The 68,412-nt window shown below is 43.3% G+C and overlaps 1 pseudogene; it reads left to right on the top strand.

Moving 5' to 3' along the window:
• The first annotated feature begins 17,703 nt into the window (after nt 1-17,703).
• On the top strand, nt 17,704-31,401 carry LOC119285205 (annotated as a pseudogene).
• The last annotated feature ends 37,011 nt before the right edge of the window (nt 31,402-68,412 follow it).

The following is a 68,412-nucleotide window of genomic DNA, read 5'->3' as shown; positions in this document are numbered from 1 at the left end:
GGAGTTTGGAAGAAGGAACCCGCCTTGCAATGCCGAAGATAGGCCTACACGCCAGATACCTTGTCATTGAAGCCAGGTTCAGGGGCTACTGAGGGGGTCCTGTACTAAGGGGTCCTCGGGAGTCCGTCCTATTAGCCATGTGTCGGACTGATGGGCTGTGAAGATACGAAGACCAAAGGCTACACCCGTGTCTGGATAGGACTCTCCTTGACGTGGAAGGCAAGCTTGGCAACTAAATATGTAGATTCCTTTTTTTGTAACCGACCTTGTGTAACCCTAGCTCCTCCCGGTGTCTATATAAAATGGAGGACTTAGTCCGGAGAGGGATACTCATTTGTTGGAAATATGCCCTAGAGGCAATAATAAAATGGTTATTGTTATATTTCTTTGTTCATGATAATTGTCTATTGTTCATGCTATAATTGTGTTATCCGGAAATCGTAATACATGTGTGAATACATAGACCACAACACGTCCCTAGTGAGACTCTAGTTGACTAGCTCGTTGATCAAAAGATAGTCATGGTTTCTTGACTATGGACATTGGATGTCATCGATAACGGGATCACATCATTAGGAGAATGATGTGATGGACAAGACCCAATCCTAAGCATAGCTCAAAGATCGTGTAGTTCGTTTGCTGTAGCTTTTCCGAATGTCAAGTATCATTTCCTTAGACCATGAGATTGTGCAACTCCCAGATACCGTAGGAGTGCCTTGGGTGTGCCAAACGTCACAACGTAACTGGGTGACTATAAAGGTACACTACAGGTATCTCCGAAAGTGTCTGTTGGGTTGGCACGAATCGAGACTGGGATTTGTCACTCCGTGTGACGGATAGGTATCTCTGGGCCCACTCGGTAATGCATCATCATAATGAGCTCAATGTGACCAAGTGGTTGATCACGGGATCATGCATTACGGCGCGAGTAAAGTGACTTGCCGGTAACGAGATTGAACGAGGTATTGGGATACCAACGATCGAGTCTCGGGCAAGTAACGTACCGATTGACAAAGGGAATTGTATACGGATTGATTGAATCCTCGACATCATGGTTCATCCAATGAGATCATCGTGGAGCATGTGGGAGCCAACATGGGTATCCAGATCCCGCTGTTGGTTATTGACCGGAGAGGCGTCTCGGTCATGTCTGCATGTCTCCCGAACCCGTAGGGTCTACACACTTAAGGTTCGGTGATGCTAGGGTTGTAGAGATATTAGTATGCAGTAACCCGAAAGTTGTTCGGGGTCCCGGATGAGATCCCAGACGTCACGAGGAGTTCCGTAATGGTCCGGAGGTAAAGATTTATATATAGGAAGTCCAGTTTCGGCCATCGGGAAGGTTTCGGGGGTCGCCGGTATTGTACCGGGACCACCGGAAGGGTCCCGGGGGTCCACCGGGTGGGGCCACCTATCCCGGAGGGCCCCATGGGCTGAAGTGGGAGGGGAACCAGCCCCTGGTGGGCTAGTGCGCCCCCTTGGGCCTCCCCTGCGCCTAGGGTTGGGAAACCCTAGGGGTGGGGGCGCCCCCCACTTGGCTTGGGGGGAAGCCACCCCTTGGCCACCGCCCCCTTGAGATTGCATATCCTAGGGCCGGCGCCCCCCCAAGGTCCCTACAAAAAGAGGGGGAGGGAGGGCAGCCACACCCTTGCTCTTGGCGCCTCCCTCTCCCTCCGTTACACCTCTCCTCCCCGCTTGCGCTTGGCGAAGCCCTGGCGGGATCCTGCTGCATCCACCACCACGCCGTCGTGCTGCTGGATCTTCATCAACCTCTCCTTCTCCCTTGCTGGATCAAGAAGGAGGAGACGTCTTCCCAACCGTACGTGTGTTGAACGTGGAGGTGCTGTCCATTCGGCACTTGGTCATCGGTGATTTGGATCACGATGAGTACGACTCCATCAACCCCGTTCTCTTGAACGCTTCCGCGCATGATCTACAAGGGTATGTAGATGCACTCCTCTCTCCCTCGTTGCTAGATGACTCCATAGATTGATCTTGGTGATGCGTAGAAAATTTTAAAATTCTGCTACGTTCCCCAACAGTGGCATCATGAGCTAGGTCTATGCGTAGTTTCTATGCACAAGTAGAACACAAAGCAGTTGTGGGCGTGGATATTGTCAATTTGCTTGCCGTTACTAGTCTTATCTTGATTCGGCGGCATCATGGGATGAAGCGGCCCGGACCGACCTTACACGTATGCTTACGTGAGACTGGTTCCACCTATTGACATGCACTAGTTGCATAAGGTGGCTGGCGGGTGTCTGTCTCTCCCACTTTAGTCGGATCGGATTCGGTGAAAAGGGTCCTTATGAAGGGTAAATAGAAATTGGCATATCACATTGTGGTTTTGGCGTAGGTAAGAAACGTTCTTGCTAGAAACCTATAGCAGCCACGTAAAAACTTGCAACAACAATTAGAGGACGTCTAACTTGTTTTTGCAGCATGTGCCGTGTAATGTGATATGGCCAAAAGGATGTGATGAATGATATATGTTATGTATGAGATTGATCATGTTCTTGTAATAGGAATCACAACTTGCATGTCGATGAGTATGACAACCGGCAGGGGCCATAGGAGTTGTCTTTATTTATTTATGACATGCGTGTCAACATAAACGTCATGTAATTACTTTACTTTATTGCTAAAGCGTTAGCCATAGTAGTAGAAGTAATAGATGACGAGACAACTTCAAGAAGACATGATGATGGAGATCATGATGATGGAGATCATGGTGTCATGCCGGTGACAACGATGATCATGGAGCCCCAAAGATGCAGATCAAAAGGAGCAAATGATATTGGCCATATCATGTCACTATTTGATTGCATGTGATGTTTATCATGTTTTACATCTTATTTGCTTAGAACGACGGTAGCTTAAATAAGATGATCCCTCGTAATAATTTCAAGAAAGTGTTCCCCCTAACTGTGCACCGTTGCGAAGGTTCGTTGTTTCGAAGCACCACGTGATGATCGGGTGTGATAGATTCTAACGTTCGAATACAACGGGTGTAAGCCAGATTTACACACGCAATACACTTAGGTTGACTTGACGAGCCTAGCATGTATAGACATGGCCTCAGAACACAAAAGACCGAAAGGTCGAGCATGAGTCGTATAGAAGATACGACCAACATGAATATGTTCACCGATGTTGACTAGTTCGTCTCACGTGATGATCGGACACGGCCTAGTTAACTCGGATCATGTTTCACTTAGATGACTGGAGGGATGTCTATCTGAGTGGGAGTTCATTGAATAATTTGATTAGATGAACTTAATTATCATGAACTTAGTCTAAAATATTTACAATATGTCTTGTAGATCAAATGGCCCACGTTGTCCTCAACTTCAACGCGTTCCTAGAGAAAACCAAGCTGAAAGACGATGGCAGCAACTATACGGACTGGGTCCGGAACCTGAGGATCATCCTCATAGCTGCGAAGAAAGATTATGTCCTAGAAGCACCGCTAGGTGACGCACCTGTCCCAGAGAACCAAGACGTTATGAACGCTTGGCAGTCACGTGTTGATGATTACTCCCTCGTTTAGTGCGGCATGCTTTACAGCTTAGAACCGGGGCTCCAAAAGCGTTTTAAGAGACACTGAGCATATGAGATGTTCGAAGAGCTAAAAATGGTTTTTCAAGCTCATGCCCGGGTCGAGAGATATGAAGTCTCCGACAATTTCTTCAGCTGTAAGATGGAGGAAAATAGTTCTGTCAGTGAGCACATACTCAAAATGTCTGGGTTGCATAACCGCTTGACTAAGCTGGGGGTTAATCTCCCGGATGACGCGGTCATTGACAGAATCCTTCAGTCGCTTCCACCAAGCTACAAGAGCTTTGTGATGAACTTCAATATGCAGGGGATGGAAAAGACCATTCCTGAGGTATATTCAATGCTGAAATCAGCAAAGGTGGAAATCAAAAAGGAGCATCAAGTGTTGATGGTGAATAAAACCACTAAGTTCAAGAAAGGCAAGGGTAAGAAGAACTTCAAGAAGGACGGCAAGGGAGTTGTCGCGCCCGGTAAGCAAGCTGCCGGGAAGAAGCCAAAGAATGGACCCAAGCCCGAGACTGGGTGCTTTTATTTCAAGGGAAGTGGTCACTGGAAGCGGAACTGCCCCAAATACTTAGCGGATAAGAAGGCCGGCAACACTAAAGGTATATGTGATATACATGTAATTGATGTGTACCTTACCAGTACTCGTAGTAGCTCCTGGGTATTTGATACCGGTGCGGTTGCTCACATTTGTAACTCAAAGCAGGAGCTACAGAATAAACGGAGACTGGCGAAGGACGAGGTGACGATGCGCGTCGGGAATGGTTCCAAGGTCGATGTGATTGCCGTCGGCACGCTGCCTCTACATTTACCTACGGGATTAGTTTTAAACCTCAATAATTGTTATTTAGTGCCAGCTTTGAGCATGAACATTGTATCAGGATCTCGTTTAACTCGAGATGGCTACTCATTTAAATCCGAGAATAATGGTTGTTCTATTTATATGAGAGATATGTTTTATGGTCATGCTCCGTTGGTGAATGGTTTATTCTTAATGAATCTCGAGCGTAATGTTACACATATTCATAGTGTGAATACCAAAATATGTAAGGTTGACAATGATAGTCCCACATACTTGTGGCACTGCCGCCTTGGTCACATAGGTGTCAAACGCAGGAAGAAGCTCCATGCAGATGGACTTTTAGAGTCTCTTAATTACGAATCATTTGACACGTGCGAATCATGCCTCATGGGTAAAATTACCAAGACTCCGTTCTCAGGAACAATGGAGCGAGCAACCAACTTATTGGAAATCATACATACTGATGTGTGCGGTCCAATGAGTGTTGAGGCTCGCGGTGGCTATTGTTATGTTCTCACCGTCATTGATGACTTGAGTAGATATGGGTATGTCTACTTAATGAAACACAAGTCTGAGACCTTTGAAAAGTTCAAGGAATTTCAGAGTGAGGTTGAGAATCAACGTGACAGGAAAATCAAGTTCTTGCGATCAGATCATGGGGGAGAATACTTGAGTGACGAATTTGGCACACACTTAAGAAAATGTGGAATAGTTTCACAACTCACGCCACCTGGAACACCTCAGCGTAATGGTGTGTCCAAACGTCGTAATCGCACTCTATTAGATATGGTGCGATCTATGATGTCTCTTACCGATTTACCGCTGTCATTTTGGGGCTATGCTTTAGTGACTACCGCATTCACTTTAAATAAGGCTCTGTCGAAATCCATTGAGACGACACCGTATGAATTATGGTTTGGGAAGAAACCTAAGCTGTCGTTTCTAAAAGTTTGGGGATGAGATGCTTATGTCAAGAAACTTCAACCTGAAAAGCTCGAACCCAAATCGGAAAAATGCGTCTTCATAGGATACCCTAAAGAAACTATTGGGTATACCTTCTACCTCAGATCCAAAGGCAAGATCTTTGTTGCCAAGAATGGGTCCTTTCTAGAGAAAGAGTTTCTCTCGAAAGAAATAAGTGGGAGGAAAGTAGAACTTGATGAAGTATTACCTCTTGAACCGGTAAGTGGCGCAGCTCAAGAAAATGTTCCTGAGGTGCCTGCACCGACTAGAGAGGAAGTTGATGATGATGATCATGAAACTTTAGATCAAGTTGCTAGTGAACTTCGTAGGTCCATGAGGACACGTTCCGCACCAGAGTGGTACGGCAACCCTATCTTGGAAATCATGTTGTTAGACAATGGTGAACCTTCGAACTATGAAGAAGCGATGGCGGGCCTGGATTCCGACAAATGGCTGGAAGCCATGAAATCCGAGATAGGATCCATGTATGAAAACGAAGTATGGACTTTGACTGACTTGCCCGATGATCGGCGAGCCATAGAAAATAAATGGATCTTTAAGAAGAAGATAGACGCGGATGATAATGTGACCATCTATAAAGCTCGGCTTGTCGCTAAGGGTTATCGACAAGTTCAAGGGGTTGACTACGATAAGACTTTCTCCCCCGTAGCGAAGCTGAAGTCCGTCCAAATCATGTTAGCAATTGCCGCATTCTATGATTACGAGATATGGCAAATGGACGTCAAAACGGCATTCCTTAATGGTTTCCTTAAGGAAGAATTGTATATGATGCAGCCGGAAGATTTTGTTGATCCTAAGAATGCTGACAAGGTGTGCAAGCTCCAACGCTCGATTTATGGGCTGGTGCAAGCATCTCGGAGTTGGAACATTTGTTTTGATGAGATGATCAAAGCATTTGGGTTTACGTAGACTTATGGAGAAGCCTGCATTTACAAGAAAGTGAGTGGGAGCTCTGTAGCATTTCTCATATTGTATGTGGATGACATACTGTTGATGGGAAATGATATAGAATTCTTGGAAAGCATAAAGGCCTACTTGAACAAGTGTTTTTCAATGAAGGATCTTGGAGAAGCTGCTTATATATTAGGCATCAAGATCTATAGAGATAGATCGAGACGCCTCATTGGTCTTTCACAGAGTACGTACCTTGACAAGATATTGAAGAAGTTCAAAATGGATCAGTCAAAGAAGGGGTTCTTGCCTGTATTGCAAGGTACGAGATTGAGCACGGCTCAATGCCCGACCACGGCAGAAGATAGAGAAAAGATGAGTGTCGTCCCCTATGCCTCGGCCATAGGGTCTATCATGTATGCTATGCTGTGTACCAGACCTGATGTAAACCTTGCCGTAAGTTTGGTAGGAAGGTACCAAAGTAATCCCGGCATGGAACACTGGACAGCGGTCAAGAATATCCTGAAGTACATGAAAAGGACTAAGGATATGTTTCTCGTTTATGGAGGTGACGAAGAGCTCGTCGTAAAGGGTTACGTCGATGCTAGCTTTGACACAGATCTGGATGACTCTAAGTCACAAACCGGATACGTGTATATTTTGAATGGTGGGGCAGTAAGCTGGTGCAGTTGCAAGCAAAGCATTGTGGCGGGATCTACATGTGAAGCGGAGTACATGGCAGCCTCGAAGGCAGCACAAGAAGCAGTCTGGGTGAAGGAGTTCATTACCGACCTAGGAGTCATACCCAATGCGTCGGGCCCGATGACTCTATTCTGTGACAACACTGGAGCTATTGCCCTTACCAAGGAGCCCAGGTTTCACAGGAAGACCAGGCATATCAAGCGTCGCTTCAACTCCATTCATGAAAGTGTTCAAAATGGAGACATGGAGATTTGTAAAGTGTTCAAAATGGAGACATGGCAGATCCGTTGACTAAACCTCTCCCTAGAGCAAAACATGATCAACACCAGAACTGCATGGGTGTTCGATTCATCACAATGTAACTAGAATATTGACTCTAGTGCAAGTGGGAGACTGTTGGAAATATGCCCTAGAGGCAATAATAAAATGGTTATTATTATATTTCTTTGTTCATGATAATTGTCTATTGTTCATGCTATAATTGTGTTATCCGGAAATTGTAATACATGTGTGAATACATAGACCACAACACGTCCCTAGTGAGCCTCTAGTTGATCAAAAGGTAGTCATGGTTGCCTGACTATGGACATTGGATGTCATTGATAACAGGATCACATCATTAGGAGAATGATGTGATGGACAAGACCCAATCCTAAGCATAGCTCAAAGATCGTGTAGTTCGTTTGCTGTAGCTTTTCCGAATGTCAAGTATCATTTCCTTAGACCATGAGATTGTGCAACTCCCGGATACTGTAGGAGTGCCTTGGGTGTGCCGAACATCACAACGTAATTGGGTGACTATAAAGGTACACTACAGGTATCTCCGAAAGTGTATGTTGGGTTGGCACGAATCGAGACTGGGATTTGTCACTTCGTGTGACGGAGAGATATCTCTGGGCCCACATGGTAATGCATCATCATAATGAGCTCAATGTGACCAAGTGGTTGATCACGGGATCATGCATTACGGCGTGAGTAAAGTGACTTGCCGGTAACGAGATTGAACGAGGTATTGGGATACCGACGATCGAGTCTCGAGCAAGTAACGTACCGATTGACAAAGGGAATTGTATACGGATTGATTGAATCCTCGACATCGTGGTTCATCCGATGAGATCATCGTGGAGCATGTGGGAGCCAACATGGGTATCCAGATCCCGCTATTGGTTATTGACCGGCGAGGCGTCTCGGTCATGTCTGCATGTCTCCCGAACCCGTAGGGTCTACACACTTAAGGTTCGGTGACGCTAGGGTTGTAGAGATATTAGTATGCAGTAACCCGAAAGTTGTTCGGAGTCCCGGATGAGATCCCGGACGTCACGAGGAGTTCCGGAATGGTCCGGAGGTAAATATTTATATATAGGAAGTCCAGTTTCGGCCATCGGGAAGGTTTCGGGGGTCGCTGGTATTGTATCGGGACCACTGGAAGGGTCCCGGGGGTCCACCGGGTGGGGCCACCTATCCCGGAGGGCCCCATGGGCTGAAGTGGGAGGGGAACCAGCCCCTGGTGGGCTGGTGCGCCCCCCCTTGGGCCTCCCCTGCGCCTAGGGTTGGGAAACCCTAGGGGTGGGGGCGCCCCCCACTTGGCTTGGGGGGGGGAAGCCACCCCTTGGCCGCCGCCCCCTTGAGATTGCATCTCCTAGGGCCGGCGCCCCCCCCCCAAGGCCCCTATATAAAGAGGGGGGAGGGAGGGCAGCCGCACCCTTGCTCTTGGCGCCTCCCTCTCCCTCCGTTACACCTCTCCTCCCCGCTTGCGCTTGGCGAAGCCCTGGCGGGATCCTGCTGCATGCACCACCATGCCGTCGTGCTGCTGGATCTTCATCAACCTCTCCTTCCCCCTTGCTGGATCAAGAAGGAGGAGACGTCTTCCCAACCGTAAATGTGTTGAACGCGGAGGTGCTGTCCGTTCGGCACTTGGTCATCGGTGATTTGGATCACGACGAGTACGACTCCATCAACCCCGTTCTCTTGAACGCTTCTGCGCGTGATCTACAAGGGTATGTAGATGCACTCCTCTCTCCCTCGTTGCTAGATGATTCCATAGATTGATCTTGGTGATGCGTAGAAAATTTTAAAATTCTGCTACGTTCCCCAACATCATTATCATAGCCATACAAGCTAGACCTCTAGGGTTTAGCCATTACGATCTCGTGGTAGACCAACTCGTGTAATACTCATATTCATCAAGATCAATCAAGCAGGACATAAGGTATTACCTCCATAGAGAGGGCCCGAACCTGGGTAAAACATTGTGTCCCCTGTCTCCTGTTAGCATCGACCTTAGACGCACAGTTCGGGACCCCCTACCCGAGATCCACCGGTTTTGACATAGGCAATAACCAAATCACTAATTTATTACATTGTTTCGAATTTATTATATCTGTACAACATTTTACAAAAAAAAATTGTAAGTCTTGCTAGAGACTATCACAATATCCCACGCTCAAGCGTGGAAATGTTGTTACCATATGTTTCAGTAGAGAAACTAAATATTTTAAGAACTTTGAAATGCCTAACAATTAGTAAGTTTGAAAAAAAGAAATTCAATTAATTTAATAAAGGTTTCTTGCTAATTTTATATTTTAAAATCACCATAGTTCTCATTAATTTCTTGAATTCTTATAATTTTTATTTGCCTTAAATTCCTATGTGTAAATCATAATAACTTAATAAATGTTTTGATACATTTTATGTTTTAAAATTTTGTTACTCATGCTTCTTTTCTAGTTTCCTATTTTAATTTTTTTGTCTTTTTCGTCAGAGTAGTTAAGTTGGAAAAGAAAATCTCAGTTTTTTTCCTTTTGATTTTTCTTTTAATTTTACACATTTGGTTTGAGTTTAATTTGCTCTATCATGTGTGTGTGTGAAACCATCATTAAAACATCTTCGATGCGGCAATGAATCGGGTATAGATAATTTTCCTTTGCATGGAAATATGGACAGTTTTGACATTTGAGGACTAAGAATGTCCTGCGCCGGATTAAGGGCCAGTTCTTTTGGGCGATTCTTCTAGAATCGCCCCCCTCCCTAGCTTCTTTCAGAATTGCCACTTTATATATTTTTTACAATCCTATCTAGTTAAGGTCTAATTATCTAGGATTGTAAAAAATATATAGAGTGGTGATTCTGGGAGAAGCTGGGGAGGGGGCGATTCTGGGAGAATCGCCTAAAAGAACTGGCCCTAAGAATGGCCTGCGCCGGAGTTTAGAGACCAACTTAGAGCAATTTTAGCATACACCGCATCCAGCCGGCCTGCAAAACGCGTTTGTAGTTCGTGGAAAACCGTTTTTGTTAGTTAGCTCGGACGGCCGCATATGCAGACCCCTAAACGGACCCGTATAAAAGGATATTCGCAGAATATACTTTTTTATGAGTCGACTCTCGCGGGGTCTGCTCGGAAACCGCCACATTGACCCGCAAACAAAAAACGCCCAATTCTCGCACTTGACATAGGTCCCCACAAATAAGTTCAAAATCAAAGAACATAACACAGTTTTACGCGCAAATAAAAGCCAAGTTCAATAGGACAAACGCAAAAGAGGGCCTTGCAAAAGTTACGCCCATGTCCGGCATCATCTTGGTCGATCTTCACTCCGTGCCATCGAGTCCATCTTGAAGTTCATCGCCACCACCGAATCCACCTCCGGCGCTTGTTCCATCTCCCGCACCGAAATCATCAACATTGCCACCATATAGAGCAGAGAAAACATCTCCAGAACTGTAACACGCACCGACCGACGCAACCATTCTCCTCTTCAAGATCTCTCTTCTTGCCATATCATGCCATGTTTTGGTGAGATCGTCCATGTCATTGCGGTTCATTGACATGATCTTGTTCTCTTGGCGAGCAACTTGGACATGGCTTTGTTTTCAGCGGCGCGCTCTTCTCTCCTCAATGGCGGCTTTGTGCGGCCCCTCTTCCTTGAGCAATTGCCACTTTTCTTGCTTCTCCTTTGCCTTCTTCTCGGCCAACTCTTTCTTGATCTCCAACGACTTCAACAACATCAACTCGTTTGATTGCACCATGGCATCAATCTTCTCCCTCAAGCTCGATGCTTCTTACTCTCTCTCTTCATCTTCTCCTTAGTCTTCTTGTCGTCGTCGGGCTTGTTTAAATTTCTTGGGCCATCATCATCCTCATCTTCATCTATGTTTGTAAGCGAGCCTCTCTTTGGTGGGGATTCTTTGTCGATCAACTTCCACTTCTCACACTTTTGAAACAAGTCCCAACAATGCTCTAGTTTGAAGAATTTGCCTTCCGAAGCTTCCATGTCTTTGTATCTATGTTGGGCAATCTTGTCCTACACAATATGAACAAAGTGAAATGATGCAATCATTTCCCATGATGCAAATATGATGATGCACAACTTGAACAAAGGCAAAACAAACTCACATAGTCGGATTCCACGGTTCCACTTGGAGGTGCATTGCGTACTTGCTCCAAGCAAGCTGCCCAACGGTTGCACATAGGATTGATCACCTCCCAACGCCCTTGAAGCGACTGAATTATGCGTGGAGTCCTATTAGGGTACTTTGCCATCATGCGGAAGTATTGATCTTCGATCCTTTGCCAATACCTCTTGGCGGTTTGAGAAGTAACCGTGCATGCATCAAGTGACACCGCACTCCATGCACTAATCAGAACTTGATCTTCCAAGATCGTGTAGTTCTTTGATCTTTGGCTTTTCCCTGTATTTGTTTGCGATTGCTCATACGCTTCCGCTTCGATCTCCTCCAATTCTTCCTCACAACCATGATCGTCCACGCCGCCCTCTGTTTCATTGTAGTCGAATGCGGCGAACGGAGCCTGATCAATGTCAACGGCCTTGGTGTCCAACAAGTTCACGAACTCGACAGTTGCATTGTTCGAACCACCGCTATAGTGAACGACAACAAGTCACGAGGTATCGCAAAATGGCGTAAAGCAAACAAAAAATGACATGACCGAAGACGCATACCTTCTGGCCATTTCGTCAAACACCTCGCTTGCGGGGGGAGTAGCATCGTTGAGCGGCATCGCCGGGGCACCTCTTTTCGAGGCGGAGTGAGCGGATGAAGCAGGCGGCTTCTTTGTAGCTGGAATCCTCTTCCTCTTGCCGCCGGCGGCCTTGGTGACCTTCTCCGCCGCCGGCCGAGATCGCGCAACAGCGTTGGCGCCCGGAGTGCGGGCCTTCGCGGCGGGGGCTGTCGGATTCCCGCCCTGCATGACCATGTTGCCCTGCCGCTTGCGGGCAGGCGCGGCGTTAACTTGGGCGACGGTGGGGCCAACATGGCCGGCGACGAGATCTGCCCGAGGGGAAGGAGCGTGCGCGACCTCGACGGTGACGGGGACAGCCGGGAGTCATCCATGGCGGCGAAGGACGGCCGGGGAAGATCCACCAAAGCGTGCGGTGGCGGGGCAAGGGTGGGGGAGCGGGAACGATCGCGTGAAAATGTCCCTCCCGCCAAATCTCGCTCGGATAGGGGTTGAGCTCGGGTCGTCCTCCTAGCCCGTGAATCTACAGGTTGGGGGAGATGTTTTGCCGCGCCTCGCAAAAAATACTAGCGGGCCGGGGCGGGATGCGGGGTCTGATCGGACAGGTTTTCCCGCCCCGACCCGCACTTTGACGGTTATTTTGCGTGCCGGGGCGGGATGCGGGGTCTGCTATAGTTGCTCTTAGGCGCCGGTAATAGGAGTGTTGAGTGTTGCGAGGCTGAAAATATACTTTACACAATTTTAAATTGCTTTAAAACCGAAAGGCAGGCCCATTTAGCCATCACAAATCCCGATACTATTGATATATGCAATCAAATTGCTTTACAATTTCTATATTTTGTGGGGGCGCATGGATCAGGGATTCTCACATGGTCATTTTTCATATATCTATCTACCGCCACGTGGGTTTGATTACCACCCGAGCACGACAGGCCAGTCTCATCATTAAAGAAACAAAAATGTCGATGCAAATGCAATGTCATCTGACAGACGGCCTTGGCAAGCTATTAAATTTTTTGTGGGGGTGGCCGGGTGAGAGCGACCCGGCTGCTTCAGCGTTAAGAACTTCCGGATAGCCTCGCCAGAAAGAAAAACTCTAGATGGATTTCTTCTGACGTGGGAACGTGATAGAAAAACTGATGCGAAGGAAACGAGATCCTCGTGTTGAAACTGAACAAAAAGAGGAGCGCCAATATCACTTTCATCGTCGAAAAGTCGAGAACTTATGATCCAGATACCGCCGGCCCTTCGCCTTCGCAGGACTATTCGCTGAAACATGTGAAGATGATGATTGATGTCGAAAAAAAAATGTGAAGATGGTGATGCTTTATAGCGGCCAGCACCAAGTAGGTCCACCGACGATCGAAAACTTCAGGGCTGTTTGGTTTTAGGACTAGCATTGCCATATTTTGCCATATATTTTGGCCAAACTTGCCTAAGGTTAGTTTATCAAAATGAGAGCCACAAGTTGGCAAGCCTAAGAGAATCTTGCCACACTTTTTGTGTGTATGCCATGTAGGGCTCAAGTGTGGCTTGCCTAAGATGTGACTTGAACCAAACACTCACCTAAGTTGGTCAAACTTACCTAACCTTAGGTGTGGCAATCTTTGGCAAAGTTAGTCACAAACCAAACAGCCCCGTACGAATGCAGCCGCGGGACGCCCTGCCAATTATTCGGCGTTGACTGCTACCAGGCGCGTTCGTTTGGATTGGCTCCCATCAGATCGGGTGGCGCTGTCGACATTGCCCTGCCCGCATGCACGTTACTTCCAGTTGAGGCAGGCCAAAACATCTCGTTCAGGAATCCCGCGCCAGGTCCCACCTTAACTACTTATTTTTCATGATAATACATGTCTCTTTTATATTATAAAGATCATAGCACAAATCACGTACACAGCGACCTGGCAAAACTAAATACATAGTAAAACGCTAGCCTTTACACAAAGGAACACCAGCCAAGAAGTAAAATTATAAACAAGACTGAGGAAACCTCTGAGCACCACCACAGCAGCCACCAAAAAAAGAAAAGAAATGACTGATCACCATCACACCTGAGCTCGACGCGGCTCCATCACTGATATGCAGCTTTGCGGACCTCCAAAGTGGCTCGCCAAAGACGAAACCATTATCGTTGAACGAATCAAACCGGGGCAACACCCCGGACACGCCATCGAACTCCAGATCTGGCACCCCCACATGACTACGGGCGGGCTTCCGACAGCCATGGGGGAGGGGCGCCGGCAGGAAGGGATGGGGAGGGGGTGGGGGCTTATATAGATAGGCTTTGGAGGGGGCGACAGGCTGAATGGGTCGGCCGGCTTGGGTTTGCCGTGTGCCGAAGAAACAACCCACAACAAAGTTTTTTTTAAAATTTCTTCATTTTCTTCTTCTCTTCATTAGAATAATCACATGGTTCCCAAAAATTACTAAATTTAATGGTGTATTGGATATAAAAAATTTCGAAGTCAAACCCAATTTCGGCCATCACTTTCACTCCAAACCTAACCGTTTGTAAGCATCGTATGTGACAAAATGTTCGAAACCCACTAATTTTTTTACCACGGCCTCTACATATGATATCATGAGATGTTGGCACATCTCATGATTTTTAGACATCATTTGCTTTAAAAAAATTAAATTCATTCAGACAAGATGTTGGAAATTTCTTTTCATTTCACGGGTAAGGCCTCAAACTAGGTAAATATGGGAAACAAAAACAAAAATGTACCAAATTTTAACATGGATATCATTTTTCCACTCATTTAATTCTATTATTTGAATCACTTGTAGTTCAAAGTTGACTACTTGAAATGCAATTAATTAGGTAAATATGGGAATAAAAAACAAAAATGTACCAAATTTTAACATGGAGTACCACATGTTGTATGTGGAGAGTAGAAAAAGTTTCAAGGTGAGAATAGAATATTTTTTATTACTTTACCGTGTGCCAAATTTTTGCCATGTGTTTTCGTCGTGGCACACGGCAAAGTGGCTCTTTGTCGTGTGCCCGATAGAAAGCACACGGCAAAGCCCCAGGCACACGACAAAGAGCCGGTTTCCGGTAGTGCATGCCACTCATTTTTGTTAGGTGGACTAGTACTGCCAGGCAGGCACAAGGCACTTTGATATCGTGTACCCTATATATTGTCTTGCATTGATAAATTAGTCGACCTTAGGAGCTTCTCCTCTCAGTTGCTCAACAAACAAATGTGATTGATTGAGCACGTTGATATCGTTGTTGGATCCAGCAACACCAAAAAAGGTGTGCCATATCCAACGATCGTGGGAAGCAACTGCCCTAGAATGATTGTAGGTACACGGTGATCGTCATGGGTATACATCCCCTTCCATGCATAAGGATATTTTTCTTAGTGCCAATGCATACAGTCAATACTCCCTAGCATGCCAGGGAACCATACCCATGAAGCTCACCGATCTCCATTAAGCGTTCAACATCTTGTATTATAGGTCGCCTCAAATACTTCGCCCGAAATACTGCAACCACTCCCTCCACGTATAACTTCAAACACTCTACTGCAGTACTTTCACCAATCTTAATATACTAATCTATCTAGTCTGCAGGGCTCCCATTTGCTAACTGCCTTACGACAGTAGTGCACTTTTGGAATGGCGATAACCCAGGGCGATTAGTAGCATCCAATCTTAATGTAAAAAATGGAGACCACTCACCGAGGGCATCAACAATGCGCAGAAACAGAGACCTCCTCATCCTAAACCTTCTACAAAAGATTGTAGGACAGGATTATGCGTGAAATAATCATCCATAAGAAGCTGATTGGCTTCTTCACGAGGCTTGGACAAATATCTCCTTGGTCCACTGTTGTGTCTCCTCCCTTGTTCAAGCACTTCAAAGGCAGCCTTCAATTATGCAACCATTCCATGTTGTAGTTCTTCTAATAATTCTTGCTCAGCTAGAAATTCATCAAATGTGTATAAATCTTGTGTATCCTGGTGTCGTCCTCATCATGAGGTTCGGCATCACTCGGTGCATGTTGAGACAGCTATTGGACAATTGATATCGTGCTGGTTGCCGGCTTGCTGCTGCAGCCAGCACTACCGTTAATTTTAGATTGTACAGTGACATAACTGTTTGGCCCTATCTCTTTTGAAATGCATATTTGTTTATATTATTAAATTTGTGAGAGGGCGCGGTTGCTGAATGTTCTAGTCTAATCAATGATCGGTGCTGAATGAATCAGCCTCCGTGTGTTTTGCATGCTCCTATTAATTTATAGGTATATGTCGAAGTCTCGAGGAGGTAGTCATACATGTGTGTGTTACATTATATGTGTGCTTCCTGCCTCCTTCCTCCTAATAATTTATAGGTATACGTCGAAGTCTCGAGGAGGTAGTCATACATGTGCATGTTGCATTATATGTGTGCTTCCTGCATCCTTTCTCCTATTAATTTATAGCTATACGTTGAGGTTTTCATGAGGTAGTCATAGGCCCCATTTGATAGAGCTCTGGCTCCTTCTAAAATGGGAGGAGTCAGAGGAGCCACTTTTTTATGCTCCGGCTTTTCCATGTAAAACAACTCTCGCTCCTCTAGTGCTTCAAGATGGAGTCATTTTTAAGCAAACTGTTTGATAGAGCTTCAGGTGGAGCGGGAGCCGGAGCCCTGCCAAAGGGGCCTATACATGTGCAGAGACTAAAGGTTGCATGTGCTGCCTCCTTCCTAATCTATTCTTTTATTGTGTCATTTTTTCCTAGGTCAACTAAGCCTCTAAGGGCATGTACAATGGGGGCAGTGGTATGGTGATGCCCCAAGATCCACGTAGGAGCAAGTAGATTAAGCATCCCCTTCATTCACCGTATGGTCCCTCCTATATTCTCTCTCTCGTCATCTTCTTTTCCCTCTAAATCCATGGCTGCACATGTTTGTTGTGGTCCTCTGCTACCCTTTGCATATGATTTTTCCACTTTCCTCTTCTTTTCTTCTTCTTTTTGGTTGAAGCACCAGCCTCCTCTGCAAGAGTCCGTTTGGCTCTGCAGGCAGCACTCTTTTCTCTCTGTCCCCTTTTCATCCAACGTGGACTGTAGGGCAGCACTCCAGCATGGAGCGTTGGCCATGCCCTAAAAGGATTTCATACACAACTCATCAAAGAGATAGATAAATGTGGATGCATACAATATAGGGTCCCCAAGTGGGTAGAGGGTGGTTTGCGGTTTCTTCCTGTTTGTCTGTGGACCCTTGAAGCCGTGTGCCAGCTAGCATCCTCTGATTAATTGGTCGGAGATGTGTTTCTTGGGCCCTCCAATTCTTGTGCTCGTATAGATTTTATTATGGTGCTGAACGAATGAGCCTCTGCGTCTCCTATGTCGTATGTCGCCAAGGTAGTTGTACATGTGCAAAGACTATATACGCTCTTCATGCCTCCTTCCTACTCCATTTTTTATGATGCCAGCCTGGCCTGGAAACCGATGGATCAGTTTTTCTAGGTCAACTCAGCATCTAAAAGGATTTCATTCACAACTCATCAAAGAGATAGATAAATTCGGACGGATATGGTATAATTTTTTAAAAAAAATTATGATTAGATCTTACAAAATTGGATCCTACAAATTTTATGAATGAATATACTGTTTAGGTTTTCATTATAGTTTTGGATAGGATGTTGCAGACCCTAGAAAATCACTGCAGGTTTTCATTAAACATAAAGACATGCCAATCGGTCAGTCACATGTCACATCAATTGTTTTCCTTTTTCATCAATATTAATATTGGAGTCGTAGGTCCAGCCAACCTTCAATCGATTGATATATAGCGGCGTGCACCCAGCATGGGTTGAGCCTCTTTTCTTCAGCCGTGCGGGGATTCTGAGAGCTCAGCACATCTCCAGGTTTTCCTTCTAGAGGTAAGTAGTAGCCTTGCTGTTCACATCGTTTCTTGAATTCTTGTTTCCTTGCTTGGGCAATCGTGGCATAGAACCAAACGTGCCCGTAGAGCGAACGAGGAGATGCATGGACAACAACAGGCAGCCGGACCACCATAGAAAGTGCTGCAGTGGGACTGATGCGCCAAGCAATTCTTCTTGTGATTTTTGCAATCGATTCCATTATGTGCTATTTCATTCTCCAGTGACTTTCTCGTCTTTTTGATCGACGAACTGTTATGTAGTGCGTGTTTGGATGAGTGTCTGCGACAGCCATACCAAAATTTGGCCGTTAACCAGACACAAGGTTCGTGTTTGCATACCCGTCAATTTCCTTCATTTTTTAGGTCTGCGCCGGCCGATTCCTGGGCAGCCAAATCGATCGCCAAGATTTGGCCGGCCTATGTCTTTGGCAGGGCAGCGACAGCAAACCAAACCCACCCGTAGTTCTTCCTTGGGCTCCCAAAGGCCAGTGTGGATTGCCTCTTGGCATGCATGGCAACCGCATCGATGACGCCGGACTGTACTCCTGATGGGGCTATCTAGCTATCCCGCTGTGTGGCTGCGACCCAAACGAGGCAGGGCCTAGGGGTCGGATACCTTCATGGCCAGGGACTGGAGGTGCTCGCCGAGCTCGAGGTCGGCCCGTCTCCCCCCTACCGCCAGGCCGGCTGGGGTCGAGCACGGCCCGCCGCCGCGCCAGGCCTGGCTCATGGAGAGAGAGACGGAGAGGAGAGACAAATAGTTTGAGAGAGAGAGAGAGAGTTGAGGATAAGGATAGGATGAAGGACGGACGAGTGATGAGATTTTCTTTTTTTTGAGAGAGAAACGAGTGATGAGATGGGATAAGCTAAGATATAAGAAGCACACGGGTGGGTTCGTCCGGCCCGCCAAACCAAGTGGCTCTTTGTTATGCTCAAAAAAAGAAAAGTGGCTCTTTGTTGTCGTTTCTGCCTTAGATTCCTTTTGGGATAGCATCTTTTCTTTGCGTTGGACCAGGAGAAAGAGCAAACCCAGAGAGCGACAGACATACTCCAAATTGCAACGTTACTCTCACGTGGTTTCAAAATATAGGAGTAATTAGCAAAAAGGACGTGCGTTGCAATGGGAAAAAAGGAGATCTAGCACCTTAATAACCATAGCAGACATGTGCATAGGAAATATGATTCAATTAAAAATAGGGTTCGTTGCGGCGCATAGTTCAGGACATGGTCGGATGAACAACGCTAAATATGATTATTTGTGTATACTGTATATGGGCCACGTCTTCCTCAACTCTGACAGAGTGCCAACGCGGCTTGTCTGACATTCTTAAATTCCCCAAAGCGGTGTTGAGTAATAAGCAGAACTCACATTTTGCTTCCTGTAGTTATTCACTTTTTTCTTAGCATATGCAAATATTTGAAAAAGTACTACAGTCTGAAGCAAAAGTGAAACGTACATGCTATGATTTTCATGTACTGTCAAAACAGATAACCTCTATATCACAATTCATGCATAAAAAATATGGTGCACTAAAAAGTAGAAAATGATATTTTTATAACATGATATCTGAATAAACATAAACTTGACCCTCTTGGGTAATATATCTATTTAATATTGAATGGAGGACTCGCAGCACACGCCAAGCTGGTCCCGAGAAGAAGACACACACACCCGATCCACATATTAGCCACAAATTTGAGATGAAGAGATATTTGATTTCCCATCGTGTCTAGAAATCCGTCCTCATTGGTCCCGTGAGAACATCACATCTCGTCTATCCATCCTTTCTTTGGCCCATGCAGCCATCGGCCATCATCACATCTTGTATTCAAATTCAGTCAGCAGCCAGCTCCCACGTCAGTGAAAGTTTCAGAAACATATATGAATTGGTCTAGACAGAGCTAAGAGACCGAGGTGGTATTATTTAATGGACGAATTGATCGATGCAAGCTACACACACGAGCATATTTTAGCGAGGAACGGTTCTCAGGCGATAAATTAAATGGGCTATGGCCCATGCTGGCGTCAGGCGATAAATTAAATGGGCTCAAGCCCATGCTGGCTTGCGAGCCATACGGCTAGGCAGGCGGTCTCTTCTCGGGAATAGTATCACCTCGTAGGAACCGGCCAAAGAGACCATGTATGGAAGAAGTAAAAAAAGAGGATGATGGTGAACCCGACAAAATCAATCCGTGCTTTATTATTACTAGTAAACATGCCCGTGCGTTGGAATGGGAAAAGAAAAATATCACATTTCTTTAATCCAATAAAGACACCACATTCCATATTAATCTAGACGGTGCTGGCGTGGATGAGGGCAAAGCCTGGACGGATTTGAAACAACCTCCAGCTTGGCATCGCGTGAGCAGCCGCGCCGTGCGCCGATCCACCCTGTCAACGTATTTGCCTTGCGAGCTCTACATCAACTTCTTCGGCTCGCTTCCCAAACGGCTCCTCCGTGCTTGCCACCACTGATCGGTAAAGTCAAATTCCGGGAGGTGTTTGTTTGCTGTAGTTGGCGAGAGTCATGACTATGATGCTCGCTCAAGTGTTGTATCAGCATACTTAGCGACCGAGGTGGAGGAATTTTGCCATAAATTTTGATGTTTTTGCCTAGAGGGACCAGACCAATTTATAATACATGCCTGATAAATCACTTGACAGACTGATAAATCTGCCCCACCGATTAACACAACTGATATGACATAATTTTAGTTCTGACCCCCTATTGCGATAAATCGGCCTGACGAAATTTATATTTTTTACAAAAAAAAGATTCCCTGTGCAGTGAATGAAATTTTAATTGCAATTTTGAACACTGGCAAACTGTATATTTAGTTATTTACACAAAATGATTGTTCACGCGTTAAAATAAGTGGCATGTGCAAAGTAATGTCATTTCCATGCAAAGCATATATTTCTCACCTCGTCACATCTCACTGACAACATACAATCTATGGCCCACAAAAATTATCTAGAACCTCAAATATATGTCCTTAGATTGCATTGCTTACTAAGTGAACTGTCTTGCTGTGATCAAAGGGACTGCTTGCTTGGTATTTATAATTATATAAAATGTCTCGAGAATAAACACCAGACGAAAAAACTAAATCTTGTCGGAAAAACTGAGCTAACTTGAACCCAGTTAAGCAACAGTTGTCTAGCCTCGACCTGAACTGGCCGGTATTCTTCTTATACAACCCAAATAACTCTATTGGCGTACTCTTCTTCACAATTAGGCGTGACTGATGTTTTCTTTTGATCCTTGTTAGTAAGCTTCTTCCTGATACAACATCTAGAGAGAGAATAAATATCTGTTGCCTCAGCCCTCAGATGTAACCCCACTATGAAAGAAATGTGGTATGGTGCTGTCACTGCTATTTGCAAGAACCACATTAGCTAGCTGACTGGAATAACTGAATTGAACTAACTTTTATCGTCAAATAATTGATGTTCTACTGTGCAGGAAACGATTCTGAGATTACCAGGGATGTTCTCCATGAATACCATAGTTTAAGTTAGCACAGTCAGAAATTCCCAAGTTTTCAATGCTCAGCGAAGAACACAAGTTAGTGATCCCACCTTACACCAAAATGTATAGCTAAATCCTGCACAACGTGCTTGAAACCAGTTTACAAAACATCAGGGAAATCATACTCTACATCTGCAAGAATAAAATAAAACAAATCAACTTGGGAACCCAGCAACGACAGGCCAAAGCACGGGTAAAGAAATTAAATGACTGGCATGGAAAACTACATTTTCGTATATAATCGATAAGCAAGAAAGCTACATATAATATAAATTGTTACATCTAATGTGGATCTTGGTGACTTCTCATTGCTCAAGCAAAAAACAATCACCATGGTTTAGTCACTTGTACTTCAAAACACATTATTTCACTGGAAAGATGGACAGAGATTATCCATGATGAAAGTGACATTATGACATGGATGTACAAAGACAGCAAAAGCAAATTTTCTAAGCTTCCCACTAATTTTATTACTTTTAGAAAATTGAAATACTCAGTAGATGTTTGTTTTCTTCTCAGTTAAATTGAGAGAAATATCCAATGAAACTTGATGGAGCAAAATGAGGATATATGGCCCAGTGACAGTCTGCTCGCTCGAGCTCTTGGTGGAATTTACTATTGTGGTTATAAATAGTTACAGATTTGATAACAATATATTCTGTCACAGTTGCTACGAAAACTCTATGAAGGCAAACTACCAACAACACGTTCAACTCTAGAAGAAAACTGGAAATTTGGAGGGACAAAGCAAAAAGTTTATATTGGCGGCAATAATCCTCTTAATGGCATATACTCTCAGACACTGTTTTGTACTGAAGATTTAGACACTGAAACCTGAAAAGTAGTACAATCCAGAAAAAAAACGATAGTGAAATTACAAACATTTAACTGAAGTTTAGGGTTGCATGAGCAACAACAATTTCCCGTGTCTCTACAGTAATACATATAAATGAAGCACTTTGGTGTAGAAACTGAAAAATATAAATTGGATCTCATAAGGCAGCTAAACAGTGGTGAGGTCGTATATACAAACTCAATATAGAAAACATCATTTATTTTCGTCGACAAATGTCCAACTAATGATTGGAAATTGTTGCAAATCGACTTGTTTCTTGGAAATAGTGTGATGTGCAGTATCAATCAGCTAACACTTACAGTCGGGGCCTACTTGACCAGCTTTCCAGCAAGCGTCACAGCTTCCGCATCCTGGACACGTGGCTGAGCGTGGCAGTACTCAGTCGCGGGTTGAGCGCTTCATCAGAATTGTTTGAAACAATAAGATATCAAGCAGTCTCCCTCTAATTATTTAAGGAATGCCCATTGAGCAGTTAATACAAATTACACATCAAACTACAGTGCATTGGTAGTATATGACAAATAAAGGCGCGTGCATTATCTGGATGACAACCATGCTATCATATTCATGAAGCAGGGAAGATAACATATGAAATCTGAATTCACATCATTATACCATTTAGGCTTTGCTTTCTTCTTTCTACCACGTCCGATCCTGTCTTTAGCTCTTCCACAAGTTCCTCTTCATCTTTCACTTCAACAACTTTCTGCTGAACCAGAAGAGAACACCACCAATGCTGAACCAGAATAGTTTGTCAGCAGCTCGTCCAACTTACTGAACCATGCCTTCAGATTAAAAGCCTTCTGTCTTGTAGCTTCATTCTTTCTGGCCTCCTCCTCTTCCTCTACATTGAGCTGGGCCTAACACAAATACAGAGATGAGGAATGGCAGGGGCTGGTTTCCTGTATCGACCGCTCGGTTTGGCCGTCCGCTAGATTGGTGATATTTCTCCTGATGATGACCGCGAGGAAGCTATCGATCCATCCGGACGAACGTAAACTGATAATTCGAACTTTGTACCATTTACTCACTGATAAAAACCATGTGTCGGACGACAGTGGCATCCAAAAAGAAATCATTTGCCTTCATGTATGGGAAGTGCAGGGCATACCTACAATTTTCTGCATCATGCTCCAAGGCCCACTATGATTTTCAGACTAAAAGGACATGTAAATTTTTCATCCAGGAACTGAATTATGCAAGTCTAGACGTCAATTCTTCACTTCAAGAAGAACCAACACAAAGGGAGTTCAGCAAAGATTCTATAACGTTATTAATTAAAATAGCTAGTAAATATAGTTAGACCAACTAACCTCTGTCGTACGGACTATCAACTGGGTTGCAAATCAACATGAGCACACCATGATCCAAAAACAATGAAGAGTAAAGAAAACAAACTATGGCACCATCTAGCATCAATGCATCATATCCAGAAATCATAGCACGGGCAGACGGCCGCAAATTTCGGCGTGCGTCACGGGCTTTGGGCGGAGCAATTTCGGACGGTACTTGGGCGCCAGCAGGAGGACGGAGTTGGAGGGGGGCTGGGGGTGCTTCCGGTGAAGGGGCCGCCTGGGGGCGCATGACTGCTACTTGATGTGGTTAGATGGGATCATTGGCGTCGATCCGACCATATTGAAGGGGGAGCGCCGCAGCGGCAGCCGAGAGAAAGAATCCGTGCTGCGCCAGGTAGGAACCTTGCTCGATATATATATATATATATATATATATATATATATATATATATATATATAGAGAGAGAGAGAGAGAGAGAGAGAGAGAGAAGACCAGCACGAGCAGATCGGGACGGGAAAACCTGATGTTGGCCGCGCAGAAAAAAATAGGTGCGAAGAGCGAAGCGAGGGGATGACGAACGGAATTAATAAAAGAAGAAAAGGCAGAAAAAGGAAGAAATCAGGATCGAACCCAGGTCTCCCGAGTGGAAGAGTACGACTCTAGCCAGTAGGCTGCTTGTGCAAGAGTTACTTGTGGTGGGATTTTTTATATGAATCATGCGCGACGGCTGGAGACTCTAAGAAAAACGAATCGTTTTTGCCACTTACTGGTGGCATTGGTGAGTAATTTTTGTCAAATTTAAGGGCAATTTTTATGACGTACGACCAGAAACAATAGGCGGTTTATTAGTAGGTAAATATAAATATAAAGATTATTATTATTATTATTATTATTAGGGAGAGATTAAACAGCAGATTGCAACGTTGCTCTCACGTGGTTTCACTTTCGCCATTGGTTTTGGGCCCAAAATATTTACTTGTCAAAATAATCAGGAAAGCTGTACCCGCCGACCTTCTATTTACTTGGTCAAAATATTTATTATGCACCCAAATTTATTTAGTATGCACGGTGTTGTAAAATGCATGTTACTAGATGTCTTTTTATGCCGGCAAAATGCTTAGTATGCAAGTTGTTTAATGTTCTTTATTAAGCTCGACAAATTGGTTTTACATGCATAATAAACAATTTTCGTCGCATAATAAACAAATTTACATGTACAACTCAAGGAATGTAGAACGAACTTGCCTGGTCAAATCATCTGTATCAACAATGGGAACTACTCCCTCCGTCCCTAAATAACTATTGTTTTTGCTTCCCGATAAACAACTTTGACTAAATATATATAAAAATATATTACTAGTTATAGTACAAAATTAACATCATTAGATAGATATTTGGATCTAGTTTTTTAATAAATTTATTCAGAGATACAAATGTCGGTCAAACTTGTGGCATGGAAACCAACGATGATCATCATTTAGGGACGGAGGGAGGACAATGGTATCACTGTATCAGCTCCCGTAAAATTATCGGTTCTGAGCAGCTACACCTACCATAAAATTATCAGTTCTGAGCAGCTACACCTACACATCATATCCTTTTTTTATTTAAACGCATATATAGTACGCAGCAAATCAATCATGCACGTGTCATTGAGGCTGTGTTTAGATTGCAAACTTTGTTTGCAAAGTTCACTGTATCACTTTTCGGATGCTATTTAGGAGGACTAAACATGATCTAATTATAAAACAAATTACACGGATGGACTGCAAATCACGAGACCTTTCTATGAAGCCTAATTAATTCGTCATTAGAGACAGTTTACTGTAGCACCACATTGTCTAATCTAGGCTTAATTAGGCTCACTAGAAAGGTCTCGCAAAAGCACCCGGGGGTTATGGAATGGGTTTTGTCAATAATCCACATTTAATACTCCTAATTAGTGTCCAAACATTCGAAGTCACTGTAGCGATGAAAAAACTTTGCGAACTAAACAGGCCTGAATATCAGAACATACTGAGAATGGGTTGATATGCATGCCTTTTCTATTATAAATATAGTACTACACCTTATTGATTGTTGTAACTTCCAAAGAATATATTATTGTTACTTCTTCGTAAGTCCTCATATTCAAGATCATACATTCATTTAATTTGTTTGCATGTAGCCATGGGTTCAGGTCTCTTCAAGCCTCGTGTTCATCCGGACCTCCGTGATGTTTTCTCTAAGATGTCTTTCGGTGACAAGATTGGCTTTCTAGTACGTTTTAATTAATTAATGTTTAAGAGTTATATATATATATTTATATATATATATATATATATATATATATATCAATTATTTATTTGATGTACATACTGCATACAGTTACATACATACATACATATTCCTTCAAGATATCAGGTAGTGGTTATATATTAATGTATGATCGTAAATATTATGCTATGTATGAAAATTAATCAGTATGCATGTTATTGATGTGGTCAGCGTTTTATTTTATAGCAAGATAAGGGTGTTAATTAGAGAGGATGCATACATATATAGATGAGCACATAATTAATTACATCTTGGCATTTATGAAGTATTTTTTATACTAGAATAATTTATCATAAATAAAATTTGTAAACATTTCTTTATTTGATCTTATATATACAACGCAACTAAAAGTGTGTGTGTGTGTGTGTGTGTGTGTCAATTCTAACGCAACTAAAAGTTGAATTATATTTGGAGCTATTGATGCCGCATTTTAATTGTTTGATCTGTTTTAAATTAGTATTTGAATATATATATATATATATATATATATATATATATATATTCATTTTAATATCTCAAAAATTGTGCTAAATTAAGTTTGATGCACCATTTAATTAGGGAAATCTGTTATAATGAAGTATATTTTCAAATGAGTATGCATGCCAATATGTATTATTTTTTCATGCATATGGTGGTAACTAACAAATCATGTTCATAAATATGGCCATTAGAAGCACGCATATATACTTAAGCTTTATCATGCTTGTGTACCACCTTATTAACTATTCAATTGATATTCCTCATTAGTTGAAGTATTTAATTTACATATGCATACCTAATTAAATTTCCAATGTATTATTTTTTCTTAATTTCATGTAGTTCATTCATGCATTTGACAAGAGAAACTTGTGGCACAAGATGCCTGTTCCGATCGGTTTACTCTACCTGAACACCCGCCGGACCCTCCTCGAAAAATACAACATGTTAGCTGTTGGGAGTTCTCATGGTGCTCTGTTTGACCCCAAGGAGTTCCCGTACCGCACCGGAGATGGCAAGTACAACGACCCCCATAATGCTAAGGCTGGTAGCCAATACACCTTTTTTGGGAGAAACATGAAGCCAGTTGATCAACAGGATGAGGTACTTAATTATACACTCTTTACAAAAAATCTAGTAATTTTCTTACAAAATTCCAAATTTCTAATTAAGCTCTAACAATACAAGTTAATAACTTAATGTAAATTAGTTAAGCACTTATTTCCCTTTTATTTTGGTAATTCTTGTTGTATATATATGCATGCTTTAGATGTGCTCTTCTTATCTGCTGATTTCAATTTGCATCCCTATTATTTTGTTCAGTAGAAAATTAGATACTATACATACTGAATTTAGTTAATGAAGAATAAACCTGAAATTAAAGTCTAAGAAGCCAATTAAAGGAGTAAAGATCACCAAAAAGTGTTTTATTTTTATTTCTTATTTAATATTTAGTTTGACACTTTGACTTCAAGACTAATAAAACTCCTTTTGATGAAACTTTTTGTTTGTAGTTCGTTCTGCAAGCTTCAAATAAGTAAATGAATGAATTAACGTTGAAACTCAAAAAAAATACACGAGTTTTGTCAATATTAAAAATAAGAGCTAATGTGTGCTTGTTGATTTAAAAACAAAACAATTTTCTTTTAATTATATCATACTGTTAACAGATGGAAATCCGAGGTATGCTTTTGAATCATCAAATTATCAATAAAGTAATTAAATGTTATTTATCGATGCAGTTGATGAGCCCAGATCCATTTGTTGTGGCAACAAAGCTGTTAGCCAGGAGAGAATACAAGGACACAGGGAAACAGTTCAATATACTAGCAGCTGCATGGATACAGTTCATGGTTCATGACTGGATGGATCATATGGAGGATACCAAACAGGTGCATGCTTGATTTAATTCCTTAATTTGATAGCCTTAATTTGTTGAAGTCTTAAAAATAGAAAATCATCTTCCATTGAGAATTTGAAATATATATTGTAGTTACATGTGGTAAATTACGCGGGCGGGTCGGGTTCGGGTTTGGGTTAGACTTGTTGGGTTAGTTTGGCCTTCTAGAATATGTCGGGTCGAGTTGGGTCGGGTTGGGGGATGGACGGGTCATGTCAGACCAATTTCAATATCAACTTTTTTTGATCGTATATTGATTTGAGTTGGATTGGATGCTATTTGATCTTGGATTGGGTCAGTTTTGGATCTGGTCTGGTTGGTTCAGGTCAGGTCGATTTGACTTTTTGGAAAATGTCGGGTCGGATTTAAGTCGAGTCGAGCAGATTTCTCGGGTTGGCTCAGGTTCTGCCACCTCTAATTGTTAGTTGATATATAATTCAATTTTCTTGGTTTCTTCCAGATTGAAATCACAGCTCCAAAATATGTGGCCAATGAGTGCCCCCTCAAATCGTTCAAGTTCTATGCCACAAAAGAACAACCTACGAATTCTGATGGAATAAAGAGTGGTTACTACAATGTCCGCACAGCTTGGTGGTGAGTAATGCTTAAGATTTTCTTAAGTTAAGATCTTTATCAGAAATTTCTCTTAAGCACAAAGAATGAACTTAAAAAATAGAGACGATCGATGAATATATATAAATCAATGCACATTTGTACAGAAAATGTCGTAATTTTTTGCAATTTCTATGTTTGTATGTACCAAGGGATGGGAGTGCAGTATATGGTAATAATGAGAAAGAGGCAAAAAAGATCAGGACTTATGTTGATGGAAAACTAGTCATAGGAGATGACGGTCTTCTTTTGCATGAGGAGAATGGTGTGCCATTATCGGGCGACGTTCGCAACGGTTGGGTTGGGGTTTCGATCTTACAAGCTCTTTTTGTTAAGGAACACAATGCAGTTTGTGATGCAATAAAGGTAAGAGAAGCATCACTATTATCTATTTGTTTAGTTTTTAGGAAGAATTTGCTACTCTTGACTTCTTGCCACCGTACCGATAAAGCTGTTATTTACCAACACATTAATTTGTTTTCTTTATGCTGAAAATATGAAGAAAACATTACAAATTTTGTTTTAATCTCAGGAAGAACAGCCCATCCTATCAGATGAAGAATTATATCGGTATGCCAAATTGGTCACTTCTGCTGTCATTGCAAAGATTCACACTATTGATTGGACTGTCGAGCTTCTCAAGACTAAAACCATGAGAGCTGCAATGCGTGCAAATTGGTGAGGATATATTTATCTCATTTTATCATATTTACCGAAAGAAAAAAATTATCCGCTGATGATGGTATTACTTTTCCAAGTGGAAATTTTATTTACATCTGCAAATTCAAATTAATTAAATTAGTGAGAATGTGTACAGTTTACCTGATATTCTGATTGTTTTGTGAAGGTATGGATTATTGGGTAAGAAAATAAAAGATACATTTGGTCACATAGGAGGAACGGCATTAGGTGGGCTTGTGGGATTGAAGGAGCCGATCAACCATGGCGTACCTTATTCATTGACTGAAGAGTTTACCAGTGTTTACAGAATGCATTCCTTAATACCAAGCACTCTCAAGCTCAGGATCCGACCGGGCAACCCGCTGCAAATAATTCCCCACCGTACCTGGAAGAGTGAGTACACGATTTATGTTTGGCATCCATTCCTCTACTTTTTTTATGTAGAAGATGGAATGAAAACTAACAACTTTCATTAGATCAGACAAAAAAGAGTGATACAGGTTATAAAGAAATGAGGAAAAAAATTAAGACATTCTTCTATTAGATATCGACTCTTACATCATGGATTATTGAACCTGACATTAGACACTGAACTCGACACAAACAGCTAGAATTATTATGTTTTTTAGCTTCTTTACTATACAATAAAAAGTAGAATGTATAATCTTGGTCACAATAAGTTTTCTGCTCGGTTAGCACATTTTTAGTATAACTGACATAAACACTGACACCATTTCTTTCTTGTGTCAAAATGTAGCATCGATATTGGAGAGTTGGTTGGTCTCAAGGGGGAAGACCAGCTATCAAAAATAGGGTTTGAAAAACAAACATTATCAATGGGATATCAAGCTTGTGGTGCACTTGAACTATGGAACTACCCAAGTTTCTTCAGGGACCTTATACCACAAAATTTGGATGGTACCAATCGATCTGACAGAATCGACCTTGCTGCCCTAGAAGGTATGAAATTTGGACCCAATTTATACCACTATCAGTAGAGGATCATGATTTTGCACCATGTCAAATTGGTACAAGGATCCACCAAGAATAATCCAATGCATAAAAATATTTAAAATAACTCATACTGGCAACAAATTAAGTACTAGAACAAGTATTTTGTAACCTTAAACTACTATGTTGAAATTTATCACAACATACTTTTTAGTTTTCAAGAATTCCGAAACTGTTATTGTACTAACCAAATTGAAAATACAAGATTCTCTTACCAAGACATATATCATGTTTGTATCTTGTAACCTTAGCACCACTCTCTAATCTATCACAACTACCATTTATTTAAAAAACAAGGACACTGTTGCATACTAGTATAAACAACAATGTTAAGCAAAAACTGTACTCTTCAAGTTAAATAAAGAGGATTACCGTGTCTGATGCCTTTTATAATGATTGCACTGAGATTAATATCATTTTATTTTCCTCCAAATTAAAGTATACCGAGACAGGGAGAGAAGTGTACCGAGGTACAATGAGTTCAGGAGGAGACTATTTCTGATTCCAATAAAAAGTTGGGAGGATCTGACAAGTGACAAGGATGCAATTGAAGACATAAGAGCAATATATGGAGATGATGTAGAGAAATTGGATCTTCTTGTTGGTCTTATGGCAGAGAAAAAAATCAAGGGATTTGCCATAAGTGAAACAGCATTCAACATTTTCATTTTAATGGCATCAAGGTGATATTTAGTTTTAACTGATATTGAATGCTAGACAAAGTACCAAATTTGATTTAAGCCTTGTTAAATGTATTAGGAAACAACTGAGAATGTGGCTTAAGCTAATTTTCACTGATTCAAAATTTACCCAAACCGAAGTTCAAAAAGGCAAGAAAACATAACGATGTGACCATTATGGGTGCTTTACTGGTGAGAGAAAAGAAGTAGTCAAATGAGGAACTACTAATTTGATATGATAACTACTCAGTTAAGATATGAATATTAATTTAACACATCTCTATAAACAGGAGGCTCGAAGCAGATCGATTTATTACAAGCAATTTCAATGAGAAAACATACACCAAGAAGGGGATGCAATGGGTCAAAACAACTGAAGGCCTACGAGATGTGATCAACCGGCACTACCCTGAAATTACTGCCAAGTGGATGAAGTCCTCTAGTGCTTTCTCTGTGTGGGATGCAGACTACTAGTGCAAAAATAAAAGGGCCATGTCATATGTACTGCATGCAATTCGTCAAGTTCTATGAAGTATTAGTTGTTTACAAAATTATGGTGTTTGTTCAGTGAAATAAATATACTTAAATATGTCAGTGTAATATATGTAATAGGATTCATTATTGCATGACACAAGTGGTATGCTTATTTGTTTACATTTCATTATTGTACATAATTATTTGTTCATTGTAATTAAGTATGGCTGGGAAATAAGTAGGAGGAGACCATAAAACATATTCCTTCAATCTTCTCTTTGATTACATCTTTCTTTTCTTTCTTTTGGTTTTGGTTACAGTGTATACGTGTACATCTACGTATACCAATTAAAGAAATATTGGGCTTGATCACCATCTTTTTCTGTAAAATAATAAAATAAATCTCCAGTCGCAATTTTGGCCAATTTTGCCCCGTTTCATGGACTATATCATTGATAGAATTGCAATTCTGATTGCTGATTAGGAATTGTCGTTCGATTTCATTCTAACAGCTGTCGTGCTTTACTCAATTTTGTGTATTCGCTTTGCGACAGCATCTAAAACCAGCGTCGTGTCGATTGCTTGCAATATGAAAAGCGCTGAGGTAGAACACATGGGCCCCCAAACATGTCGGCCCACCGGCATGTGGCCCAAAGTCCAGAACTGTAAGCCTGTCTGAGTATTATATTATTAGCTAAACCCCCATAATGTATGTGCGTTGCACGTAACATTAAGATGCATTTGTATGAGTATTTTATCTTGTGAGAGAAAAGGATGAACGAGGGAAGGCCTTATTTGCAAATGTGGAGAGGTGTGTGGGTACCGTTTGCAAAATTGACATAGTTTCCTTCCTATCCTTCAGATATAAATTGGACGACCTATATTGGAGGATGGCAAGCACACCATCATCACCAACTCGTCTATACTATGTTAAAAAAACTCTGTTTTTTATAATTATATATGTTATATATATTCCCTTTGATTTTTCTTATATAAAAAGTTGTGATATAAAAGATTTTTATATTTCTTTACAGAGGGAGTATCTCTCCGTCAAAAATATATTTATGTGTAACTAGTTACTCTTGTCTTTCTACTTCCTTTCGCTGATATGTGGGGCATCCGGCAAAGGGGTGCACGTGCCATATGCACCAAATTAGAGTGCACAACTGCACGGTAAACACACCCCAGTCGTAGTGCCGCAGTAATGCCCAATGAGCCGTCAAATCACAAAAAAACCACCTTTCCAGCTTTAGCTGTAAGTTGGATGGACGAAGCGGCAATATTTCACTGGGTATGAATCTTCTTCTCCCTCATCTGCTTGTTCAGAGAAAACCCCCTCTTGGCGATTGCATAGGGTTTTCTCATGGAGAACCAGGTACGAATTATTCATCCATCCCCAATAAATCCAAGTCCCTTGGTCGCGGGTAATCCTAGGATGGCAGCCGTCGCAGTTGATGCATTTTTCTTCCTACTGAATCTAGTGTGTTTCATTTGCAGTGCCCGAAGTGCGAGGACCCTACAGGTTTCTGCGCCCTCGGCGAGATGCCACACTTGTTCCTTCTCATCCTAACACAGGATTTTAAAACACACACAGTACATTCGTAGAATCCTCTTTTCTATCCGGGTGGGTTTTTTTGAACATGCTGTCGACTAATTTGGAAATTTGGATTGCTATATTTGGATAAAAGGTACTAGTACCATGGTCAACAGTGACATGAACGAGGAAATTATTTCTAGATTTGGATAGGGAATACATTGTGTTCTCATATTATTTTTCCTGCAGTGCATTCCTTACTCTGCTAGAACACATGTACTCAAGATGTTCGGCCTTGCCATAACTGAATACGCCATTTTAATGGTCACAGTGAAGACAAGCCATGGATATAAGTTCCGAGTTGGGTTCATGAACCAAGAAGATCGCTGCTTTTTTATGGCTAAACTTGGATAAACTTTCTCAAGTGTTACGGACTGAAAGTTGGCGCACGAATGTTGATGGAAAGCAGAACCTGGTCTCATCTTCACTGTGATTTTCCACCCCGATGTCGTTCCAATTGTTCATCCATGTTAGTCTTGTATCTGGTTCTTGCTTGTTGCCTCGATTACTTCTTAATCCACCTATTCTGTCTAACTTATCACAATTTAACTTTAGAAGTAGCAACGAATCTCTTACGAAGATGCTACTTCTAACTAATATTTTCTTATAATTGGTGGCACGTGTAGGTTTTTTCAGAGTTAAGCAGGCTACTCGTTTGTTATTCTATAAGAACTTGGTTGTTACTGATGGCACTGAAGTTGACTGGGACAACATCCACAAGCTCCTACACTTTATTGATCGTCTTGAGGTCCTTGTGGGGCGTTTCAATGGTGAAAGGGCACGTGGGATATGTGTGCCACTGCTGCACTCGTTGAATAGGTCCAACTGTGTCGAGAAATTTATGGTACGGGCTGTTTTCTGTTATATATGTTGTTCATAAACTCTTGCTTATACACAGTTTTACAGTCGTGATCTTCTTGAAACAAAAACTGCCCAGTTCTATTGTTCCTATATAGATGCCTGACCATGGTCGGGTCAGACTTGCGCTTGGTCACAACATGATGTTTATGTCGACCTACTGCATTCCCCTTGGAGGTGAAAAAGTACTTATTCATGGGTGGTCTCAAATAATGAAGGCCCGTCCATCTTGGAGAATAGGACAGAAGATTATGTTCCTGCTTTTCCATGGCTCTAAAGAGAATATCATGTTTATTGAGCACATTGCGAGATGAAGCCACTTTCAGAAGGTTGTGGATGCGCGGGGTGGCGACTGGGCCTTCTCTCTACTATGATGTCTACTACACAACCTTCTTCTTGTAGACGTTGTTGGGCCTCCAAGTGCAGAGGTTTGTAGGACAGTAGCAAATTTCCCTCAAGTGGATGACCTAAGGTTTATCAATCCATAGGAGGCGTAGGACGAAGATGGTCTCTCTCAAGCAACCCTGCAACCAAATAACAAAGAGTCTCTTGTGTCCCCAACACACCAAATACAATGGTAAATTGTATAGGTGCACTAGTTCAGCGAAGAGATGGTGATACAAGTGGTATATGGATAGTAGATAATGGTTTTTGTAATCTGAAAATATAAAAACAGCAAGGTAACTAATGGTAAAAGTGAGCGTAAACGGTATTGCAATGCTAGGAAACAAGGCCCGGGGTTCATACTTTCACTAGTGTAAGTCCTCTCAACAATAATAACATAATTGGATCATATAACTATCCCTCAACATGCAACAAAGAGTCACTCCAAAGTCACTAATAGCGGAGAGCAAACGAAGATATTATGGTAGGGTACGAAACCACCTCAAAGTTATTCTTCCCAATCAATCCATTGGGCTATTCCTATAAGTGTCACAAACAGCCCTATAGTTCGTACTAGAATAACACCTTAAGACACAAATCAACCAAAACCCTAATGTCACCTCGATACTCCAATGTCACCTCAAGTATCCGTGGGTATGATTATACGATATGCATCACACAATCTCAGATTCATCTATTCAACCAACACAAAGGACCTCAAAGAGTGCCCCAAAATTCCTACCAGAGAATCACGACGAAAACATGTGCCAACTCCTATGCATAGGTTCATGGGCGGAACCCGCAAGTTTATCACCAAAACATACATCAAGTGAATCACGTGGTATCCCATTGTCACCATAGATACACACGGGAAGCCATACATCAAGTGTTCTCAAATCTTTTAAAGACTCAATCCAGTAAGATTACTTCAAAGGGGAAGCTCAATCCATTACAAGAGAGTAGAGGGGGGAGAAAACATCATAAGATCCAACTATAATAGCAAAGCTCGTGATACATCAAGATCGTATCACCTCAAGAACACGAGAGAGAGAGAGAGAGATCAAACACATAGCTACTGGTACATACCCTCAGCCTCGAGGGAGAACTACTCCCTCCTCATCATGGAGAGCACCGGGATGATGAAGATGGCCACCGGAGAAGGATTGCCACCTCCGGCAGGGTGCCGGAACGGGTCTAGATTGGCTTTCGGTGGCTACGGAGGCTTCTGGCGGCGGAACTCCCGATCTATTGTGCTCCCCGATGTTTTTAGGGTATATGGAGATATATAGGCGGAAGAAGTATGTCAGGGGGGCCACGAGGGTGGAGGGCGTGCCCAGGGGGTGGGCGCGCGCCCCTGCCTCGTGGCCTCCTCGTAGGTCCCCCGACGTGCACTCCAAGTCTTCTGGGCTTCTTTCCTTCCAAAAATGAGTTCCGTGAAGTTTCAGGTCAATTGGACTCCGTTTGATTTTCTTTTTCTTTGAAACCCTAAAATAGGCAAAAAAAACAGAAAATGGCACTGGGCCCTGGGTTAATAGGTTAGTCCCAAAAATAATATAAAAGTGTATAATAAAGCCCATAAACATCCAAAACAGAAGATAATATAGCATGGAGCAATCAAAAATTATAGATACGTTGGAGACGTATCAGCATCCCCAAGCTTAATTCCTGCTCGTCCTCGAGTAGGTAAATGATAAAAACAGAATTTTTGATGCGGAGTGCTACTTGGTATAATTTCAATGTAATTCTTCTTAATTGTGGCATGAATATTCAGATCCAAAAGATTCAAGACAAAAGTTCATATTGACATAAAAATAATAATACTTCAAGCATACTAACTAAGCAATCATGTCTTCTCAAAATAACATTGCCAAAGAAAGTTTATCCCTACAAAATCATATAGTTTAGTCATGCTCCATTTTTGTCACACAAGAATGCTCTCATCATGCACAACCCCGATGACAAGCCAAGCAATTGTTTCATACTTTAGTAATCTCAAACCTATAAACTTTCACGCAATACATGAGCGTGAGCCATGGATATAGCACTATGGGTGGAATAAAATATAATGAGGGGGGTTATGTGGAGAAGACAAAAAAAGGAGAAAGTATCACATCAACGAGGCTAATCAATGGGCTATGGAGATGCCAACCGATTGATGTTAATGCAAGGAGTAGCGATTGCCATGCAACGAATGCACTAGAGCTATAAATGTATGAAAGCTCAACAAAAGAAACTAGTGGGTGTGCATCCAACTTGCTTGCTCACGAAGACCTAGGGCACTTGAGGAGGCCCATTGTTGGAATATACAAGCCAAGTTCTATAATGAAAAATTCCCACTAGTATATGAAAGTGACAAAACAAGAGACTCGCTACTATGAAGATCATTGTGCTACTTTGAAGCACAAGTGTGGTAAAAGGATAGTCACATTGTCCCTTCTCTCTTTTTCTCTTTTTTTGGGGGGCCTTCTCTTTTTTATGGCCTTTTTCTTTTCTTTTTTTGGGCCTTCTCTTTTTTTATGGCCTTTCTCTTTTTTTATTCCTCACTTGGGACAATGCTCTAGAAAATGATGATCGTCACACTTCTATTTATTTACAACTCAATGATTACAACTCGATACTAGAACAAAGTATGACTCTATATGAATGCCTCTGGCGGTGTACCGGGATATGCAATGAACCAAGAGTGACATGTATGAAAGAATTATGAACGGTGGATTTGCCACAAATACTATGTCAACTACATGACCATGCTAAGCGATATGACAATGATGAATGTGTCATGATGAACGGAATGATGGAAAGTTGCATGGCAATATATCTCGGAATGGCTATGGAAATGCCATAATAGGTAGGTATGGTGGCTGTTTTAAGGAAGATATAAGGAGGTTTATGTGTGAAAGATCGTATCATATCACGGGATTTGGATGCACCGGCGAAGTTTGCACCAACTCTCAATGTGAGAAAGGGCAATGCACGGTACCGAAGAGGCTAGCAAGGATGGAAGGGTGAGAGTGCGTATAATCCATGGACTCAACATTAGTCATAAAGAACTCACATACTTATTGCAAAAATCTACAAGTCATCAAAAACCTCGGCACTACGCGCATGCTCCTAGGGGGATAGATTGGTAGGAAAAGACCATCGCTCGTCCCCGACCGCCACTCATAAGGAGGACAATCAAATAACACCTCATGTTTCAAATTTGTTACATAACGTTTACCATACGTGCATGCTACGGGACTTGCAAACTTCAAAACAAGCATTTCTCAAATTCACAACTACTCAACTAGCACGACTTTGATATTATTACCTCCATATCTCAAAACAATCATCAAGCATCAAACTTCTCTTAGTATTCAACACACTCATAAGAAAGTTTTACTAATCTTGAATACCTAGCATATTAGGATTATTTAAGAAAATTACCATGCTATTTAAGACTCTCAAAATAATATAAGTGAAGCATGAGAGTTCATCTATTTCTTCAAAATAAAACTACCACCATGCTCTAAAAGATATAAGTGAAGTACCAGAGCAAGCAACAAACTACTCCGAAAGATATAAGTGGAGATCAATGAGTAGTCGAATAATTATGCAACTATGTGAAGACTCTCTAACATTTAATAATTTCAGATCTTGGTATTTTATGACATTCTAAGAATGGCAAACATCATGTGAAGAAACAAAAACTTAGGATCAACCGAAACTAACCGATAGTTGTTGAAGAAGAAAGGTGGGATGCCAACCGGGGCATCCCCAAGCTTAGATGCTTGAGACTTCTTGAAATATTATCTTGGGATGCCTTGGGCATCCCCAATCTTGAGCTTTTGTGTCTCCTTAATTCCTCTCATATCATGATCTCCCTAAATCTCAAAAGCTTCATCCACACAAAACTCAACAAGGACTCGTGAGATAAGTTAGTATAAACCATTGCCAAAACCTTATCATACTCTACTGTAGCAAATCACTAAAATTATTATTCAACATTGCATACTAAATGCAACTGCATATTTAATAGTCATATCCTCAAATAGAATCATTAAAGAAGCAAACATATGCAAACAATGCAAACATAACAGCAATCGGCCTAAACAGGATAGTCTGTAAAGAATGCTACAACATCCATACTTTCCTAACTACAAAAATTATGAAAGAAAATTCCCACTATAGTAAATTTATCAGAGCTTAATATGCAAAAGGTTTCAACATTTTATCACATTCTGACTTTTTTAGGGAATTATTGCAACAGCAGTAAACTTTCTGTTTTCAAACAGCAACATGTATACTTGTAACATAGGCATAGTAAAGGCTATCAATGCCACTTTTATTGAAATAAAAGATGCAAAACATTGTTATAAATAAAAGCAAGCAAATCCTAACAAAATAAATTGACGCTCCAAGCAAAACACATATCATGTGGTGAATAAAAATATAGCTCCAAGTAAAGTTACCGATGAACGAAGACGAAAGAGGGGATGCCTTCCGGGGCATCCCCAAGCTTAGGCTCTTGGCTGACCTTGAATATTTCCTTGGGATGCCTTGGGCATCCCCAAGCTTAGGCTCTTGCCACTCCTTATTCCATAGTCCATCAAATCCTTACCCAAAACTTGAAAACTTCACAACACAAAACTTAACAGAAAACTCGTAAGCTCCGTTAGTATAAGAAAATAAATCACCACTTCAAGGTACTGTAATGAAATCATTCTTTATTTATATTGGTGTTAAACCTACTGTATTCCAACTTCTCTATGGTTTATAAACTCTTTTACTAGCCATAGATTCATCAAAATAAGTAAACAACACAATGAAAACAGAATCTGTCAAAAACAGAACAGTCTGTAGTAATCTGAATCAAACGTATACTTATGGAACCCATAAAATTCTAAAATAAACTTCTGGACCTTAGGAATTTATCTATTAATCATCTGCAAAAAGAATTAACTAAATATCACTTTCCAAATAAAAATGGCAGCAATTCTCGTGAGCGCTAAAGTTTCTGTTTTTTACAGCATGATCAACAGGACTTTCCCCAAGTCTTCTCAAAGGTTCTAATTGGCACAAACACTAATTAAAAGCATAAAACCACATCTAAACAGAGTATAGATGAATTATTTATTACTAAAAATGAACAAAAAGCAAGGAACAAAAATAAAATTGGGTTGCCTCCCAACAAGCGCTATCGTTTAACGCCCCTAGCCAGGCATGATGATTTCAACGATGCTCACATAAAAGATAAGAATTGTAACATAAAGAGAGCATCATGAAGAAGATGACTAGCAAATTTAAGTATAAACCACTTCCTATGAATGGGGATTTTGTGAGCAAACAACTTATGGGAACAATAATCAACTAGCATAGGAAGGTAAAACAAGCATAACTTCAAAACTATAAGCACATAAAGAGGAAACTCGATATTATTGCGATTCCTACAAGCATATATTCCTCCCTCATAATAATTTTCAGTAGCATCATGAATGAATTCAACAATATAACTATCACATAAAGCATTCTTTTCATGATCTACAAGCATAGAAATTTTATTACTCTCCACACAAGCAAAATTCTTCTCAATAATAGTAGTGGGAGCAAACTCAACAAAGTAACTATCATGGGATTGAAAATTGAAATCAAGATGACAAGTTTCATTGTTATTATTATTCTTTAAAGCATACATGTCATCACAATAATCATCATAGATAGGAGGCATGCTTTCATCATAATAAATTGGTTCATCAAAACTTGGGGGACAAAAAATATCATCTTCATCAAACATAGCTTCCCAAGCTTGTGGCTTTGCATATCATTAGCATCATAGATATTCAAGGGATTCATACTAACAACATTGCAATCATGCTCATTATTCAAATATTTAGTGCCAAACATTTTATAGATTTCTTCTTCTAGCACTTGAGCACAATTATCCTTTCCATCACACTCACGAAAGATATTAAAAAGATGAAGCGTATGAGACAAACTCAATTCCATATTTTTGTAGTTTTCTTTTATAAACTAAACTAGTGATAAAACAAGAAACTAAAAGATTCGATTGCAAGATCTAAAGATATACCTTCAAGCGCTAACCTCCCCGGCAACGGCGCCAGAAAAGTGCTTTATGTCTACTACACAACCTTCTTCTTGTAGACGTCGTTGGGCCTCCAAGTGCAGAGGTTTGTAGGACAGTAGAAAATTTCCCTCAAGTGGATGACCTAAGGTTTATCAATACGTAGGAGGCGTAGGATGAAGATGGTCTTTCTCAAGCAACCCTGCAACCAAATAACAAAGAGTCTCTTGTGTCCCCAACACACCCAATACAAAGGTAAATTGTATAGGTGCACTAGTTCGGCGAAGAGATGGTGATACAAGTGGTATATGGATAGTAGATAATGGTTTTTGTAATCTGAAAATATAAAAACAGCAAGGTAACTAATGGTAAAAGTGAGCATAAACAGTATTGCAATGCTAGGAAACAAGGCCTAGGGTTCATACTTTCACTAGTGTAAGTCCTCTCAACAATAATAACGTAATTGGATCATATAACTATCCCTCAACATGCAACAAAGAGTCACGCCAAAGTCACTAATAGCGGAGAGCAAACGAAGAGATTATGGTAGGGTACGAAACCACCTCAAAGTTATTCTTTCCAATCAATCCGTTGGGCTATTCCTATAAGTGTCACAAACAGCCCTAGAGTTCGTACTAGAATAACACCTTAAGACACAAATCAACCAAAACCCTAATGTCACCTAGATACTCCAATGTCACCTCAAGTATCCGTGGGTATGATTATACGATATGCATCACACAATCTCAGATTCATCTATTCAACCAACACAAAGGACCTCAAAGAGTGCCCCAAAGTTCCTACCGGAGAATCAGACGAAAACATGTGCCAACCCCTATGCATAGGTTCATGGGCGAAACCCGCAAGTTGGTCACCAAAACATACATCAAGTGAATCACGTGGTATCCCATTGTCACCACAGATACGCACGGCAAGACATACATCAAGTGTTCTCAAATCTTTTAAAGACTCAATCCGATAAGATTACTTCAAAGGGGAAACTCAATCCATTACAAGAGAGTAGAGGAGGGAGAAAACATCATAAGATCCAACTATAATAGCAAAGCTCACGATACATCAAGATCGTATCACCTCAAGAACACGAGAGAGAGAGAGATCAAACACATAGCTACTGGTACATACCCTCAGCCCCGAGGGAGAACTACTCCCTCCTCGTCATGGAGAGCACCGGGATGATGAAGATGGCCACCGGAGAAGGATTGCCCCTTCTGGCAGGGTGCTGGAACGGGTCTAGATTGGCTTTCGGTGGCTATGGAGGCTTCTGGCGGCGGAACTCCCGATCTATTGTGATCCCCGATGTTTTTAGGGTATATGGAGATATATAGGCGGAAGAAGTACGTCAGGGGGGCCACGAGGGGCCCACGAGGGTGGAGGGCGCGCCCCCCTGCCTTGTGGCCTCCTCGCAGGTCCCCCGACGTGCACTCCTAGTCTTCTGGGCTTCTTTCCTTCCAAAAATGAGTTCCGTGAAGTTTCAGGTCAATTGGACTCTGTTTGATTTTCCTTTTCTTCGAAACCCTAAAATAGGCAAAAAAACAGAAACTGGCACTCGGCTCTGGGTTAATAGGTTAGTCCAAAAAATAATATAAAAGTGTATAATAAAGCCCATAAACATCCAAAACAGAAGATAATATAGCATGGAGCAATCAAAAATTATAGATACGTTGGAGACGTATCAGCCTTGTCCTTGGGCTTGGCGGTGTCACCCTTGGTTAACTGTAGGCAAAGTAGCACTGTTCGAGGCATGCTTTGTATGGTTGAACCTGTATAAGTACTCATACTGCTTTCAGCTATGGTTTTTAAGTGCCCCTGTTGGTTTCAGTTAAGGTTGTTGAGTACTCCTGCTGCTTTTACAGTATGTCGTGTTTCTTCAGTCCTGTCTTCCTCTAGCCGCCAAAACCAAACCAGCGCCGGTGGGGCCGCCTGCTTCTGCCTCCCACGGCTGGTTGCGCCTCAGCGCATGCATTGCCACCCTACCGTCTCCTAAATCATTAACGCCGACATCTGAGGCCTCGCTGTCGTCCTCCGCGCACTTTGGTGCGTTCGCCGTGGCGCCGCCCTCTCGCGTTGTCAACATGGTCAACAAACAAGAGGAATCGGCAGAGCACCGTACATGGAGAGGATGACAGTAGGGGACCACCATGTCCATGGCCGGACATAAGGAAGTTCCAATTTTTTGTTATATATACTCCATTGTCAGCGTATGGAAAAAGAAAATGCTTCCTCCTAGTGATTTTCTGACATCTGGGACCCACGACATTGTCAGTGTATATAGTCAATAGACAAGAGAACAACACAAGATTGGCTGACACCTCGGACGTAGCTGCTCGAGCGGTATTTTTTTGTTATTGTTGAGACGGAGTAGGGTTTCAACTAGGTTGTGGCCTTTCTAGCCCAGGCTTATATTTTATGTTCACCACATGACCAGCCCAGCTATTTTTTTCTTTGTGAAATAAGCCCAGTTTATTATTTCTAAAGAATACCCAATCCAAGCCTACTTATTTTTCTATGCCCTGATGGGCTGCAACTCTTTTAAGACGCTGTAACACCCCGGTGTAATGATGCTACAGTAACCCCTGGGGTTAAGTTAATCACTTTGATAAACAAGTGTTTGATCATCATTGTCCCCTATCTCTTTAAAATTCCAGTTGATTTCAATTTCAAATTCCGAGTGAAATTCAAAATTGCTCAAACATGAAAACTAAAATGTTCATCATGTGCCAAATAATCCATAACTAATATTGGTGGTGAAACAACATTTTTGCAAAGTGTTTAAGTGGCCTAAACTATTTAAAATAGTGGTTTAAACAATTAATTAAATCCTTTTTTATAAAAATTCTAACTATTTTATTCAAGAGCTAAAACCTAATGTGGTAGTGGCTTAAATTTATTAACCTAAATTAATTACAAGTCGTATATTTTATTAAACTATTTTGTTTTGAAAAAGAAATTAGAAAACAAAAAAGTCATAAAAGAAAAAGTAAAAAAACCTCCCATGTTCCCCCAGTGGGCCTTGGCCTAACAAGCCGGCCCAGCCAGCCCACTCCCCCTCCCCCGGTCGCTTCCTATTACTTCGACCGGGCGGGACAGCGCGCGCCCGTCGCCGTCAACCGCCTCGACGGCGACGCCTGACGAGGGGATAAGGCTCCGGACGCCTCGGTCCTCTCCCCCGCTCTCCACTCTCGCCCGCTCCGCCTCTCCCTCTCCCACCAGATCCCTCCTTACTCTCCCCCTTGTTCCCCACCTCAACCGAGCGCCGTCGTCACCATGGCTGTGTCGTAGCCGCGGCCACCGCCCACCCCGCGCCTCGCCAGCACATCCACAAGACGCGCCGTCGACCTCTACCTCGACTACGCCTCGCCATCGAGCTCGAGGAGCACCGTAGGCCATGGATCGAGCCGCCCCCTTCCACCTCGGTCGCCGACGACCTTCCTCCTCTCTGACGCTCTTGCTACACCTAACCTTCCAAGGGCCACCGTGGGTGCCGCTAGGTGAGCTCCTCGGTCTCCTACTCCCCTCCTATTAGCCTCTTCAGGCGCCGTAGCTAGCTGCTGCCGCACCCGGGCTTTGTTCGCCGCCGACGAGCTCGTGGTCGTGGCCATGGCCCTTGTCACGCATGCCCGAGCCCTGCGGCGACCTCCTGGCGCTCCTAGGACTCGAAGGTTCGCAAGCACGCACCCCCTTCTTGCCCTGTAGCGTTGCCCCCAACCTTGTACGATTCCGACCTCCGCCCTCACCGCTCGTCACCGTCGCTACGGGCCTCCTCCGGCCTCACCGCCACCACAGGAGGGCGCAGCTCGCTCCGCTCGTTTGGTCGAGCCCAACAACGCCAGGAGCCGACGCCCGTAGCTCCACCTCGTCGACCGCCCGAAAGCCGCCGTCGTCTGTACTCGTCGTCAGTGACGTTCCGGCCATCCCCGAGTCCAACTGGTACCGCCATCGTGCGTCCGACGTCAAGCCGCGTCGAACGCGCCTAGCCACGGGTCCGGAGACCCGTTGTAGCGCGAAACCGAGGCTCGCCGGTGTTCGGCCGTTGTGAAAAGCCTCGGTGGAGCTATTCCAGCGCCGGCGCCCACGTGGCTGCGTCTGGGTCACTAGCAACTGGGTCCCGCGAGCCCTGTTGACCAGTTGACCGGGTCAACTGTGCTGATTGTGCACAGTTGACCCTGACAAGTGGGTCCCCCCTTTTGTTAATTAGTCTTAATAAGTTTTTATAAAATAACTTAATTAGTTAGACTAAATAGTCACTGACATGTGGGGCCCATTCCCCAATTAACTCCAATTTAGATTAATTTAGTTTGTGTTAACCCACTATGAATGACATGTGGGTCCCATTGGTCAGGTTTGACCTGAACCAGCTGGGTTTGACTGCTGACCTCAATCTGACATCATGCTGATGTCATAATGAATTTCTGTTAATAAAAATAATTCGAGAAAATGTTTAAATCTTTATAAATTCATAGATAATAAACCGTAACTCGGATGAAAATGTTTTCTACATGAAAGTTGCTCAGAAAAATCCAACGAATCCAAATACGCGGTCCGTTTTCCTGTCAGATGCCTCTAACTATCTGAACATGGAACATTCCCCCTCTGGTCATCTGTCTGACACAGGTCCGGAATCGGGAAAACATTCCCGGTTGAATTCCCCCTTCACCTAATTCGTGTAGCCTTATGTTAGGTCACACCTGGCACAACATATTGCCATGTTATGCTTTGTGATGCTTTGTTTGCTTTATATTTATTGTTTCTTCCCCCTCTTCTCTTAGGTAGACCCCGAGACCGATGTTGATGCCCTTGTGATCGACTACGTCGACGACGACACTTCTTCCTTTCAACAGAGCTTCTGCTACCTCTTTTAGCACTGCGTTGGTTTTCCTCGAAGAGGAAGTGATGATGCAGCAAAGTAGCGTAAGTATTTCCCTCAGTTTTTGAGAACCAAGGTATCAATCCAGTAGGAGGCTACGCGCGAGTCCCTCGCACCTGCACAAAACAAATAAATCCTCGCAACCAACGCAAATAGGGGTTGTCAATCCCTATAGGGCCACTTACGAGAGTGAGATCTGATAGATATGATAAGATAATATTTTTGGTATTTTTGTGATAAAGATGCAAAGTAAAATAAAGGCAAAGTAAATAACTAAGTAGTAGGAGATTGATATGATAAAGATAGACCCGGGGGCCATAGGTTTCATTAGTGGCTTCTCTCGAGAGCATAAGTATTCTACGGTGGGTGAACAAATTACTGTTGAGAAATTGACAGAATTGAGCATAGTTATGAGAATATCTAGGTATGATCATGTATATAGGCATTACGTCCGAGACAAGTAGACCGACTCCTGCCTGCATCTACTACTATTAATCCACTCATCGACCGCTATCCAGCATGCATCTAGAGTATTAAGTTAAAAACAGAGTAACGCCTTAAGCAAGATGACATGATGTAGAGGGATAGACTCATGCAATATGAAGAAAACCCCATCTTATTATCCTCGATGGCAACAATACAATATGTGCCTTGCTGCCCTTACTGTCACTAGGAAAGGACACCGCAAGATTGAACCCAAAGCTAAGCACTTCTCCCATTGCAAGAAAGATCAATCTAGTAGGCCAAACCAAACTGATAATTCGAAGAGACTTGCAAAGCTAACCAATCATACATAAAAGAATTTAGAGAAGGTTCAAATATTATTCATAGATAGACTTGATCATAAACCCACAATTCATCGATCTCAACAAACACACCGCAAAAAGAAGATTACATCGAATAGATCTCCACAAGAGAGGGGGAGAACATTGTATTGAGATCCAAAAGGAGAGAAGAAGCCATCTAGCTACTAACTATGGACCCGTAGGTCTGAAGTAAACTACTCACACTTCATCGGAGGGGCTATGGTGTTGATGTAGAAGGCCTCCGTGATCGATGCCCCCTCCGGCGGAGCTCCGGAACAGGCCCCAAGATGGGATCTCGTGGATACAGAAAGTTACGGCGGTGGAATTAGGGTTTTGGCTCCGTATCTGATCGTTTGGGGGTACGTGGGTATATATAGGAGGAAGAAGTACGTCGGTGGAGCAACAGGGGGCCCACAAGGGTGGAGGGCGTGCCGGGGGGGGGGGGTAGGCGCCCCCCTACCTCGTGGCCTCATGTTACGTGGCTTGACATAGGGTCCAAGTCTCCTGAGTTGTATTCGATGAGAAAATCACGTTCCCGAAGGTTTCATTCCGTTTGGACTCCGTTTGATATTCCTTTTCTTCGAAACCCTAAAACAGGCAAAAAACAACAATTCTGGGCTGGGCCTCCGGTTAATAGGCTAGTCCCAAAAATAATATAAAAGTGGATAATAAAGCCCAATAATGTCCAAAACAGTAGATAATATAGCATGGAGCAATCAAAAATTATAGATACGTTGGAGACGTATCAGCTTCCAGGCAAGCAAACCCCCCATTGAGCATTCCGGTATCGCCCATTTCTTTCCCTCTCATGCTTGCATTACAAGTGCTACTGCTTTCTGTATGATCCTACTCTGATGCTTAGCCTATTTTTGTTACCAGCTTTCATACCTTACCTGCTTATTCTAAACTGCTTAGTGTAGGTTGGTTAGATATCCATCAGTGACCCCCACCTTGTCCCAGTTGCCCTGCTTTATGTTCGATGACTCAATCAACGTGATCGACGTCTAGGCCCCGATGCCGCACATCACCCCCCTTAGTTGTACGACTCTGCAAAGTTACTATCGAGTGCTGAGGGTGACATCTCATCAGCACTCCTGGTGTTAATCCTGTAGTGTAGCTATTTGGTCGTGGTCATCAAGGGTGATTTCCTCCTTAACCACTTCCGATACGACTCTGTCGTGCAACCCCTCAAGTGTGAACCTCGAGGGTGGTTCCTCCTATGTTCACCTTGATGATTACATCAAGTGGAATCCACCGAGGGTGGTTCCTCGGAGATTCCCCTTGGTGTTTGGACACACGGATACTTGGACTTTACAACTGTTACTTGGAAAGGCGGGTCGACCCTAAGGGGTACCCGCGAGTGATGTGGAGACGGGTTGACCTAGAGGGTACCCAAGAGTTGAACACGAGGCGTGGCCGTGCATTCTTAGCCCTTGCCGCACGTACTCGAGACGGGGCAACGGGGTCACATCTTTCGCGAGTCTCTACTCGTGACCGCACTATCAAACACTAACGGTTTGGATATTTGATCCGAGGGGCCTCTGGCCTGATAGCACTAACCATCACGTGGGCATAGTATGGGCATTCTGCGTCGCATGCATCAGTCGAACCTTTTTGGTTTTCTGCGACTGAGCGGCGCGCGCCGGGTTGGACTGGTAAGCACCTGCCTTTTTGAAGGAGATAGCTAGGTCTGCTCACAAGCCGCCCACGCAGCATGCAGGAGTTCCCGGGGCAATGGCCCAAGACCCCTGGGGGCATAGGTTTAGTCCGACGTGCTGACCTCTCTATTAAGCCTAGGTCGGGTTGCGGCGTATCGTTTGGCCGAGGTCGGGCATGACCCGGGAAAGTGTGTCCGGCCGGAGTTAATCGAGCGTGGTGGGTAAGTTGGTGCACCCCTGCAGGGAAGAAAACATCTACCGGTAGCCTGTCCTACGGTAACGGACACTTGGAGTTGTATCCCGATCGATACAACTAGAACTGGATACTTGAGGTGATAACTGGATAGTATGGCTCTGGGATTGCTTTCTCGCAGGGAGTCAAGAAAGGATCTCTGGCCGAGGTTGATAACACTACTACTACTTTACATTATGTTGATCTGTACTCTTCTATATGCTGCAAGATGCTTGAAGATGCTAATCTTCGATAGGCTAGCCTTTCCCCTTCTCTTCTGGCATTCTGCAGTTTAGTCACAGATACAACCCTTTCGTTTGATACAGATGCATACTTAGTTTAGATTTGATGTAAGTCTTGCGAGTACTTTGGATGAGTACTCACGGTTGCTTTGCTACCTCTTTTCCCCCATACCCGATTGTTGCGACCAGATGACGGATCCCAGGAGCCAGACGACACCACTGATGATTACTACTACCCCGAGGGTGCCTACTACTACATGACTGCCGCTGACGACCTAGAGTAGTTAGGAGGCTCCCAGGCAGGAGGCCTTGCCTTTTCAATGGATGCTGCTTTTGTGCTAGCCTTCTTAAGGCAAACTTGTCTAACTTATGTCTGTACTCAGATAATGTTGCTTCCGCTGACTCTTGTGTATTCGAGCTTATGTATTCGAGCCCTCGAGGCCCCTGGCTTGTAATATAAAGCTTGTGTTATTTTAATTTGTATCTAGAGTTGTGTTATGATATCTTACCGTGAGTCCTTGATCTTGATCGTACACATTTGCGTGTATGATTAGTGTACGATTGAATCGAGGGCATCACAGACGCCTGCAAATCTTGAAAGTAATATGAAATGGGCTGTAAATATAAAAACAGATGACAAATTGGCAATTACTTTATAATTTCTGAATGTTTTCACATTTTCATATTCCAATTTCCCTGGGCTTTAACCTAATTTAAATATATCTTCAAAGTAATTTAAATCTGGCTCGACATTTCTGTATTAAAAATAGTTTGGAACCCATAGAAATATGCGAAATTTCATTTAAAGTTTTAACCCTGGCCCTGGCCAACAAAAAAATGGACTGCAATAAATTGCACAAGAAGTTGCAATGAGCTATATATATAAATTATTTAAAAAAATAGGGAATGGTCTGACTTGTGGGCCTATTAAGTTGACGCATATGGAAGATTTTATTACTTATTATATACCTCAACAAACGATTCTAGCAGACGTAACCGTTGTCCAACGGCCATCGTGTTTCTTCAATCTCTGATCTTCTTGCTCCAGCCGCCAAATCCAACGCCGGCGGGACCGCCTGCTCCCGTCTCCCGTGGCCGGCTGTGCCGCCGCGCAGGCCTCACCGCCCCCTACTACTCCCACCGCTGGCCAGGCCATCCCTCTACTCACCCACATCCCTCCATTGGTGTGGATTCGCCGCCTCCGGGTCATTCCCTTACTGGGTCTCACCTCGTCCATCGCGCTGGTGTTCTCGGCACGGCGTGGTCAACATTGTCAATAAACGACAACATCGGAAGAGGGATGTACATGGAGAGGCTGACAGTTGGGACCCACATGGTCCATGGCCGCACGCAAGCAAGTACCTCCTTATTACGCCAAAAAGAATGAATACTCCCGCTAACAGCTCGGACCCACCAGCTATATCTTCGCATGCAAGGAAGTGCCTCCTTATTACGTGCAAAAAATGAATACTCCCCCTGCTAGCTGGGACCCACCATAGTGGGAGGTTGACTTGTGGGCCTACTAAGTTGACGGGGACAGAGGGCTTTGTCAACTTAGTCAATATGAATGATTCTAGCTTCGCTGACTGTACGATGTCCATCCAACAGCCGTAGTGCTTCTTCAACCTCTGGTCTTCTTGCTCCAGCCACCCAATGCAGCGTCGGTCGTGACATGTGCTCCTGCCTTCCGTGGCCGGATGTGCTGCCATGGAGGCCTCACCGCCCCCTACTATTCCCACCGCTGGCCAAGCCCTGTGGCGGCGACAACCTCACACCGCAGCCGAACCAGTGAACCCTCGTACTCCTCTCCGTGTGGGCATCCACTGCCGTGTCTTCCCCGGCTCCGTGTCGTCCCCTTCCTAGGCCTCGTCGTCGTCCATCGCCTTGGTGCTCTCGGCGCGGCATGGTCAATGTGGTCAAGTAATGACTTCCATCAGAAGAGTACTGTACGTGGAGAGGCTGACAGCTGGGTCCACGGCCACAGCAAGGAAGTGCCTCCTTATTACATGCAAAATAATGATTCCTCCACCTGACAGCAGGGACCCATCGGATGGGCCATCGTATTTCATGAAAAAAATATTCCCCCTGACTACTAGGACCCACCAGCTACATCTTCGCACGCAAGGAAGTGTCTGACAGTCGGGACCCACCTGGTCGAAGCGTGTGTAGCGTTGTCATTCTGGTTGCGAACGTGTACGTACATACGATCGGTCTGTCTGCAGGCTGCAGCGATAAACCGTCGCCGTGTAAGGAAGGGCACATGTCGTAGTATAGGCGCACATGTGTCATAGTAGAGGCCCGCATGTACCCTGTACACGTACATACAGCCAGGGTGCAAGAAAGTAAATACGGTCACGTACGTACATAGGGCAGGGTCTCGAACGCATACTCGCGCATATGTACGGCCAAGGTGTAACGCCCACGATGCGGCTATATCTCCCACGTGTCGAAGCACGGCTTAGAGGCATAACCGCATTGTAAGCATTGTCGCAAGAGAGGTAATCTTCACACAACCCATATAATGAAAAAGGAAAGGAATACATAGTTGGCTTACAATCGCCACTTCACACAATACATGAATAAATCATTACATCATCCAGATACAAACAAGGTCTGACTACGAAACCAAAATAAAAGAAGACTACCCCTAATGCTACAGATCCCCGATCGTCCCAACTAGGCTCCACTACTGATCAACTGGAAACGGAACAATATAACGAACACGATCTTCATTGAGCTCCTCCTTGAGCTCGGTTGTGTCACCGGCACGATATCATCGGCACCTGCAAGCTGGTTTTGAAGTAATCTGTGAGTCACGGGGACTCAACAATCTCACACCCTCGCGATCAAGACTATTTGAGCTTATGGGTAGGTAAAAGGTACGAGGTGGAGCTGCAGCAAGCACTAGCATATATGGTGGCTAACTTACGCAAAAGAGAGTGAGAAGAGAAGGCAAAGCACGTTCGAGAAACTATGATCAAGAAGTGATCCTAGAACAACCTACATCAAGCATAACTCCAAAACCGTGTTCACTTCCCGGACTCCACCGGAAAGAGACCATCACGGCTACACACGCGGTTGATGCATTTTAATTAAGATAACTGTCAAGTTTTCTACAACTGGACATTAACAAATTCCCATCTGCCCATAACCGCGGGCATGGCTTTCGAAAGTTCAAAACCCTGCAGGGGTGTCCCAACTTAGCCCATCACAAGCTCTCATGGTCAATGAAGGATATTCCTTCTCCCAGGAAGACCCGATCAGACTCGGAATCCTGGTTACAAGACTTTTCGACAATGGTAAAACTAAACCAGCAAAGCCGCCCGAATGTGCCGAAAAATCCCGATAGGAGCTGCACATATCTCGTTCTTAGGGCACACTCAGATGAGACATCATACGAGTAAAACCAACCCTCAAGTTGCCCCGAGGTGGCCCCGCAGTCTACTCGGTTCGGACCAACACTTAGAGGAGCACTGGCCCCGGGGGGCGTTAAAATAATGATGACCCTCGGGATGGCCGACCCAAGGGAAAGAAAAGGCTAGGTGGAAAATGGTAAAACCAAGGTTGGGCCTTGCTGGAGGAGTTTTATTCAAGGCAAACTGTCAAGGGGTTCCCATTATAACCCAACCGCGTAAGGAACGCAAAATCAAGGAACATAACACCGGTATGACGGAAACTAGGGCGGCAAGAGTGGAACAAAACACCAGGTATAAGGCCGAGTCTTCCACCCTTTACCAAGTACATATATGCATTAATTAAATAATATATATTGTGATATCCCAACAATAATCATGTTCCAACAAGGAACAACATATCCATGTTCCAACAGGGAACAAACCTCATCTTCACCTGCAACTATCAACGCTATAAGAGGGGCTGAGCAAAGCGGTAACATAGCCAAACAACGGTTTGCTAGGACAAGGTGGGTTAGATGTTTGACATGGCAATATGGGAGGCATGATAAGCAAGTGGTAGGTATCGCAGCATAGGCATAGCAAAAGAGCAAGCATCTAGCAAGCAAAGATAGAAGTGATTTCGAGGGTATGGTCATCTTGCCTGAGATCCCGCAAGGAAGAAGAACGAGTCCATGAAGAAGACAAACGTACGTGAACAAACATCACATAACCATGGCACGATGCGCAAACAAGTATGATGCATGTCCGGTTTAATGAGGCATGGCATGGCAAAGTGCACAATCAATTCTACAAATTAAGTGGAGATCAATATGCAACGAGTTGCATATTGACGAAACATCGAACAAGTTATTTAGTTCGATCTCGTTTAGGTACCAAACAATATTAAATGTTGATTAACATGGCAAGAGGTGAAGCAAATGAAAACTACCTATCTAGGCAAGTTTAAATGAGGCCGGATCAACAAGCAACAAGTCCGGAAACTCCTCATGTGCAAATTTTAAGGTTTGATACTATTATGCCCTAAACCATATTTTAGAGTTGTTAAACATGCAAGAAGAGTGCACCATGTTAAACTAGACATTTTTCTACCCCATTTACATATAAAGTTTGTTAGGTTTGGAGCTACGGTTATTTAGTTATGAAATAAAGCATTTTAACATGGCAATAGGAGCAAATATAAACAAACAGCATTTTAAACATTTTAAACATAGATGAAAGTTGGATATTATTAATCTACACAAAATTCTAAGCAACTTTCATATAAATAGTTTTTACATGTGATGCTTAGTTTGTGAGTTAAGATATGTATGAAGTCTAGGGGCTTTTCTGTAGAACAGTAATTCGCTGGATAAACGCTAGATTCGCACAGACTGAAAAAAACACTACTATGCTGAAATCTGGGACAAGCCCAACAATGCACAGGGGCTGGAGGGGGGCTTCTCACATTGGGCTTGGCCCGGTTGGTGCTGGGCTGGAAGAGGCAGGCGGCTGGGCTGGATCTGTGGGCTGCAGCTGGCAGGCCGCGGTGCTGGGCTTCTGGATCTGGCTGGAGAGGCCTGAGAGTAGATGGGCCGCGGATCTAGGCCGCCAGGTGAGGCCGAAGCCTTCTAGTGGTGGCGCGGTCGATGGGCATGGTCAACGAGCAGGCGAGCGGGCTCGATCCCGAACTGCTGCTCGCAGCAAGGTAGGCAGAGGCTGATAGCAAGGGACTTGGCGCGCAGAGGAGGCCAGCGGGAGGAAGAGCTCGCCGGGGATGGCAGGATCCGGGCACGAGGTCCATGCATCGGGGCGGCGTGCTCCTCGTTCCCTGCAGCGACGGAGCTTGTGGACTTGGCGTAGCAGGAGTGCTCTGGGACGAATGAGATGCGGGGTGGACGCGGGAGGATGGATCCGTCTGTCTCCCGGTTGGACCTGGTGCAAACGGCGGCGAGGGAGCTGCAGCCACCATGGATGTTCCTGGTACAGAGAGGGAGAGGCAACGGGGCATGAGAGAGAGATTAGGGACGGGCGAGAGAAGAGACAGGGGCTTCGGGAGAGCGAGGAGGATTTCCTTTCCTTGGATCGAGCAGGTGGAGCGCTGCAGCACCGGTTGGGCAAGCACACAGATCGAGCGAGGTAGGTGGTGTTGTGGGTTGGCTTGGGTGGAGTGGATCGGGAAGGTGGAGGCTGGTTGGGTGGCTGAGGAAACCGAGGAGGATTTGGAATGAGCAGCGGCGGCGACTGAGGGGATGGATGGGACAGCCATTTGAGATTTTAGGGTTAGGTTATTTATATAGGTAGGGGAATTAGGGTAAGGGGTATTCGGTCCGTCCAATCATAATCAGGCGGTCGACAATAAATTGGTTAGGGAGTCCAATAAACAAAACGGAGACATTTTGTAGATATTTGGGGATGATCCGGACCCAACGGTGACGACTGCCCGGGTCGGGTCTGGGGAAGTTTCGGACGCGCACGAGAGGTCTATGCACGACGCAAAGAGGGGTAGGCTGGCCTGGGAAAATATCTGGTGCTACCGCGACTCAGGTGCTACCGTGATACGGGGTCCTGGGCCGTCGTATTTCCAGATCAGACGGCTCCTAGTAACTTTGTAACATTTACAGAAAAGCCTTTTAGAAGTCCAGAAATTACACATAGGTCTAGCAAATCCAAAAGCTCTTATATGCCATCTGATCTGGGATCCGACGGCTCAGGAGCTCGTATCACGGTAGCACCTGAGCCGCGGTATCACTAGATACTCACCCAGGCTGGCCTAGGTGGGCTGTGGAGAGCGGGTTGGTCTGAGAGAAGAGGGACGAGATGCAACCCCGCATGGTTTTCGGTGACCGAAAACGTCCGACGAAAAGACTGGCTAAACTGCCGCTATAGTTTAACGGTTGGAGTATCAAACGGACTCCAAATGCGATGAAACTTGGCAGGCGGCCTACCTACACTATAATAAGACCGCAGGCCAACTCTCATCCCATTCCGAGAACATTTTCCGGCCACTTATAAAATAATAATTCGGAGGTGCCGCGGGCGCGTGCAAGTGTGGTTGGGCTCGAAACGGACAATGGAGAGAACCCGGATGAATGCAAGTTTTGAAAACATGATGATGCAATGCACATGATGACATGGCAAGATGCAACACGCAAGCAAATGACATGGCAACGATAACGAATAACTGGAAGACACCTGGCGCATCGGCCTCGGGGCGTCACAACACTCCACCACTATGAGAGGATCTCGTCCCAAGATCAAGGATGGCACCGGAGGGAAAAAGGAAGACGAAGAGAAGAGGTCAAACTAAGTTGCTTCTTTGACAAACGAGTGAAACCAATGAACCTTGGGAGGTTGAACAAATTGAAATAAAGAATACAACGAAGATGAACAAAGTTGATAACTCTCCGTTATAAAAGAGTAACAAGGAAGAACCAATTCAGGCAGCACTCCGGTTGAAAAGAGATGCAAAACTTGATAAGATGAAAAGAACTTGAGCAGAGCGCACAACACTCCGGTTAAACGGATAAGCATGAAAAGAACACGATCCTCACCATTCGAGATGATGATTGAAAAGAGCAACATCACAATGCCTTCGAAAGAAAAATAGAAGATAGATCATTAGAATAAAAGAATGGAGAAGGAAATGCCAACTTCTGCCACAAATGATCTTGGAAAGCACCCTTCCAAGAAGGTTAAAGCGGAGTTGTTGGAAAACCAACAACGAAAGGATATGATCCTCATGGACTTATGGAGACATCTCAAAACTTGAGGTGAAATTCTGCCACTAATGAAAACAATTGCTTGCTTGAGATTAACGAAGAGATGAAAGCTTGTTCCACCAAGATCAAAAAGAGATAACTTGGGTCATTAATTAGCACCATAAATAGCAACAATCCTTAGGGAAAGCTTTAGGTGAAATATAACCCAATATAACTCCAACGAAGAGATTGATGGATTTAAAATACCTCATTCTTGATAACTTGAGAAACATGAAACACGAAGGGAAATTATCAAGAATGACATAACACCACCTTAAAAAATATAATGTAGAAAGAATTTCACTTCGGAATGCAAGATGAAGAATGCTTGAACTCCTCAAAACAAGACATGTGTTGAGCACCATGTTTATTTAAGAGTATAGCTTGGCGGATCTTAACTTCGAGAGAAATCTTGAGGACAATTGAAGAATGAAAGGAATCCTTGATGAACCACGATGTAGAACCTCCCTGAAGAACTCCGGTAATAAAATGATGATAAAAAGAAAGAGAAGTTGAAAACACAAGGTGAAGCCTTGTAATGATTTAGATGGAGCTTCGTGGTGAGATAATGCGGGAAAAAAACTTGGAACTCCGGAAAAAAAAGATGAACAACTTGGATCCAAGAATTTGATATCATGAACAAACTCCGGTAGAAAAGAATTGAACACTTGGAAGGAGCAAAATAAGAATTACGGTATGCGTATCCTTCACCAATTTAGATTGATGACAAGCAACGGATTTGGCATACTACTTATTCTCGTGGAAAGGATTAAAGAGAGGTATAGCTTAAACTTGAGAAGGTCTTCAACGAACCACCGGTAGGGTTGAAACAACGAATAATTAGTATGATAGCAAAGGGAAAGGAGTCTTGAATGGACCACCGTAAGAATTAAAAACGAACAAAGAAAAGATAAAGAAACACCGGGAAGAATTAGAGAACGAATGAAGATACTAGAGGGGATTTAGATACATGAGAACGAAGAGATCACGAGCTGAAAAGAGGATATTTGAATGAAGCACCGGTAAGTTTGAAGAACGAGAGCTGAAAGCTGAGAATGAATAATTCTGAGATGATGGGCTTCAGAGAATCCCACTGAAAAGACTCCTGAAATGCTTCGGATGGGTGCAAAGAATTCTCACAATCGAAAACAATTATGAGAGGATGGCATAAAGTTAGCACCAAGAATCTTCAAGAGAACGGATATGATTGCAGAGAAACTCTTCTTCGGTCTTCAAATGTTGAGAATGACGATGAGAAACACCACCATGAATTGTTGAGGCACTCCGGAATGGATATTATAAAGGTTGAACCAACGATGAAAGAATTTGACAGATCTTGGAGAAAGGCATTTGACTGATGATAACTCATTCTTACGTCAAACTTTTAGAAAAAAATTGTGGATAGCTTTGGGAAAATAAGAAGAGTCAGGTAAGATCCTAGAAAAAGACCTGTGGGTTATGGGCCCACTCAAAAGAAACACCGTTGAATGATTTGAAAGAGGGATTGCACCGGTTGAATTAAATGGGTTGAATGAGATAACATCCTCGAAAGAGCTTGAACAAAAGCAGAGTGGAAACACAAATCTTTGAGATATCTACAATACTCCGGAACAATAGAATAGAGACAAATGGATGGTTAAGAGGTGCAACGGCATGAGAAAGCATTTAAACGAGGAAAGGGATATGATCAACACCAAATCTAGAATTGAATCCACCGGAGAAGAAAAGAAAGAAGAATGACGAACTTGAAGCTTAGTTAGTATCTTCTTGAGAATCAACGGATAAGAACATTGACGGAAAAGAAATGGAGAGACTTCCCATCAATAAAATGATACTTGATTCATAAATCTGAGTCCTTGAAGAAACAAGGGTGGGAGGGTGGGAAAACAAAAGCAACTTGGGACGGAAGAAATGAGCACCGTTGAGAAGAACTAATAATTGATCTTGTGGATGTTGAAAATGATCGGATCAACTTGAAGAGAAGCACACCGGTTGAAAAGAATTGACATGACAAACTCGATTATCATGAAGGATTAGTATTCACATAGAAATATGAGAACACCGGTTAGGAAAGGTATGTAATCAACACTTGACATCGAAGCAACTCGAATACCACAACTCAAAACAAAAACAAAGGATTGGCTTGCAGAATAAGCCGGAACAAACATATGATAGAGATTTCATCTGAAGTTTTCGTGGTGGGGCCTACACGGGCTCGATTGTACATCACCATCATGTACAAGGCAGTGCACATGACATACGAAGCGTCCCCGAGTCAGCATAGCCAAGGACTCTTTAAGACACAATGAGACCACTGTAAAACCAACCGTGGATAGGCGGACCACTAGACGTCGAACCCCAATTTCATATCATACATCTGTCGGAAAAAATATCCTAGGAGCTACTTGAATTCCCACTTATAAACTCCCGAAATTTTCCGGTTATGCAATCAGGTGTTGGGGATACAGGGGAAGCATAATATCTCACCCAAAGCTAGCAAAACCTACATCCAGTTGTATCCATCCTTCAACACATAACCAAGAAACCTTCGGAAATCATTTACCTCAACCTTCGAAAAGCATCTGTTATACGAGTTATGGCTATACTCCCGAACTCCCGCCCCAGTACTGGGTGGTGTCGAGGTTATCTCACCAACAACTGCATAAAAGAGATTTTCGATGTCGGGAAACTCAGCTATTCCAGAATTGCAACGATAAAATTGTGACGACAACACCTTGGAGCTCAACTCCCCGGGACACTGCCACAACCCCTAAATGTCAGGAGGCACCAAGAACAATGTTCTCGTCACAAAACCATCAGAACGATTCTAAGATACTCGCGTGATCCTAAAAAAATTCGTGAAATTTGAGGAGAGAAGAGTCAAAACTCTACGTCAGGATGCCTCACCAGATCGACGAAGGGACTGAGGAGTAAAAAGAATCCTACTCTCCGATATATATAATCCTAAAAGACTCAAAACATTTTTCTAGACTCAACAACGCCAGCGGTTCGATCAAGCAGGGGGCTCCTAAGTCAGGGATGGCTCTGATACCAACTTGTAATGCCCACGATGCGGCTATATCTCCCACGTGTCGAAGCACAACTTAGAGGCATAACCGCATTGTAAGCATTGTCGCAAGAGAGGTAATCTTCACACAACCCATATAATGAAAAAGGAAAGGAATACATAGTTGGCTTACAATCGCCACTTCACACAATACATGAATAAAGCATTACATCATCCAGATACAAACAAGGTCCAACTACGGAACCGAAATAAAAGAAGACTACCCCTAATGCTGCAGATCCCCGATCGTCCCAACTGGGCTCCACTACTGATCAACTGGAAATGGAACAACATAACGAACATGATCTTCATCGAGCTCCTCCTTAAGCTCGGTTGCATCACCTGCACGATATCATCGGCACCTACAAGCTGGTTTTGAAGTAATCTGTGAGTCACGGGGACTCAGCAATCTCACACCCTCGCGATCAAGACTATTTGAGCTTATGGGTAGGTAAAAGGTATGAGGTAGAGCTGGAGCAAGCACTAGCACATATGGTGGCTAACTTACGCAAAAGAGAGCGAGAAGAGAAGGCAAAGCACGTTCGAGAAACTATGATCAAGAAGTGATCCTAGAACAACCTACGTCAAGCATAACTCCAAAACTGTGTTCACTTCCCGGACTCCACCGGAAAGAGACCATCACGGCTACACACGCGGTTGATGCATTTTAATTAAGATAACTGTCAAGTTTTCTACAACCGGACATTAACAAATTCCCATCTGCCCATAACCGCGGGCACGGCTTTCGAAAGTTCAAAACCCTGCAGGGGTGTCCCAACTTAGCCCATCACAAGCTCTCATGGTCAACGAAGGATATTCCTTCTCCCAGGAAGACCCGATCAGACTCGAAATCCCGGTTACAAGACTTTTTGACAATGGTAAAACTAAACCAGCAAAGCCGCCCGAATGTGCCGACAAATCCCGATAGGAGCTGCACATATGGGCCTTGCTGGAGGAGTTTTATTCAAGGCAAACTGTCAAGGGGTTCCCATTATAACCCAACCGCGTAAGGAACGCAAAATCAAGGAACATAACACCGGTATGACGGAAACTAGGGCGGCAAGAGTGGAACAAAACACCAGGTATAAGGCCGAGTCTTCCACCCTTTACCAAGTATATAGATGCATTAATTAAATAAGATATATTGTGATATCCCAACAATAATCATGTTCCAACAAGGAACAACATATCCATGTTCCAACAGGGAACAAACCTCATCTTCACCTGCAACTATCAACGCTATAAGAGGGGCTGAGCAAAGCGGTAACATAGCCAAACAACGGTTTGCTAGGACAAGGTGGGTTAGATGTTTGACATGGCAATATGGGAGGCATGATAAGCAAGTGGTAGGTATCACAGCATAGGCATAGCAAAAGAGCGAGCATCTAGCAAGGAAAGATAGAAGTGATTTCGAGGGTATGGTCATCTTGCCTGAGATCCCGCAAGGAAGAAGAACGAGTCCATGAAGAAGACAAATGGACATAGCCAACGTATCCTCACAAACGCAACGTTACCGGATTACCGAGAAGAAGTACACCGGAAAGAAAGCAAACAACATAGTAAACAAACATCACATAAGCATGGCACGATGCGCAAACAAGTATGATGCATGTCTAGTTTAATGAGGCATGGCATGGCAAAGTGCACAATCAATTCTACAAATTAAGTGGAGATCAATATGCAATGAGTTGCATATTGATGAAACACCACAACAAGTTATTTAGTCCGATCTCGTTTAGGTACCCAACAATATTAAATGTTTATTAACATGGCAAGAGGTGAAGCAAATGAGAAATACCTATCTAGGCAAGTTTAAATGAGGCCAGATCAACATGCAACAAGTCCGGAAACTCCTCATGTGCAAATTTTAAGGTTTGATCCTGTTCTGCCCTAAACCATATTTCAGAGTTGTTAAACATGCAATAAGAGTGCACCATGTTAAACTAGACATTTTTCTACCCCATTTACATATAAAGTTTGTAAGGTTTGGAGCTACGATTATTTAGTTATGAAATAAAGCATTTTAACATGGCAATAGGAGCAAATTTAAACAAACATCATTTTAAACATTTGAAACATAGATGAAAGTTGGATATTATTAATCTACACAAAATTCTAAGCAACTTTCATATAAAGAGTTTTTACATGTGATGCTTAGTTTGTGAGTAAAGATATGTATGAAGTCTAGGGGCTTTTCTGTAAAACAGTAATTCGTTGGATAAAAGCTATATTCGCACAGACTGAAGAAAACACTACCGGGCTGAAATCTGGGACAAGCCCAACAATGCACAGGGGCTAGAGGGGGGCTTCTCACATTGGGCTTGGCCCGGTTGGTGCTGGGCTAGAAGAGGCAGGCGGCTGGGCCGGATCTGTGGGCTGCAGCTGGCAGGTCGTCGTGCTGGGCTTCTGGATCTGGCTGGAGAGGCCTGAGAGTAGCTGGGCCACGAATCTAGGCCACCAGGTGAGGTCGAAGCCTTCTAGTGGTGGCGTGGTCGATGGGCATGGTCAACGAGCGGGCGAGCGGGCTCGATCCCGAACTGCTGCTCGCAGCAGGGTAGGCAGAGGCTAACGGCGAGGGACTTGGCGCGCAGAGGAGGCCAGCGGGAGGAAGAGCTCGCCGGGGATGGCGGGATCCGGGCGCGGGGTCCATGCATCGGGGCGGCGTGCTCCTCGTTCCCTGCAGCGATGGAGCTTGTGGACTTGGCGTAGCAGGAGTGCTCTGGGACGAACGAGACGTGGGGTGGACGCGGGAGGATGGATCCGTCTGTCTCCCGGTTGGACCTGGTGCAAACGACAGCGAGGGAGCTGCAACCACCATGGATGTTCCTGGTACAGAGAGGGAGAGGCAACGGGGCATGAGAGAGAGGTTAGGGACGGGCGAGAGAAGAGGCAGGGGCTTCGGGAGAGCGAGGAGGATTTCCTTTCCTTGGGTCGAGCAGGTGGAGAGCTGCAGCGCCGGTTGGGCAAGCGCACAGATCGAGCGAGGTAGGTGCTACTGCGGGTTGGCTCGAGTGCAGTGGGTCGGGAAGGTGGAGGCTGGTTGGGTGGCTGAGGAAACCGAGGAGGATTTGGAATGAGCGGCGGCGACGAGTGAGGGGATGGATGGGACAGCCGTCTGAGATTTTAGGGTTAGGTTGTTTATATAGGTAGGGGAATTAGGGTAAGGGGTATTCGGTCCGTCCGATCGTAATCAGGCGGTCGAGAATAAATTGGTTAGGGAGTCCAATTAACAAAAGGAGACGTTTTGTAGATGTTTGGGGATGATCCGGACCCAACGGTGACGACTGCCCGGGTCGGGTCTGGGGAAGTTTCGGACGCGCACGAGAGGTCTATGCACGGCGCAAAGAGACTTGCAAAGATAACCAATCATACATAAAAGATTTCAGAGAAGAATCAAGTGTTGTTCATAGATAAACTTGATCATAAACCCACAATTCATCGGATCTCGACAAACACACCGCAAAAATAGTTACATCGAATAGATCTCCAAGAAGATCGAAGAGAACATTGTATTGAGATCCAAAGAGGGAGAAGAAGCCATCTAGCTAATAAATATGGACATGGAGGTATGTGGTAAACTACTCACACATCATCGGAGAGGCTATGGTGTTGATGTACAAGCCCTCCGTGATCGATTCCCCCTCTGGCGCAGCTCCGGAAAAGGCCCCAAGATGGGATCTCTTGGGTAAAGAAGGTTGCGGCGGTGGAAATAGGGTTTCATGGTGCTCCTGGATGTTTTCGAGGTATATGGATATATATTTTGGAGGAGAAGTAGGTTGGTGGAGCTGTGAGGGGCCCACGAGGGTGGGGGCGCACCCAGGGGGGCAGGCGCGCCCTCCTGCCTCGTGGCCGCCTTGCTTCTTTCTTGACGTCTACTCCAAGTCCCCTGGATCACGTTTGTTCCAAAAATAACTCTCCCGATGGTTTCATTCCGTTTGGATTCCGTTTGATATTCCTTTTGTGCGAAACACTGAAATAGGCACAAAAAAAACAGCAATTTGCACTGGGCCTTGGGTTAGTAGGTTAGTCCCAAAAAGAATATAAAAGTGTATAAATAAGCCCATTAATATCCAAAACAGATAGCATGGAAGAATCAAAAAATTATAGATACACTGGAGACGTATCACTCGGCCCCCGACCACCCACCGTAACCAGGAACTCCCTGATATTTTCCTCGCCCTTGCGTCTACCATGGTTTTTTCCGTCATGGACGACCCAAAGAATGTCATGCAGCTGTGTCTCCGGACCTCCCAGGACGAAAAGCCCATTTTCTGTCATGATTTTTTGTCATAGAAGTAGGAGCCCACCACATCTATGATGATACTGGGTTTTGTCACAATTATCGTCATAGAAGTGTCATAAGCATGACAAAAAAATTCATTCGACCCAAAATGCCACAGATGTGTCTTTCTTTTGTAGTGTGATGTATTAAAGAACGAGTAAAGAGACTTGCCGGTAACGAGATTGAACTAGGTATGTGATGTCTGCTAGAACTATGTCGGTATTTTCCCAAAGAGGAAGGGATGATGCATCACAGCAACGGTAGGTATTTCCCTCAATGATGAGACCAAGGTTATCGAACCAGTAGGAGAACCAAGAAACACTACATAAATAGCACCTGCACACAAATAACAAATACTCGCAACTCGACGTGTTAAAGGGGATGTCAATCCCTTTCGGGTAACGGCACCAAAAATTAGCAAACGGACATGATAAAAATATGTTAGATAGGATAAATAGATCTCAGATAAAATAAATTGTAGCAAGGTATTTTTATTTTTGGTTTAATAGATCTGAAAATAAAAGCAAAGGAAGATAGATCGCAAAGGCAAATGTATTAAAGAAGAAACCCGGGGGTCGTAGGTTTCACTAGTGGCTTCTCTCAAGAAAAATAGCAAATGGTGGGTGAACAAATTACTGTTGGGCAATTGATAGAACTTCAAATAATCATGACGATATCTGGGCAATGATCATTATATAGGCATCACGTCCAAGATTAGTAGACCGACTCCTGGCTGCATCTACTACTATTACTCCACACATCGACCACTATCCAGCATGCATCTAGTGTATTAAGTTCATGGAGAAATGGGGTAATGCAATAAGAACGATGACATGATGTAGACAAGATCTTTTTATGTAGAAATAGACCCCATCTTGTTATCCTTAATGGAAACAATACATATGTGTCGGTTCCTCTTCTGTCACTGGGATCAAGCACCGTAAGATCGAACCCATCACAAAGCACCTCTTCCCATTGCAAGATAAATAGATCAAGTTGGCCAAACAAAACCCAAATATCGGAGAATAAATATGAGTCTATAAGCAATCATGCATATAAGAGATCAAAGAAGACTCAAATAACTTTCATGGATAAAAGGAGATAGATCTGATAATAAACTCAAAGTTCATCGGATCCCAACAAACACACCGCAAAAGAATTACATCATATGGATCTCCAAGAGACCATTGTATTGAGAATCAAACGAGAGAGAGGAAGCCATCTAGCTACTAACTACGGACCCGAAGGTCTACAAAAGACTACCCACGCCTCATCGGAGAGGCACCAATGGACATGATGCACCCCTCTGTGATGGTGTCTAGATTGGATCTGGTGTTTCTTGAACCTACAGCGGCTAGAATTAATTTTCGTCGACTCCCCTAAGGTTTATGAAATATTGGGGTATTTATAGAGTAAATAGGCGGTTTGGGGGGCACCCGAGGTGGGCACAACCCACCAGGGCGCGCCTGGGCCTCCAGGTGCACCCTAGTGGGTTGTGCTCCCCTCGGAGCACCCTCCAGGCGCTTCTCCAGCCCATTGGATGTCTTCTGGTCCAAAAAAATCCAGAAAAGTTTTGCTGCAGTTGGACTCCATTTGATATTCATTACTTGCGATGTAAAAAACATGCAAAAAACAGCAACTGGCACTTGGCACTATTTCAATAGGTTAGTACCAAAATATGATATAAAATGACTATAAAATGATTATAAAGCATCCGAGAATGATAATATAATAGCATGGAACAATCAAAAATTATAGATACGTTGGAGACGTATCAGCATCCCCAAACTTAATTCCTGCTTGTCCTCGAGTAGGTAAATGATAAAAACAGAATTTTTTAATCTGGAATGCTGCCTAACATGTCATCTCATTTTCTTTATAGCATCGACACTTGGACTTCCATACGATTCAAAGCAATAGTCTAGTTTTGGCATGAGACTTAAATACTCAAGCATATAAGCAAGCAACCATGTCTTTCAAAATATCAACGCTAAGATAAGTTATCCCTAGCCCATCATGCTCAATCATTGATCCATTCACAAAACACACTTGCATATTAGCTACACCCAATGCTCAAGTACGATCATAGTGCCCCCTAGTTGGTGCTTTATAAGAGAAGATGGAGACTCAAATTAAAAAATAAAATTGCATAAAGTAAAAGAAAGGCCCTTCGCGGAGGGAAGTAGGAATTTCTAGACGTGCCAGAGCTCAAAGCGAAAATTGAGAGATAAAAACAGTTTGAGAGGCATACTTTTCCCACAATGAAAATGACTTAGAGTTCCCCACACTTTCCATGCTAGATATATCATAGGAGGTTCCCAAACAGAAATTAAAGTTTAATCCTTTTTCCATCATACTTTCACTTTCCATGGCTAACCGTATCCACGGGCGCCTTCCATGCCATCACTTTGCAAGGAATTTATTATTTGACAACATAAAGTAAATTCATTTTTCATTTTGGGACTGGGCATCCCTAATACCTTTGCCTTACTCTCGTGCGATGACAAGTGAATAAACACTCATCGTGAGAATAACACATCTAGCATGGAAAATATGAGCCACCACCTACCGTTTCATGAGTGGTACGAGCACACAAAAGAGAAATTTATTTTGAAAATTAGAGATGGCACATACAAATTTGCTTAGAACGACAAAAGAATACCACATATAGGTAGGTATAGTGGACTCATATGGCAAAACTGGTTTAAAGGATTTTGGATGCAGAAGTAGTGATCATACTTAGTGCAAAATGAAGGCTAGCAAAAGATTGAGAAGCGGCCAACCAAGAAATGAATAATCTCATAAGCGAGCATTAAGCATAATTAACAGTGAATAATGCACCACAAGTAGGATGTAATTTCATTGCATAACCATTGACTTTCGTGCTTGCATAGGGAATCACAAACCTTAACACTAATATTCTTACTAAAGCATAATTACTCATCAACATGACTCTCATATCATATCATCATATCTCAAAACTATTACAAGGAATCAAGTTTATTTCATCCAATGACCTTCATGAAAGTTTTTATTATATCCTTCTTGTAAGTGAAGATCATGAGCATAATATTTCTTTCTCTCAACTTAACTTAAGTGAAGCAAGAGATAATTTCTTAAAAATATTACTACTCCAAGATAAATCTAAGTGAATCAAGAGAGCATTTCTTCAAAAATACTAAAGCACACCATGCTCAAAAAGATATAAGTGAAGCACTAGAGCAATTCCATAGCTCATAAAGATTTAAGTGAAGCATAGAGAGCAATTCTAATAAGTCATGGCATAATTTTGGCTCTCTCAAATAGGTGTGTCCAGCAAGGATTCAAGACTTCAAACACAAAACAAAACAATCAAAGACTCATATCATACAAGACGATCCAAGCAAAACTCATAGTATGTGACGAATAAAAATATAGCTTCGAGTAAAATACCGATGGTCGTTAGAAGAAAGAGGGGATGCCACTCGGGGCATCCCCAAGCTTAGTTGCTTGCTTCTATTTTGATAATGGCTTGGGATTCCGTGGGCATCCCCAATCTTAGACTCTTCTTACTCCTTATTCCTTCATCCATCGTAAGATAACTCAAAACTTGAAAACTTCAATCACACAAAACTCAACAAACCTTCGTGTGATCCGTTAGTATAAGAAAACAAATCACTACTATAAGTGTTGTCACAAAACCAATTCATATTTTATTCTTGCATTCTATCTACTATTTTTCAACTTTTATATGGCAAAAACTCTTTAAAGAAAACCATAGAATCATCAAAACAAGCACACAACGCAAAGAAAACAGAATTTGTCAAAAACAGAACAGTCTGTAGAAATCTGGGTATTTCGAATACTTTTGTAACTCCAAAAATTCTGAAAAATTAGGAAGCCCTGAGAAAATTGTATATTAACCTTCTGCAAAAAGAATTGGTATTTTATCACGCTTTTGTTAAAAACGAAAATTATTTTCTTGAGCGCAAAAGTTTCTGTTTTTCAACAAGATCAAGTCAATTATCACCCAAGAAGATCCTAAAGGCTTTACTTGGCTCAAACACTAATTAAAACACAAAAAACACAATAATAATAGTAGCATAATTATGATAACACTCATGAACAGGAAGCAAAAGACAAAAATAAAATTTATTCATTGGGTTGCCTCCCAACAAGCGCTATTGTTTCGCGCCCCTAGCTAGGCATAAAGCGAGGATCTAAGTTTTGTCATCTTTGGTTCTAGATCCATAAGATGCCCTCATGATTGATTCATATGGTGGCCTAATTCTTGTTCTAGGGAAGTGTTACATGCCCTTACTTAGTGGAAATTGGAACTTAATATTGCCTTCTTTCATATAAATCACGGCACCGATAGTGCGTAAAATGGTCTACCAAGAATAATTGGACAAGACGGATTGCAATCAGTATCTAGAACAATAAAATCTATGGACACATAATTCCTATTTGCAAGAATAAGAACATCATTAATTCTTCCCATAGGCTTTTTAATAGTAGAATCCGCCAAGTGCAAATTTAAAGAACACTCTTTAATATCGGTAAGACCAAGCACATCACATAAAGATTTCAGAATTGTAGAAACACTAGGCCTCGCCGTCGTCCACTGCCTGGGTGTTTTCTGCACGGTGTGGTCTACATGGTCAATGGATGAAAGCCATTGGAAGAGGACTATATGCGGTGAGGCTGACAGATGGACCCACCAGCTACATCTTCGCACGCAAGGAGTCCATATTACGGGCAAAAAAATGATTCTTCCCCCTAACAACTGGGACCCACCAGCAATATATTTGCACGCAAGGAAGTGCGTCCTTATCCTCCCTAACAGCTGGGACCTACCCGGTCAAAGTGTACGTAGTGTTTTATGTCTGGTCGGGAACATGTACGTACATACTAGTCGATTTGTCTCTCTGCGAAGATTGGGTCAGAATGTGTCATGTTCAACGGGAGCCAACTGGTTTGGACGGAACAGCCAAAACAGGATCTAGCGTACAATAGAATGGAGGAAACGACCTTCTGTTCGACCGGCTATGGTCGAAACGAGATCCTATTCATCGAGAGGGGTCTGGCGACCAGCAAAACAGAGGAAATGGACTTGTGTTCGAGCTCCTACGGTAGAAATAGGGTGCTGTTGATTGAGAGGGGTGTGGTGTACCGTAAAATGGAGGAAACAGACTTGTGTTGGAGCACCTACGGTCGAAACGGGGTCCTGTTCATCAAGAGGGGTGTGGCGTACCGCAAAACGAGACTCCACGGCCTACTGTCCATCCACCGTCTACTACCTCGCTCCAGCCTCCATGGGCTACTGTTCATCCACCGTCGACTTCCTCCAGCCTCCACCAGCTATTGTTCATCCACGGGGGTCCTGTTCATCCAGCCTCCACCAACTATTGTTCAACCAGCCCTCCGCCGGCTACTATTCAACCAGCCCTCCACAGGGTCTTGTTCATTCCACCCTCCACCGGCTACTGTTCAACCAGCCCTCCACGGGATCCTGTTCAGCCACCCCCAACCGGCTCGGGTGTGGCGGCCTCCTCTCGATCGGGGTCCTGTTCATCCAGTGGCAACGGCCTACTACTATCATGGGGTCCTGTTCATCCACCCCCCACAGGGAACTGTTCATCCAACCCCCCAAAACGGTCACTGTTCATCAAGAGGCAGCAGGTTCGATCGGCTTTAGTTAGTAGCAGTAGCAAAGGAATCACTCGGGTTCAGTTAACAGCCAAGGGATCGATCGCTCGGGTTCAGTAACATAGCCAGTGCAATCGCTCGGGTTCAGTAAGCGAATGCCTCGCTCGGGTTCAGTTAGAGCCCAACGCCTCGCACCCACGTGCGTACGTGTATGAGAGAAACGGGCAATCCCTCCATGCATCGCTCGGCCCCGACTACCCACCGTAATCGAGAAGTCCCCGAAATTTTCCTCGCCCTCGCTTCTACCATAATTTTTTCCCTCATGGATGGCCCAAAGAATGTCATGCAGGTGCGTCTTTGGCCCACCCAGGTTGAAAAGCCCATTTTTTGTCATGATTTTTTGTCATAGAAGTAGGAGCGCACCACATCTA

The sequence above is a fragment of the Triticum dicoccoides genome, chromosome 4A, assembly GCF_002162155.2.
Source record: "Triticum dicoccoides isolate Atlit2015 ecotype Zavitan chromosome 4A, WEW_v2.0, whole genome shotgun sequence".
NCBI classification, from domain to species: domain Eukaryota; kingdom Viridiplantae; phylum Streptophyta; class Magnoliopsida; order Poales; family Poaceae; genus Triticum; species Triticum dicoccoides.
This window is presented reverse-complemented; position numbering and strand designations above follow the sequence as displayed.